Here is a 56,601-nt window from a genome sequence, read left to right as displayed (position 1 = left end):
GCGTACACAAGTGAAAAATAATCTTAGCGAGGCTGTTTGGTGGATTTGCTCGGAAATACCGGGCCATTCTGATGAAACTGTCTGTGAGTCATCTCTGGGAGAAAAATCTGGAGGAGTCAAAGCGGCGCAGGAATCTAAAAACTAAATTTTCATCTTCAAGCTTGCCGCAGCTGGGAGAATCAAAGCAATCCTGGCAATCATATAAAAAGAGAGAGAGAGACTGGTGGAAGACGGAATTAATCAGAGGCTGGAAGTGACGGCAAGTATTTCATCAGAAATGGCCAAAGTGGAGACGGAGGTTTGCTTGAAACTAATTTAGATGACGAACTGTTTGACCAAAGAGGAAAGTCAAAGCTCCAGAATGTTTGGGCTTAACTGTGAAGAATGGGAAGTAGTGATTTCTACGGGGACCACAAAATGCTAAAAATTCAGGTCAGCTGGTTAAAATACTCGTGATGTTGAAGAAGTAAAACACTAACAGAGGAGATCTTTAAATACTCGTATAGAGGCTTACAAAAATATTAATACACATTTCCCTATTTTGTCTATATATTTCCTTGACATATTATGTATCAGACCAACACAAAGTAGAGCATAACTGAAGTGGAAGGAAGAATCAATGATTGATGTCTTCTAGTGCCTCTCTTTGTGTAGGGACATGGGAGTGGCTGCGTCATGCTGTGGGAATCCTTTTTCTTCAGCTGGGACAGAGTTAAAGTCGGATGAAGCCGTGTACAAAATAACATCCAGTGCAACCAAGTACCTTCACAGGTCATCTAGGAAATACACAGAGTATACCGGTGTTCAATTTAATCTCCGAAATTTGAACATTGGTGAACAAATAGCACCGTGGAGACCAAGATAGAGACACAGAAAGAAACGTTTCCACAACTTTCACGGAGAAAGTTGTGGAAAAGCCTAAAGCAGAGTTAGGTCATAAAACGATATCCAAAGCCTTGAACATTGACTGAGGACTGCCCAGTCCTTTCTAAGAGTATTGGTGCAACTGCAAACCAAAGAAGACGTTGATACCCGTCAATTAGAGAAGCAACCAAGTATCCCATGATGACCCTAGAAGGGCTGCAGAGATCCATGGTTCAGATGGTAGAATCATTTGACAAGGCAACCTTTGACTCCACAGCACAAACCCTCAAAGAAACATCAAAAGAATACCTGGAGCCACAAGCCATGTTCGCGGCACAGCGAGTTCGTAGGAGAGTGCAGATCAGATGAGAACGAAACTCAGCTTTTGGAAACACCTCAAAAGACCTTCAGCTGTACCTACAAAGTATTAAATCAGGATGCTAAAAACATAAGCAGGCATGCCCTTTCAGATATTTATTTCTAAAACATTTTGAAGACAAAGCATCCTTCTGCTATCGCCTATCCCGCGAGCAAAAAATCCCAGTAAATCACACTGAAGTTTATCACTGTTCCATAATAAAATGTGGAAAGTTGCCGAGGTATTAACAATCTTGCAATGCACCGTGTTCGTTCCCCTGCTGCTTACCGCTGCAGACAGTGAGACCATTTCAACTCATCTTCCTTCCATCCACCCCACCGTCTCGCCCTCGTGTACCTGTCCCTCCGGTTTACCCCCACCCATCTCAGCCATCTCTCTCACACACAACCTCTCCACACTTGAATGCACACAGGAATGTGAGGGGAATGACACAATCCACCAAAAAAAAAAAAAACTGAAAAAAACAGAAAGAGGGAAAACAGGGGTGGAGGGAGGCTGGGGGAGGTTGCTGGCCTGGTCTGCTCTCTGCCTAAAAGCAGCCCTAATGAATGGCCATTGAGATGTGCACACAAAGCCGATGCTAGGTTTGTACTATACTGAGGTCAGGGGTCACTCAAAGCACCGACAGAAGTAGAAACTACAGATGAATGCAAGTCTGTCTTTACAAAAAATAAAAAAAGAGGGTGAGAGAGATTTATGCACACCAAAGCACTTTGCAGTAAAAAAAAAAAAAAGTGCTTCCAGGAACAGTTACTCATCATTATTTCTCCATTCCTATGCAGGTCAAATGTTTACAGGGGCACATGAGGGCAACAGAACAGGAGGAATGAGTCAGCAACACAGAAATAATCAAGGGATAATAATCAATGAAGCCCAACATTTTTAGCAGGCCTGTCAGCTTAGCCTGGGTATGGTAGCTTTAAAGATAAAAAAAAAAAAAAAAAGGGGGGAGAAGGGAAACAAAGTGTGTGTGTGAGAGACAGTTTAAGCTTATTTTGCGCTATAAGCTGCTCTCAGCCCAAGGCGCAGGAGAAGAAAAGAACATCTCCCCATGATTAAAAGGGCTGAGGACCAGGAAGGGAAACAGAGGAGAGGACAGGCTTCAGGGCCTCAGGGGTAAAGGTTCGCTGCACAAACAGACGAAACGCTGCAAGAAAGTTAAGCCGGGACATGCAGAGGGAGGGAGAGTCAACTCAAGACCTCTCCGTCTCTTGTTTCTCGTTATTAAAAATGGGAACGACAGGATAGACGAAAGACAGGTCTGTTACATGAGCCAGAGAGAAAACAGAACAGAAGAAAAAAAGTTAGATGATTTTTTTTCTTTTTTTTTCTTCAGTGATCTCAGCTTTATTTAACCGAAGAGAGAGAGAGAAAAAATCCCAAAGAGGAACAATTTATTTCTCTTACATCCACTGGCTGTGGAAATAAAAGCACACCGGAGAGTACAGCCGCCCAGACACACTCAGAAAGATGGAGCTCTTTGCTGTGTGCTGATTTTCCTCTGAATTCAGGTCAGAGGTATCATGGGTCACTGGAACAAAGAGCAGCCTGTTATCAGACCGGAGACAGGTAAAATCACGGATTTTCAGTTCAGGTCCACAGGGATCCCTGTGACGTTCACACAATGTCATCCGTGCTCGTGTATGCAGTTTTAACACTTCACTAGCAGTGGGAATGACTTCAGAGGCAACTGAAATGAACAATGAGTATTACAAATACTAAAATCTGACACTGCCTTTTTACGTTCAATGGTAAAGTGATATTTCCTTATCCAGACTTTATTGTCTGCAGAAATGTTTTTAGTATCACCGCTTGTAATGGAGATACAAGCGGTGTAAAAGAGAAAAAGTTCAGGTTTTAGAAACCTTTTTTGAAGTAGAACTAAGGTTGTTTTTTTTGTTTTTTTTTTTTGCAGAAGCCCATTTTTTTTATGAGGTTCTTGTTTATACTGTGTTTTAGAATGTTTTATAAGATAAATTGAACTTTCAGCTTAATAAAACCCACAAATTAGATGCAGCAGAAATGACCATACTGTACAGCTGCACAGTATATTGCAACATCTCTAAAACCCAACATATCAATATTGCAAAGAATTGCTTGAACCGCCATAGCCTTAGCATTAGATAATAATGTTAGTGCCATGCATTAAGGCTCAGTTTGTCAGTGATATATGTGGAATATTTCTTGTTTACTGCAGTAAAAAAATTTCCTGGAGGTCATTAAGATGTTCTGAAACAAACTAAACAGGCAGAAGAAGAAGAATGAAGTTAGGTTGAACTTTTTCAGTAAATCCATGTGGATGAGATAAAAAATATTAAAGTACATTTTTCCTCCATCTGCTGATCAGATACCAGGGTTGGTCCCATTTTAGACACCAAATACTTGCGTATTACAAAGAAAATACAAAGGAGTGGAATGGCAAAGGGGTAAAACTCTACGTAGGTTTCATAAGCCAACATAAAATTAGCTTAAATATAAGATTTGATCATTTTTTAATGACCACTTGTTTTAATTTTTTCTGAATATAACTAACTGCAATTACAACAAAACTCATGACATGGTTTAAGTAAATTGGTGCAAAATGGGTTGTTTACAGGAATGAAAGAAAAATAGTAAATGAAAAAATGTAAATAGATAGGTCTTGATACAAAAAGGGAGAACAAAATAACCTGTAACTAGAAGATAAATGTCAGAAAATATCTAATCAAACTAAACTGTATATATGTTTTGAGCATTACATGGTTAAATTACGTTACCCTTTTGAGCAATGAAATGTGAGCTTTAATGAAATGGACAAATGTTTCTAAAATACCTGCAAAATTCTTAAAAATCTGTCAAATATTTAAACCTCATGTTCTTAGCTGGTTCTTTCCAAATACACCATCAAGAATTGAATGTTTAAAGCATTCTTGGCCAAGATAAAGTTAAACCAAGCTGTCCTCTGTCCTTTTTTTTTTGCAAACCCTATTTCCCCTCCAAACAATTGGTGAGGTCTTCTCTTTACACAGGGTAAATTATTCACGACTTAAATGTCAAAAGGGTCAGCAAAACCCTTCAAGAGCTGCAGCTAAAGGAAGCAGGGTGGGGTTGGGGGATTAAATGGAGCTGTTAGCATTCCTCCTGCTAACATTGTTCAAATTCCTCGTGGAAACCTGCAAGCCACGTGTAAGAGATACGAAAATAAAATAAGGGCATTGCTTAAAATGAACAAAATGCTGGTTAGCAATATTTACGCAGTCTTTGGGAAAACCATATGAAGGAAGGGGGAAAAAAAGAACAAAACCAAAGACAAAGAACCAAGGGAAGGATGACATGAGAGAAGAAGGAAGCAAGGTACGAAGGAGGGAAGAAGGAAGAACGCACGGAAAAATAAATAATAAACGAAGGGGCACCAAGAAGTTAGGGAGGAAGGAAAATGAGGGACAGAAGGGCAAAGCGTCCTGGAAAGAATTAAAATCTAATTTCATACTTTTCTAGACTGCACAGAAACTTAAATCGCTACGTGGTTTAAAGATTAAAAATATTTTACCAACACTGATAACAGCACTGAGGACAGAAATAACACTATACTTCAATGTGAAGTGAAATTAACTTCTAATTAAAGCGACACAGACGTAACAATGCCTAAAGCTAACAAGTCAAGAGTCACGATAAGAAAGCCGTCATCTTATATATTTTTTAGCAATTTTTGTCACAATTACATCATATTGATATTTTTTAAATTATTTCCTTTATCTTCTTCAAACCTTAGGAGAGTGCTTTAACTGTGATTGTTCTGCACTACATTCACCATTTCGCTTTTGATGGATGGGCTGTGATTGCGATGTAGCTAAACGCACCTCTAGAAGTCCAGCTATCGGTTGCTATAGCGACGTTTTCTGCCTACTTCACCATCTGAACAACTTGCAGCGTTTATATATTGTTTGTCTTGTCTGCCACTCTGTTGCCATTTATCATTCTGACTGGAAACCCAAAATGCTGCCAAAGAAATGATTTAAGAGTAGTTCGGGTATCTTACAAATTCATCAGGCGAAATCATGCTAACTATAACTAGTTAGCGCTCGTGAGATTAGCGGTTACCTTAACGCCTCGTTACTGGTTAGCATTTAACATGGAAACGCAGTGCAGCTATTGGTTAGCTTGTTTGCTTATTTTCAAGCAGGAGTTTCAACTTCACGGTATAAAAATAAAACAAGACACACTGAATCCCACAGGAAAGATATCTGCTTTATAAAACAGTCATTTAAGACCACATATAGACATATAAATGGCACTGGAAGATGACGGAGAATACAGAATAAGAGTATTAAAAATGTACATTATCACTAATATCGATTAAAAACGTGTTTTGAGGCCAGATAACATGGAAAATCCAATTCTACAGTGTTCTCTGGTCTCTGAGTCCACTTGGTCCTTGTTCTGGCTTATTAGAACAAAAATGAGCTGCCAGCAGAAAACATCCAACAGAAACACAGCCCAGGATAAACGCATCAAATCGCACAAGATTACAAATCACTCTGAAATGACAAAAGTGCTGAAATGTCTCTTTTGTGCCTCATTTTTCCTCTTGTATTTTTTTTGTAGCAGGCGAAGGGGGAGCCAGACTTGAGGAAGATGAGGCTTCTGATTAGGGGCATCTACAGCGTTCCTTGAAGTCTGTATTACACATCACACCTGAGTAAAGACGAGGTCGTTCTGAAATATAATGGAAGCAAACTATTCCCTTAATTAGACTGTGCAGTACTGCCATGGAAGGTGATCCAGAAGGATTAATTAAAAGACAGCCAGAATCAAACGAAAACGTTCTCATTCCCAATCACAAAAGCAACCTGGAAACAAAGGACTTTTAGATTAACATTTTTTTCTTTTTTGTAATCTTGGAATCTTTTGGGGGGCAACAATATAAGTAAACGACACTTTGAGAATGAAACTTCAGAAACTGTGTAAACACTGGTTTGTCACTCATCGTGGTTTGGCAGATGCACTTGGTTCTTTACTTGCTAGATGTAAAAATACTGACTGCAAACTTTTAAAAATCTGACAGAGAAAGTCTAGATGACTTCACCACCTGGTAACTCCAGGTAACTGGTTCGAGTCTCACCAGTCATCTTTATCTGCTATTTTTTTTTTTCCTCTTCATTTTTGTTCTTTTCCCTGGATGTGAATACAATCTTCCTCCTTCCTCAGTTTGTGTTCAAAGTGGGTCACAGGAAAGGATCCAGAGTGCTCTAGGACACGGCGGCACACACCTGTGCGCTGTGTTCACGTCCAGGATGAAGAAGGGCAGAGCAGCTAGAATGTCACAGTCGCCGTGCTCTTGTTTTGCAAGGTCATTGTCTGAATGCTAGAGAGGATTTTCCTCTGATGTCCAGCTAAAGTCACACCCATGTGCAGCAGATCCCTGAAACAGACAGAAAAAGGAGGATGGTAAAGGCCTTCGAAGCACCTGAAAATACTTCCAATCAAAATTAAAAGCTACATTAGATGAGTCAGTTGGGAATAGAAGAAACTAACTGTGCAGTGATTTGGGCCAGCTGATCTATTGAGTTGAAGCCAGCCTGCAGGAAGCTGTCCTCATAGCGCTCCATCTTGATAGCCCTCAGCCAATCGCCGACTGAAGAACACGGCGAGAGAGCCAAAGGTGCGCGCTGGTCCAGCAGGGGGTAGGACGGCCTGTAGCGGGGGGTGGAGAAAGCCGACAAACAAAAGAATGACTTACATTCACCGTCACCAAAACAGCAGCGAGGAGCTTCCACACGTCCTGCAGCAATGTTGGGCTGATGGGGAGAGGTATAATCTGAGGCGTGCTGACTGACGGCTACAAACAATGGGATTTGTCAGGGGTGGAGCGTCTTCAGCGGTATGTAACCAGCTGACGGGCAGAATGCGAAGGAAGGGAAATGGGCACAGCAAGTGGCTGACAGTTCACAGCAGGACTCTGAGGTGGCATCTCGGAGTGGGCAGTGGGAGGAGGGTAATGGCTGTCCTGCTACTGTCAGGACTTTGAAATGACCCCAGAAAGAGACATTGGCAGCCCTTTCAATCAGGGAATAGACATGCTGCTGACTTCTGTGTGTTACTGCGACAGTCAGTCAATCAGAAACGGATCAGTCCGCCTTTCTGTTGATGTCATTAAGACATACATACTGTGATGGTTTTAAACTAGCTATTTTAGGAGTGTGTAGCATGTGGAAAAGTTGAGTTTTATCCTATGTTTTACAAAGCTTTTGACCAAAAGTTCAACAAAAATCTACTAAATGTCTTCCCAAGTTTCGTTGTGGACTTTATTGCTACTAATTTTCAGACCAGTCTTTGTGTCTGACAACAGCATATAGGTAACAGTTTAATCCAAAAGATTAAAGAAGTGACATCCTATTTCTTTCCATTTACTGATTTTACAAAATGCAAACAAGACAAATGGAAACTATGTTTTCGTCTGACAGAAAAGTGCCTCTATATTCAATTAAAAATAGATTCCTTGCCAAGTAATTTTTCTGTAGATACAGCACCATTCCATCTTTTGAATTTAGGAGTTTTTTTTATGCCTAAGTGATTCAAAGGTCAGAGTTAAGCAGCGTAGAAAACAAAAACATCAGCAAAAACAGCAGCTAAAATCCAAAGAAAAACAAACAAAAGAAAGATGTGAATATTACAACGTGTATGGAGAATAAAGTTTAAGAAAAAAAAAAAAGCCTATTTATGAAGAAACTAGCACCATCCAAAACCAGACTGCCTTTTGATCATTCGCTTCTAAATAACGGCACATTACAGAGAACCAACATAGGAAACGGTTGCTCTTTCAAGACCTGTAATTTTTGAAGCAGGTTTAATGATTTAACCCATGAAAGAGCAAGACAATTATTTTAAAGGTCACCTATGAACTCTATTTTTAAGGCCTTGCATAATCTCTTTTTCATGACTAGCTTAGCTCCTTCAGCAATTTAGAACCTTCTCCATGAAAAGGACAGACTTTTATTTTGATGATCATATGTGAGCTTTTTTGAAAGGGCATTTTTGCATGACCAGATGCTCTTATTTTGAGCCATTTATTACGATACAGAATCATGCTCAAGGTACAGTAGTTCAATGCAACTCATGAAATATTAAAGCTTTATGTCGAAAGGCCAACATAATCTCTAAGCTTGACTAGTAATACGGAATCTTTATTTTTTTAATGAACAGTTAAGGGTTTTTTTTGTTGTTTTTATTTGAAAAGGCCAACATATTTCCTTTTCCATGATTGCTTTCCATTAGACAAACAGAACCTTCGCATGAATTCAATGTTGGTGCTGTAATGTGTTGTTCTAAAACACAGGGTTGCACAATGCAAAACAAGTGCGGCAAAATATGCAAACGTCATCAGCGCTGGAGTTTCCAAATTTAGTCCGTTTCCATGTAGGTATCATGACAGAATTTTACAGGTTTACTGCAGCATGAAAGACGCTTTCACCTCTTTGTGCATGAAACCAAGCAGATTTGTGTCAAACAGAGGAGAGGTTGCTGCTCGACCGGAGCTGAAGCCAAAATAGTAAGGAGAGCTTTCAGCATAGTTTCCTCCAGACCATGTGGACCAGTGACGGACAAAAACAACGACTCATCATCGCATTTACAACAAAAGTCTTGGATCACCGAACAACGGAAAAATGCACCGTTTTCTAAAGCTACGTGTTTTCACTCTTACCCTCCTGCTTCTTGGGCGACTATTTTCAGCGAGGCCGGGTTGCGGATGAGTTTGTCCAGAGCGCTGACGAGGTCTGCGAAGCGGGGACGCGCGGAGCGGTCCTTCTGCCAGCAGTCCAGCATGAGCTGGTGCAGGTGGGAGGGGCAGTCGGGCGGCGGGGGCAGCCGGTAGTCCTGCTCGATGGCATTGATTACCTGACAGTGGGAGACAAACAGCTGCTGTTCAAACAAAGTGTTTCGACTAAATGATGTTTGGATCGATTCGGAGATGCAAGGAGTTTAGTGAGGGCGCAGACACGGCGTATATAATTAGCAACATGATGACTAGAATTCAGTTTTTAATACCCAAGTAGTGACGTAAGTAATTCGAACAAATTCAGAAACTGATTATTACAATTGGCTCCATGTGGCGCTTAATTAAATTTTGGGGTTTTGGAGATTAAATTTTTGGAAAAAAATTTTGTTTTTTTTTTTGTCACCAGTTTTCTCTTTGGGTTTCCGTAGCTCACAGTGATGTCAGCACAATGTAGGCCACCATCTTGTTTGACAAGCTTCTGATTACTTGGACTTTAAGTTTTAAATGACAAGAATAAAGTTGTAATATTAGGACAATAAAGTAGTAATTTTATGAGAACTTCAACACAAAAATTGTAAAAAAAAAAGAAAGAAATTAAATAAATAAATTTTCAGCATCTTGTGAATTTATCCTTTGGTATAAAATTTAGAGGTAATACTTAGTAGAAATAATAAATCTTTCAACACATCAGCATCAAATTATTATAAGTAGACTTTGTCCAAACAAATTTTGAAGAAAAAACAAACATGCAGACTGAGATGCACACATTAGATCCTGATAACTAAGTTTTCTTCTCATTAAAACAACTTTTTTTCTCATAATTTTAAGTTATTTCTGGTAAAATTGCATCTTTATCTGCGAATATTTTGACTGTATTTTTGTAATTAAGCAGAAATTCTCAGACTCCATCGTTCAACTACAGAAGGGATGAGTCAAACAAAAGCCACTTTTTTCAAAAATATTTCTGTAATTTCTTTTTAAGAAAAGAAACTAAGCAAACAAACTTCCAAAATCACTTAAAATCGGAAATCAGATCTGATATATATATATATTTAAAAATCAGAGATTTTATTTTCAGGGCGCATCGCCCAGCAACATGTGGGTTTTTTGCTGAAACTTACATCCTGGTTACTCATGTCCCAGTACGGTCTCTCTCCAAAAGACATGACCTCCCACATAACAATGCCGTAGCTCCACACGTCTGAGGCAGAGGTAAACTTTCTGAAGGCTATCGCCTCGGGTGCTGTCCAGCGGATGGGAATCTTGCCTCCCTGCATTTAAAAAACAAACAAAAAAAAGCAAACAATTAAGTCTAAAAATTGTCAACTACATACACCGAGGCTTTACCCGGCAAAACAGAACTGTGAGTAAAGAGTAAATCGGTCCTGGCTGCCGCCTCACCAGAGAGCTGGTGTAAGTCGGGTCGGAGGAGTTCTCCTGCAGGAAGCGTGACAAGCCAAAGTCGGACACCTTGCACACCAGGTTGCTGTTGATCAGGATGTTGCGGGCAGCCAAGTCTCTGTGGACGTAGCTCATCTCTGCCAGGTACTTCATGCCCGAGGCGATGCCGCGCAGCATCCCCACTAGCTGGATGGGCGTGAACTGGCTGTCGTTGAGCTGCGGGGGAGGACAGAGACGCTTTAGACGCGACGCTGTGTGGACGTGTCGGCCTGGGAGACGGTGTGACGGCGCCTGTTGTCACACTGACCCGCAGGAAGGAGTCCAGCGCGCCGTTCTCCATGAACTCGGTGAGGATCATCACTGGACAGCTGGCTGTTATGATGCCCTCCAGGTGGATGATGTTGGGGTGCTGGAACTGCCCCATGATGGATGCCTCGGACAGGAAGTCCCTCCTCTGCTTCTCGGTGTAGCCGCCCTTTAGGGTCTTGATCGCCACGTAGTTTTCTTTTTTCCCTGGGATTTTCAGCCGTCCTCGACACACCTCCCCGAACTCGCCTGCAGACACATAAACACCCATTAGAGCGGCTGTTTTCCACATTATGAGTATCAGCGCTTTATCCAGCCAACGGAAAGTTCGCTCGCAGCAAGTGGTGTCCTTTTGTTTAAATGAGGGCCAGTAATGTTGGCCACATATTTATCAGTTAATTGCTTTATTGGCGCAACTATATTGAATTTGGTCTTTAAAAAAAGAAGCCCAGACAATGCCTATGAATTAATTTTAAAGGCTAAATTAGATGAAGACTAATGATATTCTTCTTAAAGTGGACGATCAGGCAAAAGAAAAGCCACAAACCAAATGAATTCACAGAAAGGTAACTAGGTTTACATATGTAGTAGTAATAGTGGGAAAAGCCTGAGTGGAGCGTACCGGCACCGATAACCTCCTCTATCTTGACAAAGGAAACATCGATTTCCTTGGCAAACTCTCGCACCGCCTCATTAGGGTCCTCGTAGGTGAAAGGGTCGATGTAAACCTTGACCCCTGCAAGAGACGGACAAACAGAGTCGTGGGAAAGGAAAGAAAAGAAATGTTCAAGAACTATGAGCAGCAAAGTGCCCATCATTAGGAATGGTTTCTCTCACGTGAACAGGTTATAAATCATCCGAGGTCCGGCGTCCGTAACGGCTTACCTTGGCCAATGAGGTACTGGCTGTTTTTGTCGCTCAGCTCGGGATCTTTAACTCGGCTGTGTCGGCTGCAGCAGGAAACAGAAAAGCATAAATGTAACAAGATTATGGCACAAGCATAGTTTCCCAAAGGATAAATAAGTATTTAAAGTTTTTGAAAGACTTTTTCAAGCTATTGTTGTTAGGATTGTTCCAGTAGATGCTAACGGATCAAAAATGGAAATAAGAACACCAAAGTTAACAGCACAAGCTCCTTAAAAAAGTTGAACTTTTCACACTTTGTCTTACAACCACAACTCACAGCATTTTACTGGGATTTTGTGTGTACAAGGAAGTGAATAATATGAGAAAAATTATATGTATTTTTTAATGTTTCACAAAAATCTAAATCTGAAATGTTTGGCATCCATTTGTAGTCAGTATCCACTAGTTCTTCATGTCTAGAGATCAACATTTCTACCCGTTATTCTTTGCAAAATGTCTCAAGACCAATGAGACTGGATGGAGATCTGGGAACGTCATAAAACAAACAAACAAACAATCTTCTCTTTGAAGAGTAAACAAAACCCACATTATGATGCTGCCATCGCTGTGTTTCAGGATGCTGAGTACAGGTTGACTTGACTCATCATCTATATCAGAAATTGGCCAGTTTAATTTTGGTTTCATCCGACCGCAGCACCTTTTCAGTCCATTCGAATAAATTAAACAAAGATGGACTTCATGTTGTAAATAGGAGCTTTCAGAATCATTACCAGCCCTGTCACAATAAGCACTACATCTATTAAACACTAAGAAATTAAAAACAAGTTTGGTAATTTCCATTTGCATGATTTAGTGTTTCTCTCTTTTCCCTCTTTCTACTAAAAACTGGATTACAAAAAAAAGTTTCACTTACATAATTAATTGTATGTATTTATTGTTTTATTTATTCATTTTGGATATTTAAAATGATTCCCAGTTCCAGTGTTAAATGCTTATTAGAACTTAAAGTTTAGAGATCTTTGAGAAAGTGTTCTTGCATTATAATGCCACTGCATTACTTGAAAACAGCCTCAGAACAACAATATTGTTATTTATTGTGATAACTTCTGGGACAATTCCTCACACAGGAACATTTGGATGACCTAATCATTATAAATACATGTCACATCTTTTTATCTCTATACGTTTTTTGTATCTTTTTCCTTATATTTAACAATTACATGCCACTTTAGTTTGGTCTACCACATAAAATCTTGATTAAACAGTTTCTTATATTGTGATAAAACATATACTCTTCTACAACAACAGTGTAAAAAAAAAAAAAAAACCCACGTCCCTCCAGGTAAAATGTGCTCTGTTCAAAAAAACCACCTCCATCAATTATGCTTTGTGTAATCTTTGATACAACAACTGGCCCGGTTTGAAAGGCCTTCGCCTGGCCTCAACAATCCTCGGAAACCTTAAAGGCACAATACAAGATGACTTGTTGTCCGAGCCGACCCCTCCGGTCCCGCTCTTTGACACAAGCGGCTCCATTAGGATTCCGGCGGCGCGGACTCATCCCTACAAGACCGTAATGAGCCTGTGGCTCCTGGATCACCGCCTTCCACCGCTCCTGTCTCTCTCTCTCTCTTTCCCACTTCAAAAGCCTAAAATAGCAGTAAAGCACCACCCTCAGTTTGAGGCAGATCTGGGCCTCAGTAGCTGGTTTGCGTGTGTGTGTGTGTGTGTGTGTGTGAATGTGCCACAAGGTCACAGCTATTGTTCTCCTGTCCTGTGGAAACAGGGCTGGGACGCCTGCATCCTGTCTTTCCCTGCCCTCTACCTCTACCGTCATCTCTATCCCTTAACCAGATCTATGCACTTTCTCTCTTGCTCCCCCTCCATGGTGGCATCCAACACTATTTACTCAAACAATGAAGCCTCAGGAAAACGTTCTAATGAGCAGGATAGCTTTTAGCTGCGTAAGCGAAAGAAATCACAAACGCTGCTTTGTGTCTGAACTGTTTCACAGACGTGGAAAAAAAGACAAAAAAAAAGAAAAAAATTGAGGATAGCACAGAGCAAATCTACCGTTGATAAGATACAATAGGTATAAACAAAAGAACAAAGTGGTGCCAAACTGTAAAATGGGGGTCATGGTTGTTTTAGGTTTTCCCCAGCCCTTTTCTTTCACATTTCCTGTTGTTTTAGCAGTTGTTTTTTTTCCCATGCAAATTTGTCTTCTTCTCATCCTCTTTTTCTTTTTTCCCCCTTGTTCTCACCGTAGGCAGAAGACGGCTAAGACGACAAAAATGACGAGCAGCAGCATCCCGACTGCGATAAGGATGCCGGGCACCAAGAACTGGGAGGCAGAGTCATAACCTGAAAGTGGGGGGGAAAAAAAAGAAACAGAAGAAAGAAAAAATAAGACATTTACTCAGAAAGTTATGGGTGCAAAAGCCAAACCACAGAGTTTACCCCCATGTAGCAAATGGGACATTACAAGAATCTGCGTTAATAACAGGCGCGATACAAGGACACTATCTCACAGGCGACGAATGCAAAGCAAACACAGTCCAGGGATTGAGAATGCTGATAAGAAATAATAAAAAAAAAAATCTCAGTGGAAATGGAAAGAAAAGAGGTGAGAGTTTTTTTGTTTTTTTTTGCAAGAGCAAACAAGAACATTTTACCATCAGGCAGGGTGCGGAAGACGACTGCAGAACTGAAGCTGCCATAACCGGCCTGGGTGCGCGCCCGAACCTGCACTTCATACTGAGTGGCCCTGCGGAGGTCTGTCAGCACAGCCTGGTTTCTCTTCGTCTCTGTGTATGAGCACGGATTTTCACTGCGTCTCTCCTGCCAAAGAAAACCGAAGTGAGCTGGACGAGAACAAAGTATGAATATGGAGTAAAACGTGAAAAAAGAAATAGCTGTGTCAAGCCAAGAAGACTTCTAAAAATGTAATCCGTTGGCATCTTAATATGTTTAATGGAAGTGGCTTGAAATAACCCTGGATTTTCTTACTCTCCAATGATGACACATTAAATTAGTCTTAACCTGGGGATGTTAAATAGGTTGAGGTCTTGATCTCAGCTGCAGTTCTGTCCAGGTTTCTGTCCTTTCTGTCACACAGGAACTCATTCATCTAGCAGTAATCTTTATTACCCATTTAGGTTTGCGGTTCAATTTCTTTAAGTTGAGGATTTGAGGTTTGCAGGGGGCCATTGATGGAGGACTAGTGGCTGGGGAGAGCCTCAGGGATTTGTTTTAGGCCTCATATTGTTTGCATTGTTTTCACTGGGATCAACCAATCAGAAAACGCCTCCCATTGCTTCACTGGGAGTCTTTTTGCCCATTTAGTTCAGTTTCTAAAATAACATCAGGAAATCATCAGCTAAGATTCTTGTAGAATATTGCAATGAAGATATCCACACTTTCCTAATTTTTCCTTTCTTTGTCATAACCATCAATGTGTCACTGTTATAATGTTCAGGTTTTCTCTAAATCTGTCTGTACAGAACTTTGGAGTAACTAAGCTTGGTTTTAATGAAACCAACAAGCTTCATTAACAATTTAAAACTTCCTGGTTAATCTTATGACCCAGCAGATCAGGACCCAGATTAAGTTTATTAAAAGAGCTGCAGAAGAGTCTAACCATGAGCGAACTAAATAAATGTCTGAACCTGAATGGCCACTCGCTGGCTAGGCGGTGTTTACCTTCTCGCAGTAGCGCAGCTGATACATCAGCACGTTGTAGTGCGGCTGATCTGGGACCGACCACTGCAGAGTCAGGCTGCTCTCTGTGGAGTCACTCTTCCGAATCGCAGACACAAGCGATGGCACTGCACAGATAGCAGCAGGATTATAGATATCGACCAAAATACAGACTCTTTAAACTCTTTTCTCTCTCTCTTTCTTTTTTTTTTTTTTTACTTCGGTGCTTTTGTCTCTCACCTTCATGGTTGGTGGTGATATTGATGCTTTCGCCAGCAGGCTCCTTGGTGCTGAGCGGAGACACCCCGTTGAGCGCCAGGACGGTGAAGGTGTACGTTGTGTGAGGCAGCAGACCCCACACCTCCACCCTGCGACCCTGCAGGCCTTCGTGAGCCGGACGGTAGCTGACGTTGTCTCCGCAGGGGAGACAGGTTCCCCTGGGCGACCTGCATACAGAGCACCTGATGGAGTAGCTCAGGTCCTCTCTGTAGCCTCTGTCCAGAGGCTCGTTCCACTCCAGCGTGAGCGTGGTGTCGTTGATCTGGGGGATGACGCTGCGAGGAGCCGACGGAGGCTCTACAGGAGCAAAAATATATAGAAATGAGCAATTAGGATCGACTAATTATTGTTTCTGAAGTTGGAGTTGCGTATTTGCCACACTGAGAAGAAAAAAGGCCAATTTATTCCTTTTATACAATATTTCTAATGCCATAATTGATCACTTATTTATAATCAAATTGCAAACGTATTCATACCTTTTAAACTGTTTCACATTTTGTCATGACACAACCACAGACTTCAGTCCATGTTATGGGAATTTTACGTGACAGTCAAGCTCAGAGTTGTGCATGATTGAAGCAGAAGGAAATATCTTAATATTAAAAATAAAAATTTGGATTCAGCCCTCTGAGTCGATACTTTGTAGAAGCAATGTTTGCTGCCATGACAGCTGCAACCGTTTACTGGTGAATTTTCATGTCCTGGCAGATTTTCTATTTCAACAGTGAGTTTCTAGGGTCTTGAGATATTGTTTTGATTTAAACATAATTTTATCTCTGACCTGTCTGCTTGGTTCTTTGGTCCTTATGCTGTTTGTTCACTAATGTTGTCTAACAAACCTCTGAGACCTTCACAGAACAGCTGAACTTATGCTGAGATTAAATCAGTCGATTGGACTCTGAAGTTAGTTGGTTCCATTGTATTTTATACGGAAACTATGCAAACCTTGTACCATTTCCTTCCACTTCATATTTATTGTGCTGAAATACAGACAATTTCTGGTTGTAATATTTCAAAATGTGGAAACGTTTGAAGGATATGGACACTTTTGGATGTCGCTGTTCTCCATCATATTAAGATGAAGCGTTGTGACAGCTCATTTGGCTCTCCATAACAAATCTTTGCAAAACACAAGTAGTTATTCTGCATACAGCATTGTTTTACAAAATGATCAAAATCATATTTAATTTTTAAGTGCCACTCAATGCCAATGAAACAACAGGAGTGCACTCATGTTCTCTGCTCACATCTTTCTCGTGACCCACACAGGCCACTTGTTTAAATTTTTTATTAATTTTTTTTTGCATTAAAACCTGGCAACATTTGCATTCAGTCACGAAGCAGAGCGATATTCTTGCAGTGACTTTGCATCACAGCGGGAGCGTGTTTTGCAGAACTCAACTGGTGCAATTAGGTTCATCTAAGGCGCGGTGATAATGATCGCCGTCTGAAAATTGTAAGGAGATAGCTACTGCCTCAAGCCAAGCATAACTAAACAGAGAGACCACTCAGGCTCTGTGAATCAGTATCACTTCCTGCCAAAGAGACAGAGCTTTGTCACTGAGTCTGCGGGTGATTTCAGTGCTAATAGTGCTCTTCATTAAAAACCAAAGTGGGACAACATCACACCCAATAAGGGATTGCAGGAACTTGGAATACATTCGACTGACACATTTCCTTATATTTGGCCATTGTTTTAATGAAAGACTGTCAAACAAAGCTTAACATTGGTCAACCAAACAATCAGACAAGGATAATTCGAGGACATAATCAATGCATTTTTAACTGATTATTTGAAATAATGAGGGAATAAAGATGTTCGACCAACTAAGCCCAATGAGGAAAATGTTAATTCCTTTCCTTTTGTTAAATGATCAATTATCCATGATTACCTTGAATTTTTGGTTAAATTTTTATAAGCTAAACTCAGGTCTGATTACTGCCAGAGGTTTAGAGTAAAGTAATCATTAAAATAAAACCTTGATTGAAACAGGAAGTAGATTAAAAGATGTCAAAAACCAAAACATCAGGCCCTGACCAAAGAAATTCAGAAACGAAAGAGAAACTACATCATTAAATATTTACCAATGTGGAAAAATAAAAGCCTAAAATAATTTTTTCTAATGTTTTGGAATTGCAGTAAGAGTCATTATGCACATATGGAGAAAACATGGATCAGGGAGGAAAAACCAATCTGCTACTTATCCAGGATGAACCCAGTACGGCGCCTAAAGCTCTGAAGAACTCTCTTACCTTGGTTAAGGTAAACACAATAAAGGCATCAAAGGCAGAGTCAGATGGTAAAAACCACTGGTGACCCAAAAAAGAAAAAAAAAAAAAAGAGAAAAACATCTGGACATCCCAAAAAATATTCTGGAAATGATGAATAGAAGTATAAGAATCTTACAAGGTTTACTTTTACGATGTCAGGGTTACGACACAGTTCCTCTTTCCCATAGGACCAAATTGGTTTGGATGGCTTTTTCTCCCATTTGAAAACTGTAATTTGTATTTACTCAGCTTACCATAATAAAATCTGATGGTATGAAACGCTTTAGGGTAATGAAGCAAAAACAGAAGAAATCTGTAAGGGGAAGAGGAGGCAAATACTTTTCTACAGCGCTGCTTTCAGCGGGATAAAATGGCTGGCTAGGAATTTAGCATACAAATTAAAAAATATGTAATAAAGATTTGCAGGCAATCAAGTGCAAAAAAATAGAATATATTATAAACAGCTAAACGAAATGATAAATAAGTCAGATAAGGGCTTTTGCAATTAAATTTATCACTGCTGGGATAAAAATTAGTGTGTACTTATTTGGTGGGAATTTACTTCACACCTGCAGAAAACAGAGCAAGTCAAAAATGTGTCATTTCTCTCCCACATCCTCTTCATGGTCATCACCACACAGTGCACCTAATTACTAGAAGTGCTTCCCATTCGCACATCCAAAACCTGTCTGAATTGAAATTCTTGAATCGACACGGAGGTGTCACTTCAGACTATCAGTACCTCACTTAAGCAGAAGAACCCCAACCCCCAGCCGCCTGTCACAAAAGCCATGCATCTCAAAGCCCACTGAGAAGCTTAGGGAAGGCTGGCTGAAGAAAACCAGAGAAAAGAGGGAAATAACACCAGGCGTGTCAAAAAAAACAAATAAAGTGAGGACTGGCAGGGGAAGTTAAACGGCGAGAACAAGGGAGTAGATGACGTGGTTGCTTAGCACCGACACTACAGCGTGGATTAATGACTGATTAATGTGGACTTACTGGAGCAAGGGCTTTCTGCAGGGTCGGACTCCGCACGTAGGTATCCGGAGCGACACGCACACGTGGCCGACCCCCTGATGGGGGCCTGGCTGTATTCTGGACAGTCTCTGCAGCGTCCCTCTGTGCCCGACTTGAACTGACCCACGGGACAGGCTGAAGATGACAGAGTGGGAGATTAAATGAGAAGAGATTATAAATTTTTCCTCCACCAACTTCAGACATGACTTTCATCATCAAAGCGCATTATGCAAAATTGTCACATTCACCGTGTCCTCGACGGGCCTCGGTCAAACTCAATTTGCCAACACATCCGTTATTTTTATTTTTTTATTTTTCCCCTCCCACTGTACTCACGGTGGCAGATGGTTTCAGATTGATAGACAATAGTGTAATGAGAGTCATAAATTGAGACAATCACCGTAATGAGGCTGATGCTAATAGTCAATTTAGTGCAAATAACCTGTCTGTCTCTGACATCTGCCTATCACCGGGTTTACCTGGTCTGTGTTCTAATAATGACACCACATATTTTCAGTCTTTGTGAGAGAATAAAAGAAAGGAAAACACCTGTGTTTACTGATTCACATATTGAGTCTGTTTTTTTTTTTTTTTACATAAATAAAACACTATTCTGTGCTCTTTAAAAAAAAAACAAAAAAAACATAACTGAGGCAAATCTATTGAGTCAAAGAAACTGAATCTAAGATTAGAGGAGGTGCCTGCTCTCGCCGTTTACCCGACGGGATTTTTCAACAGTGAATGCGTGGAAGGAGGCATGGGCTCCATTAAATCCAAAAAATCTGATTTTCTTTTCTGTTCCTTTCAAAACTATGCAGAAAAACTGTGATGATCATCAACAGTTGCCGCAGACAGCGTCTGAATGTGCAGTCAGCTGCCACCGTGGCGCCACACACAGTCACGGCGCTTACGCTCAAGAGTGGCAACTCGAGTACAGAAGATTTAAAACAATAAACGTTCACACCAATTATAACACTGTTTCCGGCGAGAAGTGACGTGACTCCCGGGGTCGACGGGAACTCTGACCGGCATTCTGCCGCAGGAACTTTCCCACACGCGAGAACAATTTTTAAAGTGTGAGAATGCAGCGACTTGGAGATGCACACAGTATTTAGCATATTCAATTAAAACTGTTCTAACACTAGTGTGCAGCCAAAAGGAAAAAAATAAAAAATTTAAATTGTTGACTGACATTGTTTTAAAAGAGACTAACTTTAGCTACGAAAGTTTATTGATTGAATGTATGTGTCAAGTTAGCTGAGAAAGTTGAGCCTTTGCAGGTCTTAATCAGAAAAAATAAAGTTTTAAATGAAAATACGAGCACAGCAGCAAATAACAGCAATAAATAATTATATACTTCTCGCAAAACTAGAGTATTAGGAATTGTTTTACTTGCGTCTGACGCATTAGGCTCAAATTCCCTACGACACTGTTCCCAATAGTCATTTCTCTTCCTTCTGACATAGAAACGTTTGGTGTATTGTTAAGGGTGTAGCAGTAGGAAAAGGCTATAAGCAGAAATTGTGGACTGTAGTAATGTAGCTTAGCGGTAGAGTGGGTCGTGTCATGATGATGTTTTAGGTGGTAAAAAGCTGTATTTGATCAAATACTTGAAAAATAACACTGTGACTTTATACAACCCATAAAAAAAAAAACATCCAGCAGTTGAAGCTTTTGGTGCACATCATGCTTAGTGACACGTTTAAAGTTTGAATGGTGTTTCCAGCTTAAAGTGGTGGGGAAAAAAAAGAGCAAAAGGCAGAGGTTTCATCTCATGAGAGAGGTGAACGTTTTTTATTTCTGCAAGGATAAAATAGCAGAAAGATTGGAGAATCAGTTAGAGGACATGACGTTTATTGAAAAAGTGTGTGCAGCTGGTGGATTTCAACAGAGTGAGGATTTTCAATCCATTTATTTGCACTGTGGCACGGCTACACCAGCCTTTAGGGCCAGGTAACGGTCCGAAGAAGTGGTATAAAAACACGGTAAAAGGCTTGCTTCCGAGTCAAAGCTTAAACTTTCTGCTCAAGCTTCCTGATAACACTAAATCATTTTGACAGCATTCTTAAGTTCTGGACGTTGAATTGAGCTTGAATCTATACGTATTGTCCCAGGAACAGCAAAACGATCATGATTTTCAAAGCTAGATGTCAATTTCATTTTGAGAAAATGGCCCGCGTATAAAGCAAATTAACTGTCCAATCTCTCCATGGAGGCAATTTCCTTTTATGGCCTAGCAAGTGTTTTTCCCTCACAGCTTTCCTCTGTGACAGAAAGCTGCAAATGGCACTTCAGCAGAAACACAACGTTAGAAGTTATTCCTTTTTTTTTTAATGAAATCATTATACCTCCCACAGAGATCAAGCTGAATCCTGCTTTCACAAGCATGCAGCAAGAAGCACGCTTTTCTCGAGAAGATGTGCCGCTAGTTCTTGTGCTTTTTTGTTCGTCGCGCTGCGCGTTTGTCCGCGGCGGTGGGATGTGCTAAGCACGCACGTCGGGAGTGTTTGTGCACGAGGCATGTTAATTGGACTCATTAGGCGGAGGCTGCTGCACAGCTCCTCAGAGAATTACTCTGCTTCTTCCTTCGTTTCTTGTGTGCTTTGCTTTGATGTTCTCAAACTGATACAATCTTTACCCGGAGCGCCACCTTCACGTGTCGCCTCCCCCGCCCCCGACTTCTGAGCTCCTCATGAGCTCCTTCTATCTGAGCTGAACCCAGAGCTGCCGCAGCAGGACGCCTTTGACCCTGCTCTTCCTTTTCAGAGATGAGTGAAGCTCTAGTTGACCTTCCCCACCGTCTCCACAGTGTCACAGTCGTTCCCCTGCCTCATTAACTTCCTTCGTCTCTTATTTCCTCTCAAACATGCATGCCTCCCCTCCCCCCCCAAGCTCAAATCTCAATGTTTTGTCTGCCAGAATATGCATGTTTTTTGTTGTTTTTTTAAAATCTGGTGTCTCACCTGCGCAGCGGGTCTGCATCTCCACCGGCTCAAATCCAGGCAGACAAGCGCAGGAAGTTGTCGGCTGCCCCACCCACTGGCCGTCTTCGCCACAGAACAGCTTAGGGGGTCGGGGTCGGAGCCCCTGCAGGGAGGCGTGCTCCACGCACGAACCCTGCGCCTCCTGCACTAAATAACGGGGGACTGTCTCTGGGAAAGACGAGAGCACGCTGACGAGGGGAGGACACTTCTTGAAGAACACCCTGACAGAGAGCAGAGCCATGCAGGCGCCCTGAGACTGAAACGCCAAGTAGAAACCCCTCTTGCTTAGCAGGCCCAGCCTCAGGGTCTTCACATTGAATTTCCGCTCCCCACCCTTCCTCAGGAGAAAGTCTGCAGCCACTGTGTCCACCTAAGGCAGGAAGAAGGAGAAAAGGTATTACGTAAGGGCCGGATTCCAGAGAACGAAGCTGAAAAACCAACCACTGGTAACTTCGCATGCGTCAGTCTGTTTAGCCGATTAAACAGACGTCGTAAATCATTCAAATGCGTGAAGATTTTCCCAAACAGACCACCGAGATTTTAGATTGATTCATAGCCCTGCTGGCAACTGTACATGTTACAATACACTTTGAGGCTGAACCTGCAGACTTGGAAGTAATTAATCACAATTAATATGTCATCAGAAACGCAGTGAAGTTTGTGGAAGGTTCAAGGAGTAAAAATACTTTTGAGTAAGACTGTAGCTGTTTGAAAACATAGGGAAGATGGGAAACAGATTCAACACGGAGACAAGGAGGGACTTAAGACAGTGCTTGTTCCCTAAGGGCAATAACCTAGTTTGGACAAGGAATAAAAGTGACCACATGTCTAAAGAAATGAATTATATAAGTACAGGAAGTTTCTTTTATTTCCACAAACTGGTTCATGCCCTGTAAAATAAACAAAACTAAGCCAAATAGATACAGAAACAAAAGGAATTTTGTAAGAACATGTTTTTCTGAAAATAAAAAGCAATCATTTATAATAAGCACACTGCATATTACTCTTAAAAAAAAGGATACAATAACACAAAGAAATGTATAAATCATCAGCTGTCCAGAGTTGGAAACATTTTTGTTCACGATGATTTAAGAGTAAAAACAAACCATTATATTTTTTTAGTCTCTTTTTTTTTTTTTTTGACTCTGTTAGGATAATAGCTAACATTATGCAACCAAGTCACCGAGTTGTTGTTACCACCTCATTGCCTGGCTTTGTCTTTGTTACATTAAGCTTCAAGTACAACTTGTTGCGAGACTGGAAAATGCTTTTAGTGATTTAATAGCAATCAATAATTTATGTCTTCTCCTTATGAATGTCAAATATTCATGTACATGCTTTTAAAATATAAAACGTTTTATGGATTGGCTGGCAAGCTAAAAGATGCTAAAGTCCTCCACTGGTGCTTGGTAATAAAAGCCAGTTAAACAAACTGCTGTGGGCTTCATTGATTCCACAAATGAATATGATTGGATCTCAAGAAAACACAGGAATGGCGTGTTTAAATTATTATTATTAGTTAAAATGTGCATCTCCGAGATGTAATGAAATTTTGTACCACAAAAAGGGAGTCATTCCTTTGTACTGTTGCAACATGCTTACCAAGGATAGAAAGTCAATGATCCAATCAGCTGAAGAAACTTGGAAAGAGAACATTTTACCCATTGGGGTTATACAAACACCTAATTCTAATGTGTTATATTATCATTTAGAAATAATGATGCTTCTTCTAGTTTGTAAATTGTGACCCTGGTGCACACTTTGGAGGGTCCAACGTTGGTGCCAAACTAAAGGTCTACATCAAAAGTTTAAAAAAAACTTGACTGAGTGTTTGGCGCATTGAGCTTCAGAGCTCAGATCTGGGAATGATTTGGTTCCCGTTTTCCTGCCAACTTCTAGTAATTAGAGCCAATCCCAGTTGTATTTCTTTCCACTTTCTGCAATCAAACGCTAAATCACCAAAGAGGATGAACGGTACCATTCTTCTGGTTTAATAAGATCTAACATGGGAGAAGTGATAATAAATAGTTTTGTATCTACAACTTTAATAGCATTTTATAAGTTTGGCAGCCATATTGGATACTGAACTCGTGACAGCTCGGAGACCTATGACTTTCACTGTCTGAACTGTTCTTATTTTATTTCCTACTGGGAGTTAAGAAAAAGTGTAAAAGGAATCCTCACATTTATCATCCAAGTTCAAAATCTAAAATGTACAGTCGAGTCAAGCCAAGTGTTTGTTTATCCTGTAATGAACGATTACAAAACACATTTTTGAAATAAATAAAACCTTTACATTGTTTGAGAGATACCATTATCAGCAAGAACCTCACCAGTTCAAACCTGGATTGAGTTATTCTACATGGATCAATGATTTTTCCGTAACACCTTTTCTACAAGAAAACGGGAACGTTTAGTTGTTTCGAAAATGAAACTGGTTGTGTACCTTAGTGTAAGGGTTCTCCATCCAGGGCGGGTACGTGGCCGTGGCCTCGTTGGAGTCCGCCTGGTAGTAGTAGAGGTTAAAAGTCTCTTTACAGCTGCGGTGGTGCGTGCTCCTGGACGAACACTCCATCATGGTGAAACGCAGCTCCACGTAAACCTGAGAGGCGCTTCGCCTTTGGATGAAGCCGCTGCGCAGCCACTGGCTGGACGAGCTTTCCAGCTGGCAGATCTGAAAGGTCCTCACGCTGTTGTTCTCCTCATCCAAACCGCTCACTTCCTCCCACTGAGACTGAAGAGAACAAAAAGGTTGTCAAACACAGTGTTAGAAAAAAAAAACAAAAAAAAAAACCATGAGCTGGCCCAGAAAACCAGTGAGCAGGCTTAAAACTCGCTCAGGTGTTTACATAACTGGTCATAATAAAATCTACATTAATCCCAGTCAGGCTGCACATCTTTTCTGGCTCCTCTGTGCCACACCTGCCGGAGACCTGAGGGAAAAATCTGGCCTGCTGTGGATGTTGATGCAGCCTAAATTTGAAATTGGGTTGTTAAATCATTCTTCCCACTGAGCTGCATCACAGCTTGCGGGAATCCAAGTCTCACTTGTCAAACAAGGCACACTTCTTCCCGTAGCATCCAAGACAGAGATTTCACACCGCAAACACATTTATAGAGTAAAACATAATCACGAGTGTGTAACAGGCAAAATCTCTCCTCAGAAGTCTTCATTTGTTCGGGAGCCAGCCACAACGGCGAAACGCTTTAATGTTTGACTTCTGAGACAACAGCAAACATGTTCGCCATCGCCGCGTTCCCAGGAGCGCAAATCAAGAAAGAAATTAACATACTTGAGGCGAAATTTAGCAGATTGGCTTAAACGCGAGGCTTAGAAATTCGGTTATGTAAATATGTAAATCTTAAAAAATCCATTTGCACATGATTTGCGGAGGGAGGCAGAATGTTGGTCTGAATGAAAGGAAAGCACTCACAGGCAGGTCTAAACCACTTAAAGGAAGAAACTCCCTCCAGATCCCCAAAAAAAAAAAAAAAAAAGGCTAAACACTGTAGGAAATATAGTCATGCAAAAAATTAAGACTGCAAGTCAATTTTAAAACGTCTTTAGAGAGTAACATAACCAAACAATTTAAACTAAAAGGGATGATCTGTTTATGATGAAGTGTAGTTAAAAGAGGCGAATTTTAGACATGAAAAAATGAGAACACCCCCACAATTCAGGCTTGAAATGGATGGAAATCATACACATCAAGAGCACATAATGAGCGCTGCTCCGCATTTTGAAGGGAGTTTGCTTAGACGTTTAGTAAGGTGAGTTTCCAAATTTAAGGTGACAGTGAGCACAACGTTGAGACTTAACGAGCTGTTCTAGGCCGTAGGAAAGAAGATTGTAGCAACTTATGTCTTGTAAAGGGTTTAAAGATGAAATTACCCTTTTTATTTTATGGAAAATGGTCTAGAACGCATCCAGAAAATACCCTTGTAGTAACTGTAAAGCATGTAGGTGGAAGTGTCATGGTTTGAGGGGTGCTGTGCTGCAGCAAGACTCACTAGCTCATCATGACAAAATTCACCTTGAACGCTACTGTGTTTGGTGAGAATATATCTGGAAAATATTGAACTGTGTAATGTGACAATGACTGAAAACATCTTTAACTGCACCAAGCAATGGCTGAGAATTAAGAAATGGAAAGTTCTGGACCGAGTAAATATCCAAATCTTGCTCCTGACACATGAAACTTACTGTACATGCAAGAAGCTCTTTAAGACTTTCACAGCTAAAAGTGAAGAGCGACGCAAACTTTCAGCAGGTTAAGATCAGAAACTGTTAACGCAACCAAAGGTGGCAACACTACAGGGGTTGTTGATGTGTTTTCTTTGAGTAAATCAAGGTCTGGGACAAATAAAACAATGGATTAGACATTACCGTGTGAACATTTTCTAACTAATTCATTTATTGGAGTGTCCTCACTGACCACGTGTCATACATCACAGAGTTTAGACATATTTTAGAAGACTACAGAGTTAAACAGTGGATTTATACTGATAATAAGATTAAAACTACTTCTTCCATGAAGTCGTTACATGGGAGATTCACTTGAATCTAATCAAATTTCTCTGCTTTTGCTTTTCATATAAAGCAACAGAAAACGTATAACACGAATGGAATTATGTCTCTATCTGCTAGAATGAAGAGTATCCTTTTCCTTTAATACTAAAAATAAAGAGCCATATGGTAACCCTTTGATGCCCACACCCTTTGATGCAGATACGTGTGGCATATCTCTGGCTCCTGCTTGTCATTACTACCTAAATCACTGTTTTGCAGTCTTTAATGCTGACGTAACCTTAAAAAAAAAAAAAAAGAACAGAAAGTTGCCACGTTTCTGTCAACATGAGGCTTTTTTGATGAGCCGCTTCACATGATAATAACTGCGTGAACTATTTGGAGGTTGTCAGCATGTTGTTGGTTTCCGTCTCAATCAAAAGAACAGGCTTACCCCCGTCTTCCACCCCCCCCTCCCATCCACCAGCATAAATCTGGCTGGTTTTCTTCAGAGACATCAGCGAGTCGAGCAGTTATGGCCACAGACGCTGCTGGCAAGCGAACCGCTGCAACCACTCTTCAACTGATCGAATTACAAATATGTCTTTTTCTGGCGGGGGGATCCAAAACTGTGGGCAGCCAGTCGCTGCGACTCCAAGGTTGATGGGATATATCAAAGCATCTGCTTTTCATATACTAAAACGGCGCATTCAGACTGATGTTTCCTTTAGTCTGTCAGTGGCTGCAGAAGGAATTTGTTTATGACCGAAAGTAACAAAGAAACCGCTGGAGGCCAAAGATCCGCACTCACCGCTGGGATCGTGTTGAAATATACATAACAGGGCGACGGCGGGGTTACATACCTCGGATTTGTCTTGGGAGAAGATGGTCCATTTGAGATCCGACGTCTCGCTCTTGGTGTTCATCAGGACCTCTGTGAAAAGACGAAAGAAAACCCCCCCCACAAAATTATAAGCAGCGTGAAATGTACAAATGACATGTATAAAACTGATTTACATGCAGAGAAACAAATCAAAACGACAGAGGGAACATATTTCCAGTCCCAAGTTCTCTGCCAAGTACGAGTCGCGGCTTATACTGGGATTAGGGCGGAAGATGGAGTTTCACCAGTCAATTACATCAACACAACATTCCCACTAGCCTCAAAATTGTCTTTACTCTAATGTTTGTTTTTATTCCCCTACGTCCCCCTCTGTTCCCAGCGGCCTGCTGTGCCTGTGGTCGCACTGAATCCGGAGTGAGGAGCCTGCGTTTCTCCGTGGAAAGCTGCGGATTCAAACACACACACACAAAAGTGCACGTACCAAGATTTAAGCCCTTCCGGTCAAAATCTGTGATTACAATGGGATTGATTTTTTTTTTTGGTTTGCTTTTGAGAGGCATGCAGCCAGCTCCCAAACAGTCTGTGCTGCTCTGCAAAGATTCAGTATCCCAATAAAACCCGAGACCTGAACCGCCTGTAACGCGAGCCACGCGCTCGGTTCTTCTCATCTGTTTTCCTCCCGGCCGTGTCGGCACACCCGGACCTGTATTTACACTGATGGGGAGAGGTTTCTGTCACACGCTGGCTTTTAGCACCTTACCTGTTCTCAGAGGGAGCCTATTTCATAGGCCGGGGCAGTTTGCTTTTAACCAATAAACAAGATTTAACGCGCTTCTGATCAAGGAGAGCACCTCCATGAAAATTGATTCTGGGGGAGCTGCAGGTTTATCATTGAGGTTATTAGGGTTCTTTGTTGAATTAGGTTACGTATATATGGCCCGACAGTGAAGTCGGCATCTCATAACCCCACAAAACAACGCTCGGCACAAAGACTCTCCTATAAAACACTAAATCTACCTCTGTATTTAAAAAAAACAATTTTCTTGATATATTATTTCAGTTTTGGCTTCTATTGCCACATTAAATGTGTAGGGAACCTAAACTCAACAACACTTTTTGGTTTTTTGCTTCTTTAATAAAAGACATTCTAATTTGTAAAGAAATAGCTTTAGGCTCTTGCTTACAGTGCTGTGCATTTATTTTCAAAATGACAGATTAAACAATATATATATATATATATATATATATATATATATATTTAAAAAAAACAAAAACAGAAAATGACTTTTTACTCAGATAAATTTGTCAGTTGCAGTTGGATCAAGACAGATGCTGCTTAAAGCTGCTAATTAAAATAACTGTCAGTTAATTATCCGGCTGCAATATCAAGAAGTTTGCATGCTCGGGTGGAGAACAGTGCCTTCGGGGTTGGCAAACACAAACGTAAAGGCATTTTCAGATTCTGGAGGTCTGGCTAAACACAGAAACACATCCACGCCTCTCTTTTACTTTTCTCATCCTTCAAGGCAATGATAATGCGTCATTAAAAATGAATCAATATATCAAATAAAGCTGTCTTGCACAGCAGCAACTACACTCTTTCCCAGGAAACACCATTAAATTAAACCCATGACTTTCTGTTAGAGCTGCACAGGAGGCATTTAAGTGAGACAAAAATCTGTAAATGTGGCAAATGCACAGCATTGTGTCACAAAAACAGCCTCGCAAAAACAAATATAGCTTTGGAATAAAACTTAATTACCAAGATGGCTAACTATAATAATTAGGTTAGGAACTACAAGATCACTGCCAAGCTGTAAACAATAGTTGACTTTAATCTGATTTTTAAATATAAATGTGGCATTTATTCAGGCTAGCACTGAACACAGTGGAGATATACATAAGTAACAATCCCAACAAAACCGAGCATTTTGGGGATAATAAATTAGAGTTTATTATCTTTATCACAGAATGAAGAAAATTTCTACGATAAAAATAAACAATCACCCATTCTTGATCAACATAATATAGTAGTATCATGTTTTCCTATTATTCAGTCAAACGTCCAAGTTTTACAAATTTCTCTTACACTCTTTAAAGTGTGAAAGACTGAGAAAGGCAGGTAAACAAGATACGTGCAATGCTGGTCTTCATGAGTCAGAGAATGGCATGAATAAAATTTCTACCTGCTTAAATTTGCCAAACAAGGCTGGACAAATACCCAGGTAAATCTTCCTCCCACACGCAGTTGGGAAAACAGAAGAGCGATCCCAAAAAAACTATCCGAAAAGCTGCTCTCTCTGCAGCAGACTGACATTTTAAAATCACAAAGACTCCATAGACACAATTTAATTTAGGTCTATGAACGTCTTTACCAGGCGTGTCAATAACGGCGAAGGACACGGGAAATGATTACTCAATTCTGACAGTAAATCACACTTGTACTTGTTCTGGTGTCATGCATTTTTCACAACAAGACTTCAAAAATAGAGGCAATCCATCTCTATACTCCTCTCTCTCCCCGCCACACACAGCCTGCATTACGTACATCCAGCTCTCTGCATTCCACCTTGGTGACATTTTTCCATCTACACCATCTGACTGAGCTGTCTCAGGTACCCTGCAAATGAAAGCAATGACACAGAGTCGCTAATCATGCTTACAGGGCTGCATATGCTGCAGGTCTGTCATAGAATCACACCCCGGAGTAAAAAGGTGCATGAGATTGGACTCTAATCAGTGACTTCTTCCTTCTTTTCTGATTTTCCTCGCTGTGTGTGTGTGTGTTGTTGTTTTTTTACGAACAGCAACATGCATGCCTTAAAGCCTCTTTTCTACAAAACCACAGAAGCCCAACTACTTTAAAACAGCCACAGAAGAGGAAGAAAGGCGAACCTGCAAAAAGCAGAGAGAACGGCGGCGAGGTGGGTAAAGAGGATAATTGGGTGACAGATTTCAGTTCGGTGTTTTCCTTGCATATACTCTACTTTGAGGTCGCTACGGCATGCTTATAAAAAAACAACAAAACACTACACTTCACCACCTCAAACCTTACTGGGAGGACACCCCTCGTCCCTGCCTTTGGATGCACACCTGCCTCGGTGTTCATTAAGGGGTGGAAAAGAAACAACCCACCCCGCAGGTACAGTAATCACTGTTTATCACTGCTCTATCATTAAGCTTTATGAGGCAGGATGCGTGAGCGCGAGTGTTTCTATGAGACAGCCAGGGCTTCTATTATGTGCTTGTACGGCCATGCCTTTCACTGGAGCAAAAACAGCGTTAAGCCCTGGTAAGAGGAAGCTGGCTTTTCCCCTCTGCATTCTTTCGACGGTGGCGGCCACCCACTGCCGGAAAACTGCCCCGGGTGCAAGAAAATGTTGGAACAATGGAAACTCGTCATCTGGCCGCATTTAACACCCAAAACAAGCGATTGTACAGTAATTACAGGACAACTGTCAACATTAGGAGACACTCGAGAAGTCTAAACTGATACAGGCGCAAGCGAGGAGACTACGTCGGAGCTTTGGAATTACAATAGTGCAAAACTATTACATGTGGGCCCAAGCCATGTTTTGTTTTGTTTTTTTCAATAGAGGAGAAAACTGAGAAGCTTGTGAGAAGTTGGTGGGTTTGATATCACAGCTGGCAGGGATAGCTTTACTTTAATTATGGAAAAACATAGAGAAATAGTATTGGGTTTTCATTACAAGACAAGAATATAAAACGCATGTTCCTCTTAGCATCAAACAAGACAACCTGAGTTTTGCACTTTTCAAATAAGTTCATTTACAATAGAAAAAGCCAGCTAAACCACCAGGGGTTTTAAATGTTAAATGGACTGAAAAAAATGCTGTATAGTGACCACTCAGAGCTTTACACCTGAGCCACGTTAACCATTACCATTAAGGTTAATGGGTGTCTAAATTGTCTCTAGCTGTGAGTGTGTGCAGGCGACCTGTGTCGCCTGCGACGAACTGGTGACCTGCGCAGGGCGCACCCCGCCTCTCGCCTGATGACCGCTGGAGATAGACACCAGATGCCTGTACAGTATCCACAAGTGGTTTTCAATGAACACAGGTGAAGCAAAAAACAAGAAGTGTGAGTTAAATGGCACTGTGTACACAGGACTTCTTAAAGTTGATTAATGAAGTTCTGCAACATTACAAACATGCAATCCGCCATTGTTGTTGTAATGTATAATGTGTTGGGGGTTATATGTCAGGTTAGAGGTTGGACTAATCAGTCAGTGTTCTCACAAAGGATGGATTTTCATTGTCCAGATGAATATGCTAGGGAACTACTTTTCCTCTGGAATCTGTTTAATAAAGAAAATAAGTTTTGTATCACATACACTGTTTGTGTGTGGATGTGAGGCATAAACAGTTATTAACTTACTCTTTCACATACGTACACCAATCAGAAAGAGAATATTTTTTCTAAAAGTTATAGATGAGCAAATTGTTTTTTGGCAAACAAGTAGAGCATTATGGGTGTTGCTTTATCAGAGTGTTAATACTTTAACAGACAGGTTCTAGTTGTCTACTATGCAGACTTTTTTTTTTTTTTACAAGTCTGCATAGTTTACTGGTCAGTCGCTAGTCCCATCTTTGAAAATGTGACAGTTATAAAACAATCAAAATTTTCTATTGAACCATTCTCACAGTTTAAAATACCATTAAAATGTCAAAGAAAATCCCTTTAGTTGCTAAGAAAGGACCTGGTTGGTGATAAAGGACCACCACGCAATACTGCTATTTATTTAATACTTATTTAAAAGAGAAGTTAATGCAGAGGTGCAGACTACATACTAGCTAACCAAGCTAATAGTCATGTTATAAACACATGGGAAGAAATAATAATATTGTGTGCAATAAGAACATTTGCTTAAAATTGTTTGATGATTATGGTATGTATTTCTTTGGGTATTAATTGGTGTGTACAATTGTCATTTAAGGTTGGACTTGGCATCAAAACCTGTTTCTAATTTAGACATGAATCTTTAGCGTCTTGAGATGTAAAAAAAAAAAAAAAAAAAGGCATCACCAAGAAACAGCTCTGTAAATCACTTCCATGTCTGCCAGTAATATGGTCTGGTGATACTGGGTTAATCACAAGTATATGAATTTATATTTAATTTATATTTAAACACACAATGAGTTTGGTTTGAATAGCTTTATTAAAAAACTAAATCACAATTAAAAAATTGATCATCACATTTACTTGGACTGTCTCGTCTGGTGTTAAAATGTTCTTGTTGATTTGAAACAGTGAAGTGTGATTAAAAAAAAGCAAAAATAGAAGGAATCTGTGAGAAGGAATTCCCCGAGCACTGAAGACGCAGTAAACAAATCTCTTCAGAAATGCAAAACCTGACCCATTTGACATGAAACTCTTCTTTTAATAACATCTACTGTTCTTAACTTGCATGTTAATTTCTTCTTGACATGCCTTCTCCCTCCCCGTTTTCCACTCTCTGTGTGTCTCTGGAGTGTGATAGGGAAATTATAGGCCTAAGAACATTTGGCCTGCTTCAGCTACAATTAGACCTCATTTTAATTAAAGAAACACAGTGCCAATTACCCTCATGCACCTATAGAGAAATAGAGACGGGGGGATAATCACAAGGAGGAATTCAAGAAGGGAAAAAGATGTCAGAGGACTTGGGAAAAAAACAGGAAAAATGTTTTAAAATCTTGATGAGCTGCAGTGGGTTTTAACAATGTTACTCTCGACATTGAGTACGGTCCACTAACGGAGAGTCAGGCTGCTACCACGTATGTCTGAACACCTTGTACTTTCCTTTCATTTTACATTTACCCAGAAAATGTGTGACTGACAGAAGCTTTTGTGCCATTTCTGCCCACAAATGACCATAATCAATACAAGGCACACACAGGGAAAGGCTGATGAAATACGAATCCGAGGATCATATTTGCGTCCATAACATTTTTTTGTGCTCTCACGACTGCCGCCTGAACAAAGCATACAAGAGAAAAACTTATTAGTAACGATTACCGTTTTTGTTTTGATATTAACACCGTATGTATTTTGATACATCTGCTGTTCTTCAAAGAAGGCAATGGAAATCAACACGCAGGGAAGCAGAGATGGAATATAAAACAGCAACCATTATCGGCATGCAAACTGGCTCAGCGTGAATTCTCGGGTGGATTACCTGCTGTGTTCACACATGGGATTGACTAGAAACTACCTGAACTTTACACTTCAAAGGTAAACCTCAAACTGATACAGGCATTTGCATTCTGCTGCACAGGCCTTTGTATGAAATGTCTAGAAAATGTTTGGAAAACCGCTTCCTCGACTACAACCTGCGGCTTAGCTTAGCCCTTGAAAACATATGGAAATCTTAAAAATGTCCATCTATATCACGTTCTCATGGTGTGATAAGTTTTAGTTAAATACACCACAGTTTTAAAGGTACCATGGTAAAGACTCAATGTTTTAAATAATCTAAAAACAGAAAACTAAAATGCTGTAGGAATACTTTAATAAATGGATTACTACTAGAGGTGCACAAGCATGTACTGGTGATGTGAAATGAGTGATTTTGAAGTTCATGGGATCTGAATAACAACCATTCAGATCATTTTTCCTGTGAGAGAGCATGACTTTCAGAGCATAACAGGAAGGCTGAAATATATTAGTGAGCATTTTTAGAATCTACATTTGTAACCTAACTGAGTTAAATACTTGAACTATTACAGCAAAGTTGCTCTTTTAATCCTTTTGGACTTTTAAGACCTGCCTACAATAAAACATTCACAACTTGGAAATACGTGTAGCCGTTTAGAAGTCTGAGGTAATGTAAGGCTCTACATTCTCTGGGAAACACACAGGGAGACGGCTGTTTTCGTAATGCTAGCTGTGGTATGTGCTAAAATAGAATGCTGACGTCAGTTAAAATGTCAACCCTGCAATCATTTGGACTTTCTTTTAAGCAAAGCTATGGATTTGTTTTTGGCAACTGATCTCTCACACAGTGTGCCATCACCTCTGCTGCTAATGAGATTAGGTCACAGTAGGAAGGCTGAAAATATATATTTTCAAAGCTGTTCTTATAATAAAGTCCTCAAAGAAAATAAATTAGATTTTGATATATAGCCTTAAGCATAAAATATGGAACAACTCCCTGCTGAGTTTGAAAGTGGTTTCTAAGAGGTTATTGAACAAAATAAAATACCTTTTATTTTGGCCATTTTTGAACTGCCAAAATTGATGGTCGTGTTTTTTAAGAGGCACTTGAAATGTTTACAGACAACTGAATTAGTCTTGCTTGTAAGTGGAAAAAGTGTAATAAGTGCAGTGGACACCTAAATGGAAGTGGGCTGCAACAGCTGGGGGAGGGCAGCGGTGTTTTCCTTAAAAACTGGACTAAATTCTGCCACTTGCCACATTGAAAGGATTTTAAAGCAGAATAGAATGATGGAAATTTTTGGTGGTTTTGAATACTGTTGAAAAAACCCTTGTGTAACATGGTTCTGGCAACTGGATATCTTGTGTCCACATTTTAAAAGGCTTTTAAAAAGGTCAAACCTCCTACTTGCATTGCAAATAACTTATTCCCTTTATGTTTTAATTCGCTGATATAGGTCCTCACATACATTGCATCAGGTTAGTGATTGAATGCCTCAAGTTGGCTTACCATATTAATTCGTAGTGTCTCGATAAGAGATTTATCCTTCAGCTATAACACGGACTCCCCTGTTTATTTGGGATTCATGCAAACAAATCTAATTCTCCAATGCTTTAAAATTCAACATGTATCTATTTTCCAGTACCTTGAGCAGTTTGACAACTCTATGTTTTTTATGTTGAATAGACTGTAGTTCCATAATTCAGAGTTTTGGGAAATGCTCTGATCTGCTTTCTCGCCAAGGCTTAGGGCTAGGTTACGCTTTCCCAGCACTCCACATCCAGACGTCAATTTAGGACATACCAGATATCAGATCTGCATGGAGGTGGAGCATACAGTCGGCGTTCACAGCGAGAGGCCCGCTTTCAATAGAAGACATTGAAATATTGATCAAGATGGGGACGATGGCGCCCAATTTCAGGCAGTCTCTCTCCAGGTGCACATTGACAGTTTGCACTCAGTAAGTTACATCAAAAGTCCCACACATTGTTGAGCTACAAATAAATAAAGAATGGTGAGTGCAGCTGCTCTGTCTTGGTGAGTAAGTCTGAGTTTTTGGAGAGGTGGGGGTGTAATGAAGGATTGGTGGTTCTGTAAAGACAGAGATAATGATTGACACAGACACTCTGCTTTAAGGATTTAAGTGAAGAAGCTTATTGAATCTAACCAATCTCCCCACAAGCATGTCAGATGAACCAAATTCATCCTTGGAAAGGAATATTTATACTTTTATCAAGCCTGCACAGTAAAATCAGCTCAGAAGTTAGTAGATCCTTCCGATATTGCCAACCGCGTGCTGCAAAACACTTTAAGATAATCTTAATTTTTGAGCATTCAGTGCAAATGAAAAGCAAAAGTGATTTCCGTAATGGGCTTGCTCTTCAGTGTTGCGCACAAAAAGACATACCAAGAAGCTACAGAGCTGAAAGTGTGAGTGCAATTCGTGTTTGTGTGTCTTTGACAGAGTTGTGTCTAGGGAGATTAGACCTCGGCTTCCCGTAGTTCCTGTCCCCTTCCTGTCTCCTGGTCTGGTGGGGGCCGGCCGCCAGCACACACATCTTTCATATGCACAGTAGCAAGCGGGACATGGACCTCCTCTCTGTCTGCTGCATGACAAAAAGACTCTTGTGTGGGTACATGTGGACGGCCTTAGCTACTGTAAGTGTAGGTCTTGGAAAAGTGAGATCAAAGGAATGAGGGCGTGATGAGAAAGATGTGTTAATGTTTGACACGTCGTGCTTTTCTGGTCTGTAGGGACTCATTTAAAAAAGGGCTGTGGTTTGCATCTTTCCCAGGACAGGATGTGGCTTGGTTAGGGAGGATGCTTCACACTCAACAAAGCTAACAGATGCTTCTAAAGACAATGGAGACCCAGTCTGTGATCCTTGACCTCTAAATAGCCCCTTTTTGAGATCATCCTTTTGTTTATTACATTTCGACCAACTGAAAGGTCCAGGCATGAACGGGGATTTACATCTGCCCACTAATATTACAATCATACTCAATCTCAGGAGTTATTAATAAACTAGCAACCACTATAAACAGTAAGGGGTAATGCTGGACTGTAGAGCCCATACTTATTACCAAGCAAAGATAGCAGCAGCTGTTCAGTCTGCAGGTGAGCACAGAAGTGAGAAATCAGATGATACTCCAATGTCCATCTAATCTCCAATGTGCATCGGCAAAATTCGATGCACAATAACATGCTATGGATGGCGCACATATACTCTAGGTTGTATTTAAAACACTAAATGCATTTGGACAGTGAGCCTGCAAGGGCATCACAACACAGAACCCACTGGGGAAATCACCACAACCAAAAGCTACAAGGTGCAAGTCTCTGCCATTTAAATCGGCAATCGCAGCAACATGAGCAGAATGCTCACATGGCATTCAGCCTTGATGTGTACTGCCTTGATATTAAAACATGAAGGATCCAGAATGTTGATCTCATAATGATGTGCTTTTTGTGCGACTAGAATGGGAAGAAGGCTGATATTGGGAGAACGAAGGTGCATTTCCATGGCTGGAACATTCTCAAAGAACAACGGTAGCTTTACCGATATCATTTCCATTGCAGGAACTAGCAGGGTTAAATCAGATTGGTGGGGCAGAAAGTTACCCCAGAGGAAAGTAGCACTTTTTGTATGTGACCTGAACCAAAAGTGGAGTTTCATAATAGAGAGCGTTGACCATTTCTTGGTCCGGTTTGTTTCACTCATCACACATTAACACTCATCAACAACAGTGGGTATTTTCACTGTAAAATATGAAACAGGACTGATATTTTGGTTTGCAAGTTCAACATTTCACCCTAATCACGTGGGTTTAATGTGACAGTGTTTTCCATTGATCACATTCACTGGTTAGCTAATCTTGTTGTAAACTACAAAAATAATTTAAGGGTCGAGTTCTGGTTTCAACCATTTTAAACTTGTAGTAATGTTCAAACTTGAGTGATTTAAATTCAGTTTCAGTGTGTAAGAGTTGGGAAATTATCATAAAGGCTATGGCACGGGGTTGTAATCTCAACCCGTGTCCTTTCGCTTCAAAGGCGTGTAAACATGGAAGTTGATCCCAACGCCCCAGATGGGGAGGGAAGCTGTGTACCACAGTTGACGGTGCATGTCAGAGCAGAAACACCAAGCATGAAATCCATGAAATTGTCTGTGGACCTCTGAGACAGGATGGTCCTGAGGCACAAATCTGGCAAAAGATACAGAAATATTCCTGCTGCTTTGAAGGTCCCAATGAGCTCAGGGTTCTCCATCATTGGTTTGGAACCAACAGGGCTCTTCCTAGAGCTGGTGGCTCGTCTAAATTGAGTGATCAGAAGGGGGAATGGCCTTAGACAGGGTGGTCATCAAGAACCTGATGATCACCCTGTCAGAGCTCCAGCAATCTTCTGTGGATAGAGGAGAAGCTTCCAGAAGGATAACCGTCTCTGCAGTAGATGACAGACTAGTCAGAATAAAGTAAAAGACAAATGGCGTAATGAACAGAAACATCCTCAGTACTCTGACTTCAGACCAGAGTGACGTTTCAGTCTTCAGCAGGACAACGACTCAAAAAACACGGTCAAGATCTCAAAGGAATAGCTTCACATGTTCTGAAGTGGCCAAGTCAGGAAAGGGTAAAACAATAATATTCCAGAAAAAATTTTTCTGGGTAACATGTTTCGATAATGTTAGGTATTTACAGTTAAAAGTAAATTTTCTTTAAAAGGTCTCAACCAGGAGAACTTATAGTAGTTTATCCTTTTCGTCTTTCACAGCTACAGAAAAAAATCCCAGCAAAACAGCTTTTCATTTCTGATTTATTTTTTCCTAAAAATATGTTTTTATTTCCCATAGTGACAAGCAAAGATTTACTAATAGATTATCTGAGGTAATGGCATACAAAACAATTTGAGATGAATAAATGCTAGAGCCATCTATGATGTATTTACATTGCCTTTTAATTAACAGTGGAAAACCGGAGGGAAAAACTGCTGCATTACTCAAGTCACATCGGACCAAAGTGAATATCAGCTTCTTATTACAGACATATAAAAAGTTTTGACCTTGCTATAAAACGAGAAATTAAGGTTAAGAGGCTTCAAGCATCCTTATGAGACTTCATCTTGGTTCCCTGCCGATTTATATTGCCGCGACCAATAATGAGTTTTGACCTGTGGTGTCAGCTGCTGAACCGCATTTGTGCATCATGGAAAAGCAAAGCAATATTTTTTTAAAATGTATTATAAGCAGAAAGGAAATAATTAGAGAAGAAAATGTTCTTCTTTCTAGATGAATCAGGAATTTAACTTTTAGGCTTTAAACCCACAGTATCTGTCTCCTACATCGTGATTAGTTAAATGGATTTGCCTTACAGTAAATTTGTGCTTCTTTGGCATATTGATCAGCTACTGAGAGAATTTAGTTCCTGCTGCTTTCAATTATGAAATCCCTTTGTCAACTCTTCTTCAAAAACAGCTAAACTGAACTCGGGTCCTTCTTGAGGACATGGCTGCAGGCTGCAAAAGCTCCCTGGTGGCTCATTGCTACAAAATCCTCAGATGTGAAAAACAACTGAATTTCAATTTTATTTTTTAAATTAATTAATTAGATTTTCTACAATTTCTTTTTAAATTCACAATCAAATACACTACCAGATAAGCAGAGAGATCTCTTGGGATACTGACTAATTTAATGTGAAGTCCTAGTGTGAAATGAATCAGTGTCCAAATTGTCCATTGGTTTGCCCAAAACTACAGATTTTAAATTCCAATGTAGCTTAAAACTCAATTCAACAAGAAACAATGCAATAAGAAAGTTTTATAAAATTGCCAATTCCTTTTTCAGTTTTTATTTTTTTGTTTGTTAGAAAAAAAAAGTGACAGTAACTAACAGGAAATGCACAAAAAAGTTACCTGCTGAAAGGAACTGGACAATTTTCAGGTTGGCTTTCAATGATTGGCAACCAGCAGGTTGAAAATTCAACAATTTAATCTTTTTCTGATCAGTGAGTGTGTTATGTCTGTGCTACGAGGTCATGGTAACAAAAAAACTCTAGTTTGTAGATGTGAAAGAAAACGCAAGACATATCACCTCCCGTTTCTGTTCCTCAAGGCTCTTGTCACATCACGTTTAAAATATAAACTTTCCTTGCAATTTAGTCACACACAATTTCAAGTGACCACTATCTCACATACAAAGTGCGATGCTGGCATTTTAACTCCGATGACTCTTCAGAACCTTCTGTCTCCTCACATTGCAGAAGTTCTTCAAATGTCTCCTATAATCCCCCAAAGGTAAAGGTTTCACTCAAGCAATTTCCAAGGACCAAGGCAGGACAAAGCTCTAAACTGGTTCTATAAAAACAAGGTAAATGACTGGTCTGGTTTTATAGCTAGCTCTGTGTCTCATCATTTCGTCACTAAAAATGTCTCCTTGAGTAACAGCTAGATCCTCCCTGGGATGATTTCTGGAGAGGATCAGAGTGAAGGTATCTGTCTCACCATCCCATAGTGTTGTCAACTTCATTTATAAAAGCTGTTTTAAATCAAAGTTGGTATTTGGGAACGCTCCATCCAAACCTGCATTTCCGATAGTAATGCAAATGGGATCTACACACACACACACACACACGCATCTCGCATAATTAACATTGCTTTGTGGTATGAAGGGACCTAACAGTGTTTATGACCAGGGTCACAAAGATACTTTTAGATTCAAACAGCACTCTGCTTTATTTCACATGAAAGGCAGCATGAACAGAAAGAGCAGAAGAAGAGACATCAAGCTCTGCTTCTTCTATTATTATGTCAAAGCTCAATGTTGAACTACTGTTGTTCCAAATAGGGTAGATTAGAAGTAAATCTAACTCAAGAGCTTTAACGATGATGCTCACAACACCTGAGTTAGTGGTTGGTCTACTGACTAAAACACTCATTTGAGATCCAGTGTTTGTAGTGGAAGAAACGGAAAGAACTTGTTCTAAGCAAGTTCTAGCACCAGTTTAACACTGGAACAAGCTTGTTGGGAACAGAACCAGAGTCAGCCAACTTTTGAGAGAATATTTACACACAACATTTCTGAATGACAACAAGTCCAACTTATCAGCACCCCAGTAGAAAGTCAGAAAACAGTGCTACAGTGCTAAATGCAACTAACTAAATAAGTTACTGTACAAACCGTCAAAAGCTCAAAAACTAATTCCGAACAGGGTTTCCCCCAGGAAACTTGCTGAGCCCGGTGCTCAGGGTGCAAGGACAGTCATGTTAAAAGGTTTAAAGTTGACAGGAAGTTTGAAAATATCAACTGATGCGTTATTGGATGACCAATGCCTAAACGCCAGCTATAAAGTCTTACAAAAGGCAAGAATAAAAAAAAAAAGCTAAAATAAATAAACAGTGCTTAGCCTGATGGGAGAACAAGTAAAGCCTCCTGGCCCGCCAGGCTTATAATACACTGTGGGAAATCTTGCCGTATGTTATAAAAGTTCATATGTGTGGAAGCCACATGAGGTTGGAGTTTACAGCAACTCTGACTTCAACACTACTTAACTTCAGAGGCTGTTTTCCAACTTAATTTAGAGAATAAATACACAAAACATCTTTGAGAAATAAAACTAGGAACCTGATTTGTCAAAGAGATTTTTACATTCTAAAAATGTAAGTGTTAAAGGTAGCATATTTAGCTAACTAAATAGCACAGTTAAACTGAAGTGTAAATGTTAGCGTGGTGTCATTTCATACACCTATCTCCATCCATCCATCCATTTTCTATTCACCCTTCGTCCCTAATGGGGTCGGGAGGGTTGCTGGTGCCTATCCCCAGCTAACGTTCCGGGGTTCACCCTGGACAGGTCGCCAGTCTGTCGCAGGGCAACACAGAGACATACAGGACAAACAACCATTCACACACACACACACACACAACTAGGGAGACTTCAGAGAGACCAATTAACCTGACAGTCATGTTTTTGGACTGTGGGAGGAAGCCGGAGAACCCGGAGAGAACCCACCATGCACAGGGAGAACATGCAAACTCCATGCAGAAAGACCCCGGGCTGGGAATCGAACCCACGACCTTCTTGCTGCAAGGCAACAGCTCTACCAACTGCGCCACTGTGCATCCCTATACACCTACCTACTCTTTTGAATTATAAAAACTTATTTCAAAACAAAACCACACCAGAAAAATAAAATCTGTTTTATAATCTAACATACACGTTTCTGAAACATTTATATTTTTAGCCTAAATCTCTAAATTTGCTTTAAATCGCCTGCTGAAAAATGAAACCATAAGTTATCAAAATGTCAGTTTTCTAATTCGTGCAGTCTCATAAGAACGACTCTAAAGAAAAGTGCAATTTTCTTGGGTTTCAGTGTGGCCACAGGACACCTCAATAATGTATAGCTGATATCTGAACTAAGGCTGCTTGTTTCTCAGAAACATTGTCTGAAGACATGGACAGCTAACAGAAAACAGAAATCTCAATATTTTACACCACATGTTACTTCACTGTCTGCCATTAAATCAGACTAATCTCTTCCTGTGTTAGGCCAGTAAGGGTTATGTCTATTTGCTAAATGGTAGAATAATAGAATATTATTTTTCTACTTTCTTCAAATTCAAAATTTCACATAAAAGTTTTTAGTATTTGGTGGAATCCCATTTCAAATCGTATGAGTTAGTTCAAACATTCTGGATTTCTTTCTCACAGTAGCTAGAACTGGTGCAAAACTGGTTAGAACTGGGTTAGTTTATTTAAGCGACTTTTGCTGGCACACACCTTCTCAGCTCTGAATTAGGCTGAAAATGTTGGACGGATCTCTGACTGCGTTTGCAAACTGTGATCTAGCTTTTTATCTTGCTGTTGAGATTGGCTTCTTCCATGCTCAGTGGCATTTCAGCCCATGGGGTTAAGGACTCTTAGCAGCTCCAGCCAGCATCTTCAGAAAATCATGAGGATTTGTTCAGGAATTGTTCTTGGGTTGATACATTTCACCAAAAACACCCATCCCCCCAAAAACATTTGGGCTTTCCAAACTTGATTAAAGCCACACCGATGAATTAGAAGAAATGCATTTTGTAAATCATAGTTATTCTGGCATTTAGCATATTTAAACTATGGTAACTGGTCTAAATCAAGAAAAGTTTAGACTGATTAAATGTCAAACAATGGAGAAAAAGGTTTTGTTTCCTAAGCTGTGTTTATATATTTTTTGCCTTAACTATATGTTAGAAAGCAATGGCTCTCTCCATAATGTTTGTGTGCACTCAGGTTGTGAGAAATGTTGCTGGTATCAACAAGTCTGACATTTTGATATAGTGCTGGAAACTGGGGGTGGGAGCTACTTTGCAGTAATTATTTAAGTAGCTTACTTACTGATTCAAAAATGTAATTATAAAGTTTGAAATTCAAGACTTTTCCAAACAAGATATACAATTCACTTCCAAAATGTTCATTACCTTTTAATTGAGTTAATTAGAAACTACAAATACATGTGCAGCCGCTTCTAATCTGTGTTTGGTAATGTTAATAAACAAGCACACTGGCCAAAAATTTAATTTCTTAATCCGAGAAGAAAATGATCAGGAGCCATGTTTTCAACTTTTCAAATTAAACATTAAACTGTGGTCAATAAACATAAAGACTTGCCACAATAATATACCTATAAATTTACGTACTTCAGATGCTTTCAATGAGCTCTAAAGGGACTGTGCTTTCTTTAATGTTTTTTTAACTCGACATTAAACATATTTTTTCAAACCAAAATGAATCCAGGTGTTACCTTGTTCCAACTCATTTTTTTTTATTGAACAGAAAACACAAGCAATGTCAACATGGATGTCTTACTTTTAAAAATCAGAAACTCATGCAAACAATTGACCGCATGATTGATGTTTTCTTCTCATTTTAAAACATACATTATTTTCTTAGACCTTGACATCTCAACATTTAAAAACAAATCCATTAGTGAACAGTTTTAAAGGCCATTTCTGTAGAGTCCCTCTCTCTTCTGCATGCTTAAATTCAATCAAAATTGACGTAAAGACATAAATGTTAAAATCCTAGTTTGCTAAACAACAACATGAACACTGTTCATGAGATTAACTCATCGATTTATCATCCACACAACATTGTTACATGACAGAAAGTTAAACACGTTACCATCCTGGAGAGATTTAACACACATGCTAGGACAGAAATCATCAGTAATTGCATTGGCCTCGTCTTTCTTCAGTGCCAAATCCTCTCAAAACAAATTTAATATCTTAATATGAACATTTCACTATCTACAATACCTCGGAGCAATCAAAGACCGTTGAGGCACTCTATAAACTGGAAAAGCCTAAGTTAAGCCATCCTCTTTACAGAAAGCTTGAAGGCAGAGGCAATAAAAGAAAATGCAGGTTATGTGTCTGTTTTCAGACACTTTGTCAGTCTGAAGAGGATATTTATCCACTTTTCTTCTTCCATCAGGAAGGTTGAGGTCTGGGTTAGTCATAAAACCGGACCCCCCGCCGAGCAAACACTTTGGAGTCACACAGTGCTAAAATCTGGGATGATCTTCCTACCCAGCAGGAAACTCTTCCAACCTTGTCTTCCCTGTGTCTTTTAATAATTAGAACAGACACCTGGCCAGTTAAACTATGGCTCAATTAGAATTTACAATGGAAAATGTTGACAGAACAAAAACCGACACGTGGTGTGTTCCATTTAAAAACTGTCTTGTTAGAAAATGCATACAGTGCCTTGGAGAATATGCGTTTTTTTCACATTTTGTCACAATAAAAGCAAAAACTTCAATAATTTTACTAAAACTTAATCTGATATACCATCAGTTATAGTTTTGGCTTTACATTTATGGTTGTTGCAGTCTCTTACAGGTTTCCTCTGAGAATTGGGCTGCATTTACTCTACCCAAATTCCCATCAACTCTGGCCAGTTTTCCTGACCCCAAGAAAAACATCTGCACAGCATGATACTGCCGCCACCATTTTTCAGCATGACAGTGATTAGTTCAGAGTGATGTTTGCTGTGGCCTCTATACGGCTTCTGGCAGAATGCAAACGTTACCTCCTACAGTTTTCGTTCAGCAGCAATAAATTGCATTCTGAAGGTAATTGATTTAGCTGGATGCTATTAAAAGGAATCTGTGTAAAAGGGGAAGAAAACAAATGCATGACCCAGTTTTCTCATTTTTATTTGTAAAAAATGTTGAAAGTGGCGCCACCTTTTCCTTCCACCTTACACTTATGTACAATGTTGCGTTGGTTTATAAAATAACCCCCCCCCGCCAAAAAAAAAAAAAAAAAAAAAAGGCACCGCAGGACTAATGCACCATACAACCTCACATTGACTCCCAAACATACAGTGTCATGCTTATGCACTTCCAATCTGCAATTTACTCTGGGGTACAAACACACACCCAAAGCTTTCAGTGACTAATCTGCAGTGGGAGGTGGACGGCTTGAAGTCGGTGCAGACTTCAGCTAAATAAACCATCTAAGGATTGACACATCTAAGTAAAGACACGAGAGGACCGACTCTGTGCAAGAATTTCCCCTGCTTTATTCTGTGGCAGCACACTGCTTTATATTCAACAGACGACATACACGCTGAGAGCTAATTCTCCTCATCGGTCCATGCGTTGCTTCTACAAGCCTGCAATTGTGCGTCTGTGTGGCGGTGACCGATATATCTAGAATATAGATAAACTCATTGTCGGATGTGAAGCCGCCTGCAAGAGAACAAAGAGCATAATTTTGCCTTCAGAGCCCAGACGTATTTGCTTTTCAGTGGGTGGTTGGATTTAGTAGTTCACAAATGGTTTGAATGTCTGCATCTCACTTTGTCCAATCTTAGAATGAAAAGGAAGTGGTTGACTTTAGATGGCAATCTCTTGGTGATCTAAAAGGCTCGATGGAAGGCAAAAAGGAGAGGAATATACAGCAAGCTGCCAAAAAGAAGGTGTTTAATGCTGCTTTAATTGAAGTGGCCCGCTCCATTTTGGAGCTCTTCGCTGTGTGCAAGCTGCAGGAAGGCAGTCGGCGCTCAGGAATGTCTCTGTCATGCTGTTTATAGCCGAGCCCGCGTGGTTCAGACCGATGCATGAACGCAGGCCCTGGGAGACGTCCTCAAGGTGAGAGGAGATGCAAATATGCATCGGATTCTCCAGACTGATGTTGAAACCGAATGAATTGCAGTTTTAACAGAAAAACGGCCATATCAAAAGTGAGATGTAGGTCAGCTGATGACGTGTGGAGGAAAAAATATTCCCAGACCCCAAATCAAGCCTGCTGATGGCGAACACTTCCAGCTGAGAGATTTTTTTTTTTTTTTGCATAAAGCCTCGCACACCAGCCTCGTCGTTCGTGTGGATTTCATTTATTTTTGAATGTAGCAACAAATAGAAATCATCAGGCATACCATAACAATAGCTAAAAGGGGAAAAAAAAGAAAAAAACTCACAAAGGGTGTCCCCCCCAGCCCCCACCCCCAACACAATGTTCGGCGTGCCTCTGATAACAGCAGCGATGTGTGTGGAAGATAAATGAGGAAGATGGACCTGAGATAAATGCATTCCTCTCTGTTGTTGTCTCCTAATTAAAGGCCTTTTTAGCCCCTTTATTACATTGTGGCTCATCTATCTGGCTCACAGCGCGCCCTTCTAAAGACTGCAAATCGACGGCATGCACGTTTCGCTCGTTACTCGGCGTGTTGATGTGCACATGCGTGCAACCTTCGCACCCTCTGCCTTTTTCCATTCACTCGTGCCGGTCTCCCCGTTTCTCCTTGACTCACTTCAAAGAGGACCCCCTCACTCCCTCCCCAATCCCTCTAAAAGCGCCATTCTCCTTGGTGCTTATGGCTGATAGGCTGTGGCCTCATTCCCTCACCACCGCAGCCTGTCCCCATTGTGTCCCGCTCTCAGAGAGGAGCGTGTGGGTGGAAGACAGACTGGCTCTCCAAAGTGAGTGCCTGACATGAATGTATGGGCTCGGGGTGTATCCTCTCACCAAGTCGAGCTATCATCCACCTGCAACTCCCAGCTGCCACATGCATCCCCTCTCAGAGGGGGAGAGAGAGGGAGAGAGAGAGACACAGGCTGAGAGTACTTGTGGCACTCGGATGCCTGTTTAACTCTTGAGGAAGCTAATCATCGGATTGAGGTGCTGAGGATGATAGGGCTACAGGCTTTCAGAAGTGGGGGAGAGAGAGGGGGGGGAAGGGTGCTTTAAATGCAAATCCCTTTCTTATAAAAATCGGTTCCATTTAAAAGGATTTCTGGGAAACGATCCACATTTCCATGGTAGGGGAGACAGTCAGCAAGAGAAAACAGAATAGCACCAGTCAAACATCAAGGAGACCAAGGACGTGGAAAGAGTAGCAAATGAAAAGGGTACACGTCTGTGAAAGAAAGGATTGAGGCTAAAGTAAGGCCCTTTAGATAAACGCTCTCTTTTCTGCATCTGTGGCGCTAAGTGAGGTTTGGTTTGCACCGATCAGCAGCGTGGCGTCTTCGTGTTGGCCGCGTGACGACGGTGTCGGGAGGTGAAAAGCTAAACGGAAGAGTGATGTTGAGAAACAACATCTGCGAATCCGGATTTAGATGATAAACCTCACCTAAAACTGTCACGTTGACGCTCGCCCTGCATGGTTTCCATCTGGAACGCTCCTCCAGTGCATCGGGTCCTTGTTGCGTTACGGCATGTTACTGGAGCTCGCATTAAGCTGCGCATTTCCCTGCTTACACCAGGCACATTTGGAATGGTTTCTGGGGAAACCAGATACTTTCTCAGGATGAATTTAGGAGCAAGCAGACGCTGAATAGAAAATAAAATCATGTTATGGCATGTTGGTTCAGTGAAATTCAAAAACAATATCTGTCAAGAAGCCACTGTGAGCATGAAGACACGTTGCAACAAGAGATGGTCTAATTAGAGTTTTGTGATGGATCTCTGCTCGACTTGATCCAAAAAGACTTTGGCAAATACTGATTCCTCTTTTAATCAGATAAGAGGGGCTCATCTGAACGTATACTCTAACTTTTCAAATACGACTGTATTGTGTATTATAAAACTATATTCTTATTTTACCCCAAAGGCCTGGCAGTACGTCTGCCTGGTCTGTTCACTGATGGGAACAAGATGGTGAATGCAGTTATGGATTCCAGTTGCCTCTTTGCTTTTCCAGACAAGGCGGCTGCTTTTGGGTTGAGGTAAAAAAATAAAAAAAAAAATAAAAAACTAAACAAAAAAACTAAACAAAAAACATTTTGCAGTTAAAGTTAGACTTAGTACTGTACTAAATGCTTTGAAATTTTAGCAGTATGTGTACAGTTTATAGAATTTCTCACTTTTGAGTTTCCTGTGGAATTGATATAATAATATAAAAATAATAAAAATAATAGCAAATAAAGCTGTAAACGTCTTCCAAGTACCTCTTGTCTGATCTTAGAAAAGGATTCTGATAAAGACATGTGCTTCCATGCATAAATGAGGATAACGTTGAAATCCTGTCCTTTTCTGTTTGATTTTAAAACTGCTACAGTTGTCAAAGAACCTGTTAAATTGTTTCTTTTAATGGCTTTTTAATGTAACTGTTGAATTTAAACTACCAATAGGTAATTGCTGGTTTGTATGGATTAAAATGTCTGGAACGAAAACAAGATTCAACCAATGCAGAAATCTGTGTTGGCCAGTCAGGGCCTGTTTGATGCATCTCTAGCAAAAATGTAGGCAAAAAGCACAACATTCTTTATGCACAATAAGCCTTATGAGTCAATAAAAGCTGTCCATTAACAATGTGTTGACATATCGAAACACAATTTATAAAATTTATATATAAGACCTGTCTTGGTTCTCCTTTAGTCCACCAGCTGAGAGCTCTGTGAGCTCATTGTTCACAATGAGTCTGCACATGCGCCTTTTCAGGAGCCAAACAAAATGTGTTAATGCCACCTCTTTTGTGCATGTGGCTGCTTTGGTCTAAGTAAGAGTAATGTGGAGCAGAGCGCTACAGCTGTGCAGAGAGTAAATGTAACAGGATGACATTTCACCTCTCCGTCCATCAGCAGCATCTTAAAAAATTCTGTGGATGTCTCTCATCACTGCATCGTGACGGGTCTTAGCTAAACAAATTTTGCTGGCAGCTGCAACTCTCTCCTTGCGTAGAAAATAAAAAGATGACTTGAAGACTGATGGGTTTAGCAGCTGCAGGGCATAATCCAAGCTATCGACGTGTAAAGAAAGGATTTGCATTCAGAAATACAAACACTAAAACGGCAGACTTACAGGTAGGTGGACATTGACCCAGATAAAGAACCTTGAGAAAAATACAACGGTTACTGCAAAAAAAAAGTACAACTAAAATGATTTATTTGCTTTTATTTATAAAACAGAATAGTAACTTTGTTTTTCCTCTTTTGCTGGCTATTATTAGGGATGCTGGTAACAGTACGATGTGTTTACTAGTATTCAGAAAAGTTCTCTGATACCACAGAACCCGATACCAGAATGTTAGTGTTGTTTCCTCTCTAGCAAACAGTATTATTTTGTACATAAACGCTCTAACCCACCATAAACTGAGTAGGAGCCAAATAAAACAAAAGAACAGAACAGCGTACGGCAACTGAGATGAACAAACCACTTAGCGGCAGCTAGTGGAGGAGGAGCCATGTCCGCAGTATGGAGGCATTTCCAGGAAAACTGCAAATTATGTTCAGCAAAGTTGTCAAGAAAAAAACAAACAAAACAAAACCAATCACTTCCAATATAAATAATTGGACAGAACGTCTAAAAAAAAACCAACGGGACGTTGAGTTCAAGCAGTTTTCTGACTGGAGCGGGAAACAACAACAATCAACTTTGGATCAAACTCTGAATACAACTAGAGGCAGTAAAAATCACAGAGGCTCTCACCCAACACATTGCTCTTGACCAGACATTATCCAGTGTTGATATGACATTAGCTGCCACCACATTAGAGACAACCTTGAACAAAGCCGAAGTTGGCTTCTGATTGCAGTTTCCAATTCAAGGAATGGCTAAAGGGCGATTCCAACAAATAATTTTAATCTGCTCTTGCTTGAAAACTAAAATACCTAGCCGCTTCAAACTAGAACAGATTATTCTACACTGACAGCAGAATATCTAAATTCAAGTGTTAAATACCTAATAATAAAATAGATAAATGATAAATAATACAAAATTAAAAAAAAAATTAATAGTTAATTGTAAGGAGCATATTGACATTTTTTAGATTTTGTATTGTATTAGATTTTGACTCGGTGTCGGTAAGTATTTAAGTGTGAGTACTTGTACTCGGTTTTAAAAAAATCTAGTATGTACCTAATTACTACATTTTTAATGTTGGTGAAAACATTTATTGACTACGTGATTCTGATACAGTGACCTAAGCAAAACTACAGGTAAAACACCTGCTGAATTTATATTTATTGTAAAATTTACAATAATTTAGCATGAGACCCTCCCTCCCATGTTGATACATGTTTTCACAACTGGAAGTTTTCCCTAAGAGCTGAATTTGTTCAGTTTTTTTTTTTTTTCTGAATGCAAAGACAAGCTGCAGGCATGTATCCACGTGTTCAGCAAATATAGTTTCAAAAGTGTTCGGAAAAGAAAAGAAAAAGTCTTGTGTTCTTTATCAGTTTTACTTTTCCGTAAGAAAGGAAAGAAAAAGTTAAACTATTACAGAAAAAAAAGCCACAATGCCATTATTCCACGACGCTGTCCAAATTGTTTTCATTTGTTTGCAGATGAAAGAGCTCTTTAATTACTTAATTATAGTTTAATGGCACCCCACAGGAGAACTGCAGCAGTGAGGTAGAGAATAGAAAACAATAATTTGCATTTTGTATTTTTTTCCCCCTGATTTTCCGGGTTGTTCAGATAAAATCTGCTCTGAATAAATGCACAAACTGCAAAGAGGCACGGCTTTCTACGAACCTGTTACAACTCAAACAGCTAAGCAAATGACCAATTTGACATGGGCTCACAAAAACAACTTGGAGCCACGTGAATTTGATAGCACAGATTACTTTTGACGACAGTGCTGGTGTCGCAAAAGTCTGAATAGTCGGGAAAGACTGCAGTGCTTGTGCCACTGGCTGCATTCTGGAAAACTGCATGAACGAGGAACAGAAACTCACATCAAACATAACTTTAGGTTATGTTTGATCTTTAGAGCTAACATTCATAAAGTCAAACATGATTTAAAATCGTAGTAAGTCTACACTAATGGCACAAATTATTAATAGTGGTCAAAAAGGATATGCAGTTTTACTTCAATGCGTTGGTTATAGTGTTCTGTGCATTATACATTTTTTATGTGCACAGTGAAGCAGAGAATAGTGTGGTTTTCAAGTGTGTGCGTGCGCGCGTGCAACGGTGAAATGTGTGGACCCGATACAATTTTCCACCCAAAGCGCCTTATTAATTTCCAGCCAAAGTAATTATCTGATCAAGAGGTCTGTGTTTTAATCTTCATAGAGACAGAAGCGTGAGAGATCCAAGCAATGAACAAGCAAGCGGTGTGTGTAAGTGACTCATTTATCCTTTAGTTGGAAAAGGAGGAGAGATTTGGCAGCTGAGAGCTTCATCTGCCCTCCCATCAGTTCATTACAGAATTCCCTAATAGGTGGAGAACAAGTGGGGGGAGAATGATCCTGAGTGCACCGACTGAGGAGTGGGACGCAGACCAAGAAACGAAAACCAGACATCTTGTTCACACTTGGCAAAACGCAGATGTTCTGGAGTCAGTCGACTAGGTGCTCCGACTCCTTGGCTGCCATCTAAATCCCTGTTTTCCACTTAAGGCTGCACCTGTTAGGAGCAACCAGCTTATGATCGCTGAAAGAATGGGGGAAATGGATTGGCTGTGACAATTTGTGATTTTCTAGCGGCTCGTATTCTTTAGAGATGCAGCGAGAAATTGGCTCGGAATCGGACGAGGCGCATTCAGCTGGTGGGAGCACAACAACAGAACAAGAAACAAAACAAACACATGGAATAAGCAGTCAAAAATTTTTTTTTTTTTAAATCAGACATTACTTAAAAATATTTTCACATCTTTCTGCTTCTAGTTGGTAGCAAACAAAGTTCAAAAAATGAGTGGAAAACCATCTTCTTTGACAAAAATAATGTATGTTTTGGTTTTTGATATTTTTTTTTTTTTACTTTTGGCAGCTTAATTTAACTATAAACATTTTATTGTTTAAACCACTCAATTTTAAATTTATGCAACAAGTACAAATAGTGCTTTTTTGTTACTTTTGAAGAAATATGAATAGGCTAAAATCTATTTAAGCCTACAGGCTGCAAATTTCTCATCAGTGCATCTCTAATATCTGACAAAGAATCCACACAAATGCCTCAGGTTAAGCATTTTTGCCTCGCGCCAAATGAACAAAACCTCATAGCTACAACTCTAATTTGAAGTTGCAGAGCCTCCAGCTCCAGCTTTAGAAGAAGCCCCTCTAACAACCTGTATTCCAGATTTAAGAAAACTGACCAAAATTAAGTGTCTGGGAAAATCCCAAGCTTCTCTCTAGGACTACAAAGTCAACAAGTCTTCCCCGCAAGAATTCAGCCTCGGTAATTTAACTCGCTTCTCTCATGGGTGTGTATGCACACATCCTAAAAGACACACTTAATGAAGCCAGTGGTAATGCCTCATGTGCTGCCTGTTTATACAGCGCACAGCAGCAGAAAAAACAAAATGCGAGTCTGTGTAAGAGGAAAGGTCCGAATCCTCCTAACCAGACGCAGCTGACAGATTTGTGTTCCTGCCACGCAAGATGTGAAGTCATGCATGTTCACTGTGTTCCTGTTTACAGTAACTTTTCGTGCATTCATTGTTAAAGGGAACATTGTTTTCATGGAAAATGTTTCTTTTTTTCGGCAAATGAAAAAGCTTCCTTGAGGAGGGAAATCACCACAGAAATGTAAGCTATAGGTAACTCCTAAGGCTGATCATGTTACTTCTACTACAGACTAAGCATTGGCATATGGGGATGAAAATCTACACACAAAACAAAACAAAAAAATTTATAAACTGGCATTCCCATCTGAAGAACCATAAGCAGCTCACACAGCAGTAGGTTTTATATATATATATATAAAAACCCAGCAGTGGTTATCTGATCTGCAGTAAACACAGGCCTATTATTTCCAAAAGATCATTTCATATCAAAGGTTTTTGCAGACAGGTGATCCTGCTGCATTCTTAACAGACTCCAGGCAGGTTTCTACTCACTCCAACGCACAGATGTAGAGAAACTAAGCTATTAACAAAACGAAGCAAAGCCAAACAGGAGATAAAAATTGATCCCTGAGAATATTCCAAGCTGTTTGCTCTTGGGACCATACGATAGCTTTAGACACAAGCATGATCCCACTAGTCTTGCTGTTCGTCACTTGTGCTCATCTATCCACTCTCATGTTCGGCAAATTATCCGACGACTGCCACCAACGTGACTACACCTGCGTGTATACCCCAGACCAACCGAAAACTGTATTTTCTCCAGTGTAATTAGAAATGCTTCACGAAACTGATCTGAGACAATTTCTCTGTTAATGTCAAGGCAGCTTTCAAGAAATGAATATAAATTACAAGGCAAACTGCACATTTGATACAGAGGGTTGGATGTTTTACTGCTTGCCGCAGCACTCTGCACTGGCCCAATAAACATCTCGCCAGGCCAATATTTGCCCCTGAATGTTTTAATATTGATTTTAGGGTATGACTGGCTAATATTCCCACAGGAAGTGGAATTAGATCCAGTTTAAGTGGACTCAGAAAGGCCCTTTGTGTTACATTTAAAAGGGGTACAAAAACCAAACATTTCTGGCTTCAGTGCTAACTGGTATAAAACATATAATCCACCTTGTGAAGTTTATAGCCAGATATTTATGACACACCTGTGTCCTTTTACATTGAGATTTTGGTAAATGACCTTTGCGTTGTAACCACTACATGCTCGTAAATCCTATGGTAGCCTCAGCTCTTTCTTTACTGGACCTTTCGGTATAAAAATGGCAGCATTTTAAACAAGCATATGGGCCGGTTATATGCAACAAGGTATACTGAGAATTTTTTTTTTCTTTCTTCAATTTACTGTTTCAAAACCACAAAGATTTCCTGTCTACCACTTTCGTTTCTACCAAGTCCCTGTTGGAAAAGTGTGAGTTTGCAGCACAGAGCACAGTTTCCCCTTCCCAACCTGTTGCTATGCAGTGGATGAAAATAAATGGTTTGATCTCATAATTTGGAATATAAACCAAAAATAAAAACATTTGCTAACATGCTAAGTTATGTTACTATGAGAGAGAATGGAGCTGCCTCTTTTGAGCCAATTATTGGATATGTGTTTATGCTAGCAGTTGCCACAGCCTTCAAAAGGAGCTTTCTTTTTTTATTATTATTGTGATTGGTTTTTTTAAGCAATATTCAGTGTAAAGATACACTAAATATCATGTTTTCTATCTTTTTTCGTTAACTTTTGAAGTTTTGGCATGACTGACACAACCACATTTGATTAAGTCGTTTGCCTTATTACCAAAGAAATCTTATTTACTGTGTATTTTAGGGGTGGGGGAAGCAGGAAAAAAATTTATGAAATAGGCAAATAATGCAAGAAACATGAACACAGCTCAGACTTTGTTGATTCGGTTTAGCTTTAAGAAGAAGAGTTGAAAGAAGCACACACTCGGTTTTATTTTAGAGTTTTTTAGTGTTCGAACTTGTTTGCTAGAAATATAAATACACAAAGCGCTCCTCGTCGCCCTCTGCTGGTCGGGAGGGCCTTAAGCGGCTGATTACATGGCTCATATCATTTTTAGGTGCTGGTGGAGATACTACGAGATTGCGGTATTTTTTTTTTTTTTTTTACTTAAGATTTTCACACAGCATAATTGTTTTATCACGTATAATCTGCAGATAAAATAAAAAAGAAAAGCAGACTCACCTTCTTCTGCATCAGCCAGACGAGCCAAGTCCAGGAATAAGATGCACCCCAGCAGCAGCAGCATGTTCTTTAATATCACCTCCATAGTGTTGAAGCCGGGTGGTAAAAAATGAATGGACGTGGGTTAAAATCCCAGCGGCACTGGCAGATTGGCTGTGATCGCAAACCAGTCTGCATTTAAATCGGACTCTTGATTAGAAAAAATCATCAGACGGTGCAGCTAAAAGAATAAACCCTGGACCAAAGGAAGCTGATAATAATAATAAAAAAAAACCTTTCTGGATGTAGATACTTTATTAGCAGCTAAACGCTGAAAAGTTGACTAACTTTGTGATGCAGTGTAGGTCTTAAAGCAAACCCCAGCGTTGTAACTCTACTCCTACCTCAGTCCCTCTGTCAACACACGGTGAAAAACTTGACTGCTCGGCATTAATAAGCTCTTTGTGCTCCACACGACTTCACCACAAAAATCTGCCCCTCAGCCCAATGACCGAGCAGCCAGACTCCGCAACCAGGGGACATCAATGCGGGGTCTGATAGTTGCAGAGATTAGTTTCGGCTGCCTTACAGGTTATTCCGCATCTTCTGGAGAAGAAAAAAACTCCAGAAAAGTGAGTGTTTCTCTTCTTAATGTTCCCTTAAACACCAGAATTGTTGTCTTCAGCAGAGAGGGGGGAAAGAAAAAATCAAAAGGAGAGAGGTGGGGGAGATATACAGCGCGACAGGTTTAGCCTGGCCTAGTTTTAAAGAGAAAATTAAACAAGAAGCGATGGAACACGTCTGGTTTCATCAAAAGGCAAGCCAGCGAAAAGGCTACACTGCAGCGAGATTAAAAAGTTTTATGCTGAAGTAGCTCGTAGGACGGGGAGCTTTAAGCTGGTCACCGAGGACGACATCTCCGCATCAAACCTCGAGTCGAATGGCATCAGTTAGCCCCTCCCACCCTGGTTTCCATAACAGCAAGAGTCACACAAGCTCGCGACATGACGCTCTGTTTCCGTCTGGTTATTTCAAAATAAAACACAACACCGGCTACAAGGGAAATATTACCAGGGGTCTCAAACTCCAGCCCTCGAGAGCAGCTGTCCGGCAGCTTTTAAATGTGCCTTAGGTAAAAAACACTGGAATGAAATGGCTTAATCACCTCCTCCTTGTGTAGATCAGTTTTCCAGAGCCTTAATGACCTAATTATTCTATTCAGGTGTGGTGCAGCAGAGGCACCTCTAAAAGCTGCAGGACTGCGGCCCTTGAGGACTGGAGTTTGAGACCCCTGTTAGACGTTCCAGGAACTGACGGAACTATTCAATGCATACCCACTGAATTTAGCATTTTTAACATTTGACGTTGTAACAGGGTAATCGAAGCTCTAACCGGACATATTCTAGAAATCATATTGCAAACAGAAACTTAAGGATGACTGCAGAAGGCAGAATGGTTGATTGTGTTAAGCTTATTCTTCCCCTTGTAGTCGCTGTATTTTAAAATTTTTGTTCTACAGCAGCATGTTGGCTGATCACGCTGTTTCAGACTTGTTACTTTGAGCTAACTACATGTTTATTCATCAATTAATGAATTAATTACTTAGTTACTTTGTGATAAACAAGGCATTTTGACCATTAGGTACATATCTACACTAATGAAATAGCTGGAAACACAATCACTTCTTAGCAAGTGCAAATTTGCATTTCTGGTCATTTCAAGGAAGAATGCAAAGTTACTGACGGTCTCTGTTACATGAAACATAACTTACCGGGATGAAAATTATAATTAAAAAAGACAACTTTATCAGTGTCCTTTGGACAATGAAAATCCAGTTTATTATTATGGTATAAAATGCAATGAATGTGAAATGACAAATACATGCCAAAAAGAACCTGAGAAAGGACACACTGTATCTTGGCAGGAAATAAATACAGCTCAACTGATAAAATATTATTAAATTATTTGAGTTTGTGACTTAGAAAGATAATGTTATATTAATATAGTTTTCCCCCATTTTAAAATTTGATTTGATTTAAGGAAATCATCTGAAAACCCTTAGGTTCCAGCATGAAGCCTTAACTTTCAGAATAACTGATATAGATACCTAAATTTACAAATCTGAAAGTGTATATTTAATATAAGAGGTCAGTGTAGACGTCAGTACATTTGTTCGGCTATGGGAATACATTGCACTGATGCATTATATTGACGGTTGTATCATTCAGGAAGCTGTGTTGTCTTTTTATTTTAAAACAAACTGCTTCAATAGTTGCCTCGTAGAGATGGAAAAACGAAAACAAATTTA

The 56,601-nt window shown here is 40.1% G+C and overlaps 1 protein-coding gene across 1 annotated transcript; it reads right to left on the bottom strand.

Annotated features, from left to right (window-relative positions):
* Positions 1-5,449: 5,449 nt before the first annotated feature.
* On the bottom strand, positions 5,450-55,357 carry ephb4a (eph receptor B4a). The gene is made up of 17 exons (XM_044141078.1): positions 54,315-55,357; positions 27,194-27,264; positions 24,270-24,557; positions 21,803-22,193; positions 18,822-18,974; positions 15,513-15,848; positions 15,276-15,400; positions 14,249-14,414; positions 13,838-13,937; positions 11,592-11,656; positions 11,329-11,442; positions 10,708-10,955; positions 10,401-10,616; positions 10,121-10,270; positions 8,925-9,118; positions 6,758-6,916; positions 5,450-6,644 (listed from the first exon to the last, which is right to left on the bottom strand). Exons 1-17 carry the CDS (start codon positions 54,397-54,399, stop codon positions 6,536-6,538), a joined length of 2,970 nt encoding a protein of 989 aa, XP_043997013.1. The 5' UTR covers positions 54,400-55,357; the 3' UTR covers positions 5,450-6,535.
* Positions 55,358-56,601: the final 1,244 nt, after the last annotated feature.

The sequence above is a fragment of the Gambusia affinis genome, linkage group LG15 (genome assembly GCF_019740435.1).
Source record: "Gambusia affinis linkage group LG15, SWU_Gaff_1.0, whole genome shotgun sequence".
Taxonomy (NCBI): domain Eukaryota; kingdom Metazoa; phylum Chordata; class Actinopteri; order Cyprinodontiformes; family Poeciliidae; genus Gambusia; species Gambusia affinis.
Note: the sequence above shows the minus strand (reverse complement) of the source record. Positions and strands in the feature narration are given on the sequence as shown.

Bases quoted from the DNA above. Each gene is read 5' to 3' on its own strand.
- ephb4a (XM_044141078.1), bottom strand. From the start codon at position 54,399: ATGGAGGTGATATTAAAGAACATGCTGCTGCTGCTGGGGTGCATCTTA. The intron at 18,975-21,802 runs GTGAGACACCAG...TGTCATCTTCAG, and splicing joins GATGCAGACCCGCTGCGCAG to CCTGTCCCGTGGGTCAGTTC. The intron at 10,617-10,707 runs GTCAGTGTGACA...CCTCCCCCGCAG, and splicing joins CGCTGGACTCCTTCCTGCGG to CTCAACGACAGCCAGTTCAC.